This window comes from Daktulosphaira vitifoliae, unplaced genomic scaffold, assembly GCF_025091365.1.
Source record: "Daktulosphaira vitifoliae isolate Bord-2020 unplaced genomic scaffold, ASM2509136v1 Scaffold_2, whole genome shotgun sequence".
Taxonomy (NCBI): Eukaryota; Metazoa; Arthropoda; class Insecta; order Hemiptera; family Phylloxeridae; genus Daktulosphaira; species Daktulosphaira vitifoliae.
This window is the reverse complement of record NW_026099573.1, coordinates 10,086,351-10,142,733: the sequence shown is the minus strand read 5'-3', so window position 1 is coordinate 10,142,733 and position 56,383 is coordinate 10,086,351. Positions and strand designations below refer to the sequence as shown.

At 27.6% G+C, this 56,383-nt stretch overlaps 3 protein-coding genes and 2 long non-coding RNA genes across 12 annotated transcripts; 3 read left to right on the top strand and 2 right to left on the bottom strand.

Moving 5' to 3' along the window:
- Nucleotides 1–11,674: 11,674 nt before the first annotated feature.
- On the bottom strand, nucleotides 11,675–17,648 carry LOC126898679 (uncharacterized). Of its 4 annotated transcripts, none has more exons than XM_050672961.1 (5): nucleotides 17,328–17,647; nucleotides 17,205–17,265; nucleotides 15,667–15,761; nucleotides 13,073–14,138; nucleotides 11,675–12,985 (listed from the first exon to the last, which is right to left on the bottom strand). In XM_050672961.1, exons 3-5 carry the CDS (start codon nucleotides 15,684–15,686, stop codon nucleotides 12,311–12,313), a joined length of 1,761 nt encoding a protein of 586 aa, XP_050528918.1. In that variant the 5' UTR covers nucleotides 15,687–15,761; nucleotides 17,205–17,265; nucleotides 17,328–17,647; the 3' UTR covers nucleotides 11,675–12,310. The 4 variants fall into 4 exon arrangements, with proteins under 4 accessions (XP_050528918.1, XP_050528917.1, XP_050528919.1 ...); XM_050672960.1 differs by having other exon boundaries at nucleotides 17,363–17,647; XM_050672962.1 differs by having other exon boundaries at nucleotides 17,437–17,647.
- A 3,199-nt stretch (nucleotides 17,649–20,847) lies between these two features.
- LOC126897553 (uncharacterized) lies at nucleotides 20,848–34,716 on the bottom strand. The gene is made up of 2 exons (XM_050671244.1): nucleotides 34,187–34,716; nucleotides 20,848–30,057 (listed from the first exon to the last, which is right to left on the bottom strand). Exon 2 carries the CDS (start codon nucleotides 30,029–30,031, stop codon nucleotides 26,495–26,497), a length of 3,537 nt encoding a protein of 1,178 aa, XP_050527201.1. The 5' UTR covers nucleotides 30,032–30,057; nucleotides 34,187–34,716; the 3' UTR covers nucleotides 20,848–26,494.
- Nucleotides 34,386–38,148, top strand: LOC126897554 (uncharacterized). 4 transcript variants are annotated; one of them, XR_007702128.1, is made up of 5 exons: nucleotides 34,843–35,773; nucleotides 35,849–36,037; nucleotides 36,110–36,380; nucleotides 36,454–36,666; nucleotides 36,733–38,148. It is a non-coding gene; the product is annotated as an uncharacterized LOC126897554 (long non-coding RNA). The 4 variants fall into 4 exon arrangements; XR_007702129.1 differs by having other exon boundaries at nucleotides 36,110–36,666; nucleotides 36,733–36,931; nucleotides 36,997–38,148; XR_007702127.1 differs by lacking the exon at nucleotides 34,843–35,773 and adding an exon at nucleotides 34,386–34,489 and having other exon boundaries at nucleotides 36,110–36,666.
- A 2,776-nt stretch (nucleotides 38,149–40,924) lies between these two features.
- On the top strand, nucleotides 40,925–43,216 carry LOC126898536 (uncharacterized). The gene is made up of 5 exons (XR_007702295.1): nucleotides 40,925–41,174; nucleotides 41,292–41,355; nucleotides 41,439–41,521; nucleotides 42,347–42,489; nucleotides 43,182–43,216. It is a non-coding gene; the product is annotated as an uncharacterized LOC126898536 (long non-coding RNA).
- A 6,947-nt stretch (nucleotides 43,217–50,163) lies between these two features.
- On the top strand, nucleotides 50,164–54,810 carry LOC126897520 (anaphase-promoting complex subunit 2). Of its 2 annotated transcripts, none has more exons than XM_050671193.1 (13): nucleotides 50,164–50,323; nucleotides 50,797–51,247; nucleotides 51,325–51,433; nucleotides 51,610–51,748; nucleotides 51,814–51,985; nucleotides 52,184–52,409; nucleotides 52,470–52,654; nucleotides 52,729–52,903; nucleotides 52,961–53,222; nucleotides 53,326–53,455; nucleotides 53,527–53,612; nucleotides 53,771–53,959; nucleotides 54,490–54,810. In XM_050671193.1, the coding sequence occupies exons 1-13, from the start codon at nucleotides 50,246–50,248 to the stop codon at nucleotides 54,688–54,690; spliced, it is 2,403 nt and encodes an 800-aa protein (XP_050527150.1). In that variant the 5' UTR covers nucleotides 50,164–50,245; the 3' UTR covers nucleotides 54,691–54,810. The 2 variants fall into 2 exon arrangements, with proteins under 2 accessions (XP_050527150.1, XP_050527151.1); XM_050671194.1 differs by lacking the exon at nucleotides 50,164–50,323 and having other exon boundaries at nucleotides 50,797–50,883; nucleotides 50,963–51,247.
- Nucleotides 54,811–56,383: the final 1,573 nt, after the last annotated feature.

Sequence of the window (56,383 nt, the reverse complement as noted above, 5' to 3'; positions counted from 1 at the left end):
TTATTAGGGGAATAAACTGACTTTCATGAATATTATATAATTTCATTGACATAGAATAAAGTTCATAAGACATATGATATTATACTTATTAACATTTTTTACTTTTTTAAAGTCGAAAAAGTAATTTTTAAATTTGAGTTAGCTTAAATAGCCAATTTTATCATGCAACAAAAATCAACGAATAGTTGCCGAATGGGTAACACCTTGATCTTTAACGCCTAGGGTACGAGGTTCAAATCCGTTTGTGGCTTCTAAAATTTTGCATTTTTTTTTTGAGTTAGAATAGAATTTTCAAATCATTTGATATTTATCTCATTTAGATTCAATAATTTCAATAAATATAAAGGATCTTATCACTATAGTCTCCCCTCGTGAGAAGAAATTGATATTCATGTTAATATTATTTTACTATGTGGTTCTTTTTCTGGCTACGATTTATTTTGCCAACCCTCACTAGACCTACTTTTTTCAACGATACGTCAAATGATTCATTTAAGTTTATGATATTTAAGTTAATGATTAGTTTAAGTTATTACTCTTAAAAATCAAAAAAATATTCCTTATTCAAATAAAAAGTAGCTTAACTAGATTTGTCCATACAAACAATTAAAATCATTAATTTTTAATATTCTTAAATTATTTATTGTCGAATTAAATTTGATATGATAAAAGTATTCAACTACAAAAGTAAATAATTTTACTTTATAATTTATTAATTTTTTAACTCTATTTCTGTGTGCTACTACCAGTCTATAATATGCCAAATTTTTTAGTAATATTTTGCTATATAAATCATAAATTTAAAAAAAAAATGATTTTTAGTTTCACCTGAAGTTAACGATGGAGTTTTACAATTATAATTATATTTTTGATAATATGCTCAATTGAGTAAATCTTTTTAACTACTTTGGTTTGATTGGTTCATTTAATTAAAGTAAATTATTAAAATTAATTAAGTTCTGAATATTTCAATTGCAGAATTTTTTTAAACACCAAAAGTTATTAGGATATGATTACTATTCTTTCTATTTCAGTTATCTATTACGATAAAAATGTAAAAAAATCGAATTTTTCTGACAAATGTACTGTAATTAGTAATTATAAAATTTCCAGATTGCATATTAATCTTAAAAATTTCATTTTTTTCAATTTAATAATGTCAATTTCAAACTTGCAAGTTGAACTATAAGTTATGGTAACAAATTCATTTTTTAGCTTCGATGCGAAGCTGAGAAGGTATTTTTCATTAAAACTTTCACTTTAAAAGACAATAAAAAATAGGTTCAAAATGATTACCTTTAACATATTAAAAATCAAAATCAGTATTAATTTAATACAATTTTTTTTGTTCTTAATTATTTTTTTTTATATGTAAATACTTATTTTTTAATAATAAGTAATAATATTAAAACTTAGAAGTAATAGAAAAAGTTTAATTGCACATTTGAAAACATCACGAAAAGTTTATTTAGAAAAGTATATTTTTTTTCTGATGAAAGTTCCTTTTGTTTAGTGTATTTATTCATAAGTAACAAAATTTTTTTATTAAAAAGTATTGCATAAATTCCTTTAAATTTGTATACGCATTAAAAGTATATGAATATACAACTCCTTTTTATTTTTATAATATCTCCGTAAAAATTACAATATTATATTATTGAATACCACTTTCATACTCAATTTAATTACTGTAATTATTATGTATTCATATATTATAGTTATAAATCGGGGTAAAATTAAGGGAATAAGTGTTATTGTTGTTTTTGAAATAATCTACCAATTTCATTTTTTTCTATTTAATAATATTTATTTCAAACTTGCAAGTTGAGTTAAAAGTTATGGTAATAAATTCATTTTTTTTTTATTAAAACTTTCACTTTAAAGAACAAAAAGAAGTAGGTTCAAAATGATTACTTTTAACATATTAAAAATCAATAATAATTTGAAAATAATTAATTATAAAAATTATATAATATATAATTAAAATAATTACTAATCTGGATATAATTAAGGAAATAGGAGTTGATGTTGGGTTGGGTTGGTTACATTTTTAACTTTATAATGCTATAACTCATTGAAAAGTGTACGAATCAACACAATTTTTTTATGAGAAATAATATTTTTTAATAATCCCTTTTTCATTCGACATACTTTATCTTAATCAGGGTATTAATAAGAAACTAGCAGATAATGTAGCTTTTGTAATTATCCACCAATTTCTTAGAATTAAACACTATCTACTGATTTGCATCGAAGCGTTTCTTATGATAGTGATTTTAATCACTGTCAGATTAAATCTATACTGGACCCAACTATGCAACATCCCCACTATGCCGCGACCCCACTGTGCTGGGTTTTTTATAAAGTTATAGCACTTTTTTTCAAATTAAAGTATATTACATTAGCTTTAATTTAAGATATATATCAAAGTGTTAGACCTTCCGGAACATTTTCAAAAGTTAAGTTGAAAAAGTTAATTTTTTGTGAAAAAGTTGTCTTTTTAAATCCCCCCTGTGGACAGATAAAGGATCAAATTTACAAAAAAAATATATCAAATGTTAGGTAAAGACATCAAGCATCTATAAAAAAAAAATTATATTGATATGTTCATTTTTGAAAAAGTTACGGCACATTTTAGTAAAAAAAATTGAAAAAATTTCAAAAATTAGCGATTTTTAAATTTGTAATTTTTTTGGATATTTCCCCCATTTGCGGGGAACTAGGGAATTTTTTTCAATTTTTAAGGGTAATGTCTTCGACTAGATAGGATTTGTGATCTTTTGACGTATCGTTGAAAGAAATCCGTTCGGTGAGAGCTGAGAAAAAGTGGTAACAAACAAAAAAAAAAAAAAAAAAACACATCATAGTAAAACCAATATCTTCTCAGCTTCGCATCGAAGCTAAAATATCCAGATTCAGGTGAATTCTTCATTGCTTAAGTGTTGTTCAATATAGAAAGTACTCTAAATTTTGTTTATACCGCATTGACAAAATAGAATTTATATTTTTCGAGAATCTGTTAATGTCACATCTAAAACATAAAATTACCTAATTTAGACTATTAAAAAAATAAAAACTACTATTTATGGTGGTGGGATGAGGATATTCAAAAAATCATAGAAAGAAAAAGCAATTCAAAGTATGGCAGAAGAGCAAAAGGAGAGAAGACTGGATGGAGTATAAATGTTTGTGCAAATAAGCCAAGTGTGCAGTAAGGCAAAATTTAAGAGGTATGATGAGTTGTATGATAGGTTAGGAACAAAGGAAGGCGAGAAAGAAATCTATAGACTTGCAAAGATAAGAGAGAAAAGGTCTAAAGATTATAATTATCATTATATAAGGTGTATAAAAAGTGTTGACAATAAGGTACTTTCGAGTGAAAAAAGATGGAAAGAGTATTTTGAAAAATTATTGAATGAGGAGTACCCAAAAGAGACATTAGAGGATATTTCGTGGAATGAGGGAATAGTAGAATTAATTAGTGAGAAAGAGGTATGGGAGGCTGTAGCATAAATGAAAAAGAATAAAGCAGTATGAAGTGCCAGTAGAAGTATAGAAAATATCAGGCGGTGTTGGCCTAAGGTGGTTGAAGGAACTTTTAAATAAAATTTTATTAGAAGAGAAAATACCAAATGAATGGAGAAATAGTATTGCGGTCCCGATATTTAAAGGTAAAGGAGACATACAGGAGTGTGGAAATCATAGAGGCATATAGCTTATGAGTCATAGTATGAAAATTTGGGAAAAGGTAATAGATAAGAGAATAAGAAATGAGACATTGGTATCTAAAAACCAGTTTCGATTTATGTCTGGTAAGTCAACAATGGAGCCAGTATTTTGTGTGAGGCAACTTATAGAAAAGTTTAGGGAAAAGAAGAAAAAGCTGTGTATGGTATTTATAGATTTGGAGAAAGCGTATGACAGAGTACCGAGAGAGGTTTTAAAGTGGGCATTAATGAGAAAAGAAGTCACGATAAGATACATAAATATAATAGAAGATATGTATGATGGCACTTGTACCAGGTTAAAAAGTGTAGGAGGAGTATCAGAAGGTTTTCGGATGAGTATGAGTGCACCAAGGTTCTGCTTTAAGCCCTTATTTATCCTCTATAGTGATGGATGAAATTACTAGAGAAATACAAGGAGAGGTGCCGTGGTGCATGTTGTATGCTAACGATATAGTGTTAATAGGAGAAAATATGGAGGAAATTAACCAAAGGCTAGAGGTGTGGAGATCAGCTCTTGAAGAAAAGGCTTTAAGAATAAGTAGAAGTAAGATAGAGTATATTGAGTACGAGTTTGACAAAGGAGAACACGAGGTAGGTGAAATGAGGAGGTCAGTGAAAATAGGCGAGGACGTGATTGGAGAGGTAGAGAGTTTTAAGTACTTCAATTTACTTGATTGTAAACAAATAACAGCAAGTACATCCAGAAAAGTTAAAATTTAATTTAGATTGTACATCATAATGACAATCCAAGTGTACTTACCAAACATTACAGCTTCATATATTATACATAACACTAATTAAAGGTTGAAAAAAAATAATAGCAATAAACTTTACATAAAACTTTCATACAAATTAAACACAAAATTTATAATGATAGATAATGTTTAAAAAGACATTTTTATTAAGACAAATCGTTATTTAAAAAAAGTAAATACCCGAACAGTTATAATTAATTAGATAAGTGAACAATCTGTTTTCACTAGCTGTGCAAAATAGTGGTAGTATTGACGAGGATTTAAGACACAGAATTAAGTGCGGATGGTTGAAGTGGAGAAAAGCGCCTGGCGTCTTATGCGATAAAAGAATTCCAATGAGACTGAAGGTAAATTCTACAAGACTGTAGTGAAACCAGCTATGATGTATAGTTCAGAGTGTTGGGCGGTTGATAAGAAAGTAGAGCAGAAAATGAGTGTAGCAGAGATGAAAATGCTTAGATGGATGAGTGGAGTGACTAGAGAAGATAGGATAAGGAACGAGCATATAAGAGGGAGTATAGGTGTAGCGTTAATCGTGGATAAGATGAGAGAAAATAGACTTAGATGGTTTGGTCATGTTATGAGGAGAGAAGAATCGGAAGCTGTAAGAACAATTATAGAAATGAATGTTAAAGGAAGAAGAGATATAGGAAGACTAAAAAAAAGAAATGGAGGGATGCTATTGAAGCGATATGAGGACAACTAATGTGAGTGTAGGTGATGTGAGAGATCGTGTCAAGTGGAAGTTTAGGATAAAGGTGTCCGATCCCAAGTAGTTGGGATTAAGGCGAGGAAGAAGAAGGAGAAGAATATTAAAAAAATCAAATAATAGAAATTTAATAAAAACTATTGTTATGATAATTTACTATGAATAATAAGTACTATTCTTGTATAATGACTTCATTAAATAACATTGAAAATACTTTGACACTTAGAAAAAGTTCCATTTCCTTCAATCCATACACATTGAGTATATAATAGCTATATGCATTCATAAAAATAATCATAATATATTCCACAATTAACTGCCAATAAAGCTGTCATAACTTTATCACTATTATTCTATAAAAAATAATAACTTATAAATAGAAAAGATTAATATTAATTAATAATATTGACATCTATATCGATTCGACTGAATTAATGTTTATAATAGATACCAATGTTGTTGTAAAATTATACTACAGATATAGATAATAAACTTAATTATTGGGTTAAAAGTAATAATATGTTATTTTTAAAGAGTAGCATTTTAATCCTAGATATAAGCTATTACTATGATGACGATATATTCTTTAGAAGTACATTTAGACTCATGTTATTAATTTTTGAACTTGTTTTTGAGGGCTAATAATGTTTTTCTTTAAAATATATTTAGTTAGATGGCATTTAGACTTTTTCTGGAGAATACATCTCATTTGATGCAGATGGTGCACAACTTGATTTATTGATTAATAGTAGTTTTAAAATGAATGAGATTAATTATAATTTAGGATTATTTTAATCATAAATATTTGTTTTCATTTAAAAAATAAACTGACTCGGAATGTTTGATCATGGTTCTTCTAAGTTTAAATGAGTTTAAATTATTAAATGTGTTGGAAAATTGAAGACACCAGGGACTGCATTAATATTTAATCTACAAAAATTAACAATTTTAATTATTAAAATGTCACAAATGAACATAAATTTCAAGAATACTCATTATACACTTAACAACAACCTTGAAAAAATTATGTTTAGACAATACCTAAAATCTATACTTGTGAAATGTCATTTCTTATTTAGGTGAAAAATTGAACATTATCTCGGGCACAACCATTAGTGCAGTCAAAAGCAGAGCACGTAACAGTCATTTATTTAAATAATTAATCAAGTAATGACTAGTACAAATATTTTGTTGTAATGGATCTGACATTAGATAGTCAAATTATCAACATAACAAAACTATTGGCGTGGTGTCTGCAGTAAAAATTCCAATAATGGCCTTTTTAAAGATAGCGTCGACTGGAGAGCTATATAGTTTATTACCTATATTTGTGCATTAAATACAGTTAAGCTTTTAATATCTCAGCGCAGTGTTATCATATGCACTTTACCACAGAAAAAAATAATTCGCAATAATATATATATTTTGAACTATTTCAGTTATTGTATTATAATATTAAACAACGTATATAGAAGATGGTTGTTATTTACCAAACTGTCTAAAATTAAATAATTTTCAAAACTATCTAATAAAAAACTTGCTGCTCAAACTATAGTAATCCATAAAATTAAAACTTAGATTAAAATGAAAAAAATTCACGTCTAATTTTAATAGCACATTTTTAAATTTTTTTAGATTTTTATTTCGATCTTTTTGTGTGTCATAATCAATATCTTGAAATTACAATAAATATTACACAAAACGTTTGATTAAAAGTTTCAATGATCGACGCGGTTAATAAAACACCGTTGATCAAAGCGCAACGTTATCGAAATTATTTGATAAAACTTAAACTATCAAAAAAACTAATATCTATGGCAATTGAACGTATTCGTATAAACGACCGGCGATTTCAGTACAGATTTCTAAACACGTAACGCTTTCAGTCGAATATTTGTTTTAGTTTTTGTTTCAAATACATTTTTATAAATAATATTTTTTCAACGCGATAGCGTTTTTTGTCGTTAGAGTGTTGCTTCGCAAACGAACCATACAATCGCCGTCAAGTCTTATAAAATCATCAACAATTAAAAACATAAAACTATTGAAGACATCCAACATTAGTCCTCTCACGTTTGGTAATTATCTAATTTTTATTTTTCAAATATTTAACGTAATCTATTTTAAATGCCCAAACCCGAAACGAAAAAGACAGCGCGCAAGTCCTGGTCCTCTTCCTCAAATCCGACCGCCAAGAGAATTAAACTCGAAGAGCAGTTGGATGAATCGCTCAATTGGTGTAGGAGCGATGGAGGTGGGCGTTACAACCTGCGCCGCGTCTACAGTCCCCCGGGTATGTGGAAAAGCTCCACCATGGCCACAAAACGGCCAGCGACCAAGCGTCGCCGAATCGACAGTGGTTCACAAGCCAACGGTCGGGGCAAGAAGAAAATACCTATGCCTTTATTGATACCCAAGATAGAACCAATGGATGAGACCGATCTTGATGATATTAAGTCAAACGGATGCACCCCTATTGAAGAATTTAGCAGCGATATAAACAAACAATTACCGGAGTCGTCCGTGGAAAATAAACTCGAACCGTTTGACAAAGTTTTCAAAAAACCGTTTGTCAATCAATTCGAAAAACTACAATGCAATTCTTTCGAAACACCACATGTCAATCAACTAGAAGACTTGAGTATGGACCTACCCGAACGTTTGGTCCTTAAACAGAGTCAACGATCTGAGCACAATCAATCAGTAGAGTTTGGTCTGAATCCACCGACAGAAAAGTCCGACGGTCATGGATTTGGACGTCCACAACCGCTCCGCCCGAAGCCCGTCTACGCAACTTGTATAAATCCAATCCAACCTGCCGTACCACTGAACGACCCCCGGCAGCTCACGTACGCGGGACCTCGTCCGCGTACCCCTGTCAAATCTTACGGATATGCCCACCACCAAACTTTCAAATCAAATAGTTCATTCGGGGATCTCCAAACCCTTGAGTCACCACGCATTTTTGGCAAACCATGCCGTTTAGATACGTCTCCGGTTAATTCGAACGTCAGACCAGTTTTTAATGCCCGTTCTAATCCACTCTCTGGCGTTAATGTTCGTACGAACTTGTTCCCTTGTCCATCAGTCGAACGTCCTGAACTTAATCTGCCAAAGATGCAGTATGGAAACCGTTATCAAAGCGCTACTGAGGCGACTCGCCAGTTCTCTTCTAATTCCAAACTTAATGTAGACCAGAAAAAAGTCGACAACCTTTTTGAAACCCAGGAAACATACTTACCGTCAACCGTCGACCGAATACGGCAGCTTCAACGTTCCGCGACGGCGTCAGACGTAGCCAGAATTAATGCAGTCACCAGAGAACCACAAGTTATAATAGAACTTTCCGACGACAGTGAAGATAGTAAAGCCAACAACAGTGGCCAAAGTAAAACCTGTGACGGCAATAACAGCGTAAGAATACGTCAGAATCGAGAGTTTCAACAAACTGAAATTGGCGAGCATAAAACGTCTGTTAAACAAGTTGAAACAGTACTGGTCGATTCTGTGGAACATAATAAAGACGAATCTACGAAACAAAACAAATCAGCGAGCATTGACCTAACTGCGTCTGAAAACCGGGACGACACTCCGGAAAATTTGGACGAAGAGTGTACAGACGAAGAAGATGCCGACCAATCGACGGATGAACAATCTGATGAAGTAATCGATCTGCTTACTTCTTCGGATGAGGACGAAAAAGAAAATGCTGATGACGATTGTATCGATAGTGATAATCAAGAAGGTTTAACGGTAGACCATGATGAATCGGTTAATGAAGAAGCGGCTGACGACGAAGACGAAGAGAACGATAGCGACGACTCGGATGACGGCGACAACGAAAAAAAAAGTCAGTGGCCATCTGGAGGTGGCAAAAATCAAATACCAATTGAAGAATTCTACGACGCCAAAGCGAACCTGGAAGCCTTTGATACGTTCGAATCGGACAGTGGAGATGAGGTGGAAACAAATGGCTATGTAACACCACCATTAAACTAAACGAGAACCGTCGCCTTTGTTTGAAATGTATGTATTGGAGTTAAGTATAAAACATGCAAATATTCTTTTTGCGATAGAATTCCTTTCAATTTAATTTAATTGATAAAAATATGTTAGTAAGAATAATATTTGAATAATTATTCATTATCCTATAAAAAAATTATTTTCGCTTGATTTAATTTTGCATAAATTTTAAGCAATCTCATTTGATTACAATAATCGTCACTGTATTTTTAAAATGTTTTGAATTTTATATTCAAGTTTGAACAATTATCGTAATGTAGTAAATTTGACTTATTTTTATACAACAAATTTTGTTTTCTTAACTATAATATTCGTATTGTTGTTTAATTATTATTTGTATTATTTTTGTGCAATATTTATTTATTTTTTATATAAATGTATTTTATTATTGTTAATTGTGACAGAAATTTTATATCCTAAAGATATAATTATAAACAAAAAACCTAATTTTTGAACGTTTTATCATTCAAAAATTTCTTTTTGATGTTGAACTGATTTTTACTTGGAGAAATTTAATGAGCGTATAAGATTCCACCCATTTATTTAGCAATAAATAGTACCTATTTTATAGAATTTAATTAAATTTTCTTGAAGATTACACATAAAATAATCTTTACTACACCTGGATTACTCTTGACTAATATTTAGTTGCAAACCTATGACGTGTAATAACAAATTTAAGTAACTAGTTCAAAAAAAATGATTGAACTCAATAAATACAATCTTAACTTGTTAAATTTAGCAGTAAGTTAATAATATTTAATTAGTCAATCGACTTAGAAATCAAAGAAGACTACAATGTTCAATTATTAACAACGATGACACAATAAAAAACTAATTTAATTTATAAAGATCCAAATACATAATCTTTATTATGACAAATCATAAAATAAAACTTGATAAAAAACAAATATTAATAAAATGATTTTTAATTTATTAAGTTCTTTATCAAAAAAAAAAAATCAAATTTCCAAAAAATTAACACTTAAATATTTTTTATATGAATTAAAGAAACGTTTACTTAATTAAAAATAATTTTAAAATAAATATACAAAAGATTTATTAACTGTAATTGTGTTAATAAAAATTTCCTTAAATGTTCATATAGTTAAAAAAAATGAATTTCTCTACTCGCTTTTTTATTTTAAAACTATAGGTGCATATTATGTCAAAATCTTGAGGGTGCTAAAATTATAATATATTAATATATAACATTACATAGTAATGGAATATAATATATTGTGTTACTATGCAAAATATGACAAAATTGGATACTTTTACTAAAAGTTATCTATTTTTATTATTATATTATACATTCTATTAGCTTTAATTTAATGTAGAATTTTTGGAAAATTAGAAAAAATACATTGGTAAATGAAAAATATTTTCAAAAAAATAAAATTCAGACAGTCATTGTTAAAGTTACAATTTAATCAAAGAACAAAAATTATGTTTATTATGTTGTTTATTAGTAAAATGGTAAAAATTTTACTTAATGTTTAACAAATTTCCTTTAATAAAATATACCTCTCTGGATGAATATTTGAGTATTTAATACTTCATAAAAAACATCAATGAAAATAAAAACATTTATTTTTATTTGTGAGAACTACAGTTGTAAAATTATTATAAACTAATCAAAATGTTTCAAAAAATGAATGATACATTTATTTAATACTTGGGGACTTTAAAAGAAGATCCTTCTTCTTTACCGGCTGTGGGTACTTTCCTTTTTTGTATTATGTTTTGTATTTTGTTCCATTCACGGTCGAGCTCTGCTTTTTCATTTTTTTCTTTATTGTGCTTTCGGGTTCTTCTACCATCAGTCATTTTTACACCATACTGGAACGCAGCTTTTGGTAATACTTCCTTATTGCTCATATAAGTACCATACTCTTCAGCAGTATCAAAGTCCCATCTACCAACAGGGCCTTTTTTATTACCAAGATCCATTTTTGTATAATCAGCCTCATCGTCAGAATCTTCTATAGCATCATGCATTTCATCCAAGCCAGGATAGCATTCTGCATAACCTGTTGGTTCTGCAGCTAAACGAGACAATAAACCAGTCTGGTTTTTACGTTGAAATGTTGCTTTGCTGAGAGTTTCCTAAATATTTAAAAATATTTAATTTATTTAATTTCTTTACTCGCTTTTNTTGTATATTTATTTTAAAATTATTTTTAATTAAGTAAACGTTTCTTTAATTCATATAAAAAATATTTAAGTGTTAATTTTTTGGAAATTTGATTTTTTTTTTTTGATAAAGAACTTAATAAATTAAAAATCATTTTATTAATATTTGTTTTTTATCAAGTTTTATTTTATGATTTGTCATAATAAAGATTATGTATTTGGATCTTTATAAATTAAATTATTTTTTTAAATGAATTTTCTTTAATAAAATATACCTCTCTGGATGAATATTTGAGTATTTAATACTTCATAAAAAACATCAATGAAAATAAAAACATTTATTTTATATTTGTGAGAACTAATAAGTCATAAAATTTTTTAACAACAATAAAATAAAATAACAATATAAATTAAAATCCTCTTATTCTTATTCTTATTCTTATTCTTTCAAACACTGATGGTCATATAAACATAAGAAAATAAAAAAATTAGCTATAATAAATTAACAATATTAATATCAACATATAAAACTTTTTTTTACAAAGTAACAATCTTTTAAATAAAAATTTTTCCAAAAGGTAATAATACAACATATATTTGTTATACAAAAGTTAGTAACAAAATTTGTATATTATCATTATATTATATCATCATTTAATGATGAATTTATTATAATACAATTCAAAGTAAAAAAAACTTTGACATTATCAATGTAGATCTAATATGGTAATGCTTTTTTCACTGAAAGATAATAATAAATTATAGAACCAAAGTGACATTTGAAGTAAGAAGACTTGATTGATGACTATATAAATAGTGACCTTATATCAACATAGACAGGCTGTATTTCAGCATTCGTCTCAAAATAGCTAGAGTAAAATAAGATCATCATTGAGAATTATACATACTAGTAATCCTTGATCTGAGATATATAAAAGAGACAAAGTTGGATCAGATAGCTACCCATACCCAATAAGTGTCACCTCCCTTTGGTTGTTGGTCACCAGGAAACGTTTTCCCACATATCGCAATTTGTGGTCCTTGTGTTTAGCTAGGCTCTTGACGACTACTTGGTTTTTTGTATCAAAAACCTCCAGTGACCTAGATGGTGACAATGCATTTAAAACCACAAATCGGTCGTTAATTGCCTCTAAGCAAGAGAATCGCGTGATCCCAGTGGTCAGCTCAATGTCTATCCATGTGGATGGTTGGACCACAGACGATTTGTATAATGACTGGGAGAAAATCATAGTATTGTTATTACTGAGAATACCGTTGAAGTGGTTTTCATGATTGACTTCGTTGTTGTTATTAACACCATTACCACCATTGATATTATTATTGTCATGCCTGTTGCGATAGTGGGTTTTAGAGCCTATGTAGAAAATATATTTACCAGAAGGCGACAGTGCAAACGAATAACAATTAATGAAAAACACTGAGAAATCCGGTCGTCGGATGAATGCTGATGAATATGATATTGGCGTCTCAACAGCAACAAGTGCGTGATTACATCGGAACCGGGTGATGGGGCCTGGAATTTCGATCTCATGCCTCTGATCTGTCGCTATATCATAAATGACGACCAGGTTTCGCTGGTTAAAGAATTGTGGTACTATAAAGAAGTTAGGAGTCTGAAAATTTTTAAAGATTTACATTAATGGAAATTCTTTTGTAAGGATTAATTTTTAATAAAAATGATTATAGGTCTTGCTTCATACCTCTCTAGTGCCCAGGCCCAATAAAATCAAATTCTCATAGAATGATAAGCAATCCACATAACAGTCAACCGCGGTGTATTCTAATTGTTTATAAACTTGGCCTGAATTCAAGTCAATTAGAAATAGCATGTTTTTTTTGGGGTGGACGACAACCAGTTTATCACCATATAATGCTATCCTACTATCGGCGTGAGCTTGTAAAAACTGTTTGTCAGGTATTTCAAAAGGTTCTTGGATGTGGCAGTTTGAAGGTCTATTCTCAGTAGCAGTGGTAGAAGCTCCAATTATGTGAGTATTATTATTGCTGTTGGTATTGATGTCACAAGATATAGCGCTGACATTGCAGTCTTGCTTGCCTACAGTTTTAGCGTAACGGAACTGAAAATGTTGACTGTTGTCAATTTCAAATACAAATACTACCGAGTGGATCTCCAGCACTAGGAAATTATCATTACCCATCACTTTGGGGGAATTTTCTGTAGAGTAATGGGCGAACAGCCTATTGAATGTATCAGGCGTGTCCAATGGCACGTGCTTGAACTCAGATGCAGATCCATCCACCAACATAATCAACACAGGCAGAAAACATTGTCGGCACCCAACCATTACTTCATAATTGCCATCACACCAATGCGTCTTAACTGGTCGAGACGGGTATGGCACAGTGACTATTGAATAGTTATCGGAGATCAGGTTATGGAGCACAATATTGTATCGGTTGTATACTCTCCACCAGCGGCAAGGCTGTCCAAATGTTTTAGTCGACATGAGAACCACATACCTGGGTGACGCAGACACTGTTTTGTTAAGAAACGTGGGGCCATGGCCAGGCAACCAGTCATCTGTATAAGGGCAATTACCACCGCCATATTCAGTGTCATCGCAAAGATCCAGCTCAATGCATACTCGCTTCCAGATGACATTCTGGTTCATGAACACAGTACGCCACAGCCGGTTAACACAACTAAGAGACACTATGTCTGCCACATCCAAATAGCTCACAATGTTGGCGATAATTTCTAAAGGCAATAGCTCAATACTAACCATTCCATGGCCATTGACAGATCTATGAGAAAATAATAGTTATTTAAAAAAAAAATTATACAAAATATAATCCAATACTGAATAAACAACTAGGTTCCAATAATAATTCAAAAGTAATTAATTATTTAAATACCAAAAAAAATTATAATTATTAATATATATAATTTTTGAATAAAATTATCATACTTGTGGGTGAATATACAGAGTAGTCTAGTATGTTTTGACAAATCTAATAACTTTTGATACTTTTTTTTTAATAATATATAAGACTACATTAAAATATTTTTTTTTATTATTTGTTTTTAATAATAAAAGTAAATAAAAATTATAGGTGGGGTTGAAGCCCAAAACACATTTTAATCAAATTCCGCCAAGCTTCAATAAATAACATATAACGTAAAAAAAAAAGTCCAGAAGTTTAATAATTCCAGGTAAAATTTTCAGAATCCTTAACTTTTTCAAACTTTTTTCTACAAAAAGTACCTTCTATTATATTAACTATAAATTTATCTAGTACTAACTTAGTAAAATAAAATGAAATTTTGTAATGTAATTATCATAACAATTAAGGTGATTACAAAAAAGTCTCAAAAATTAATTTTTAAGCAAATGAAAAAAAAACCATTTATCTAACCATATGACAAGTGTCTTTTTGTTTTCAAAGTTGTTCCTAAATTAAACAAAAGTTTAACTTATTTTTTTCTCTAGTATTTTTATTTTTTACACAAAAAATGAAAAATTAATTTTTTGATTTAGTATTATTTTCATATCAACCCCACAATTAATTTTAGATTTTACTCAATAAATAAAAATAATTACGGTAGAAGAAAAGACAACTTTATTTCTTGGGACCTAATTATTATAGATCACAATAAAAGGAATAAAATTAAAACTTAACTTTAGTTACTCTTTACAAAAATTTACATTTTAGAGAGTTAAATCAATTTTTTTAAATTAAATTTCAGTAGCAAAAGTCATTGGTGATTACTTTAAATATTCATAATTTACAAAACAATCGGAAAAAGTTTAGAAATACATTTGGTAAAGACTAAAGAAAAACAAATAATTAATAGTAAATATATATTTTTGGTTTGGTATTACATTAAGTAAAATTAAAACTATATTAAAAATATTATTAATTTTACTTAACTAATTAGCCACAAGTGATCAATTTTAATTATATTTGGTATTACATTTTGCTTATTAAACACGGTACTTCTTTAAAAGTCAAGTTATATCTTCTTGATTAGGTTTCAATATTAACTAAACTGTGTTATACCATACTTAGTAATCATTAGAATATTTAAGATATACTGATAAAAATGATTCTTAAATTAAATTTAAGAATAGACATTAATTTCAATATTTAACTAAAATGAATGGATATTTAATATAAAGTTCAGTAATTGGAGTAGCCATCCCTCCATCCGGCAACCGACTAACCACCAGTCTCGGAGTATCAAATAAACCTCCTTCTTTGAGGAAGGTTGCTACGGTCATTAATGGGCTTATAAAGCAAAAAAATTAATATAAATTTTAATGTTACTTACTGTTTATTATCTCCAGACATATATATAAAAATCTTTTAAATTATCACACATAATCAATCAGGTCCATAAAAATTAATATTTAAACATTTCAGAATCTGGAAAAAGTTAATGAAAATAATTATAAGCAACAACAAAAGACTTACATTACTATAGCAATAGGATATTTAAGAAACTAATTATTGTCGCACTAAATAATATTATATTACTATATTATCATATTTTGGATGAAATTTTTATTTTTAAGTTTATAAATAAATTTAAATCTTATGATTATAAATACAATAATTGAACATTGATATATAATAATATATACAGACACATAATAAAATAAAAAATGACTGGTCAATAACATTTTTTGGACCAGTATTTTGGAAGTTATTAACAATTTAAAGTAATGACTGGAGGTGAAGAATGGGTGCTATTTTTATAACTAGACATTCTTTGGACATCATTTTCCTCTTACATAGAAATACATATGTTAGTAACTTCCGAAATACTGGTCCAAATGTTGACCAGTTATTTTCTTAATTATATCATTAAATATTAAATAAACTAGTTTATTATGTGTGTTGTTGTTTGAAAAATAAAGTAGACACCCTTATAAGGAATAAACATAAAAAAATGTATGACTGAAAAATTGAAAAGAAACCAATAAAAAAATTATTTATATTTACTTTTCAATTAATTAAATAGCTTATGATGAGTGAATTAATCTGTATACAGAGCTGTAATTCTGCATAGTTCAACAAGGCAGTTGCCTAGGATCTAATATTTTAGGGAGTCATTTGAATACATATTTTCTAATATTATACATTTCTTGTTCAATAAATAAACAAATTTTTTTTTTATCTAAAAATACAACCAGGAGAGTGAGTGTCATATTTACGAAGGAACTAAACACCCCTTCAAATTATCATAAAATCAAAGTAGTGAGAGACAGTAGATAAGGATGAAGCTTTCCATTTATTCTATATTTTGAAAAATATATATAGTTTTTTCAATCTATTTTTAATAATCTAAAATAAAAAAAATTACATACATATCACCCACTTTCATACTATGATATGGCTTTTTTTTTTTAAACCTACCATCCATACATTTTGTCCTACCTAATTATAAAAAAGTTTTTATAGTTTTTTTACTATTTAAAAAAGTTTTAATGACCAGTTATTATCTCATTTAGATCATTATCTAATTTTGATGAATGTAATTTAAATTTTGCCCTCTTTAAAATATATTTATACATAAATGTCTATGAAAAAAAAATTCAATTTTTGAGGAGGTTTGCAAAGTTTTGAGCATAAGCTTACACAGATTGTTCCGTCATAGTACTTTAAATAATTTGGATGGATAATTTATAATTTTGTAAAATTATGAATTTCAAATCTATTGAACAATAACAAGACGTAAAGGAAAACATATTATTTAAGTCAATGCATATTAATAAAATAATACAAAGTATTCAATAATGATTACAACTATTGGAAAATTTCAAACATCTACTACATAAAAATATTTTTTTAACGTGAAAGACTTACCAGTCAACATTAGTACTGAATAGCATTGAGTTTAGATTATGTGACGTCTTAACTAGACAAGCTAAAACATATCACTTGATTACTCAATTTTAAAAGGTCAAAGCTGGGTTTTAATTATCATACCATGAATTTAGCAATAACGGATAAATTTTACTTACAATATATGTTGAATTATAAATTATAAGAAGAAACTTAATTCTAGCATAGGGCGCAGGCTTAAAATCTAAATTACCAGGAGAAATCCAGAATGGTTCAAAAACTGTTTAACCCGATCGTTGTTGTCATCACGTAACAACACAGTAATGATAACGTATTTACAATGAAAAATGTTCAATATCGTAAATTCGCGACGAGTAATCCATAGAATTTATTATAGCGGTAATCACTGAGACTTATCAATGTTATTTTGATATTTTTTATTTAAAATTTAATACTTTAACGTTATCAATAACGGGAATAATAAATGAAAAAAATTGGATTTCTAATCTATGCACTAACCGCATAGTGATAGGTAACTGTCACTTTAACTAAAAGTCATCTTATCTTAATTTTCATTTTCAATAGTAGTCGTGAATAAAATAGTTCATTGGATTATTTTGTATATGTATGACTATAATCTGTATAAAATAGATAAATAACGAGTAATATTTATCCTAATAAAGAATTGTGCTATTGCCGACAAAGTAAAAGTACAAATCTCAGGTTTGAGAACTTTTGGGACAATTACCTATACCCCATTTTGTGGATCCAATATGTCAAAGATCAGTTCAGACCTAAAAATAAAACCTGATCTAATCCGACTCCAATATTTATGTAAAATTTTAGGCCTGATTCAATCCATACTTAATTTTTTATTTCACGTTCGGTGCGATTCGATTTAAATTTATATGTAAAATGTAAGGCCAGATCGGTCAATTTTAAATCAAATTCGGACCAGGTATAGTCCAAAACATGAAATATAATATTATTGACTATTGAACTGGTTTAAATTCGGATCGAATCGGGATAGCCCAACCCGAACTCTGCAAAATGTATTAGTATCATTTGAAATCGACTAGATTTTATGTTCTGAAAATAAAGTCTATTAAAATATTTGATAATACTGTTTGAGACTCGAGTTCTAAAAGACTATATATAATTATGATTTTTAAATAATTCATTATTATTTAATAAAATAAGAGTATAAATAAATAATAAAATTAGCAACACCTGTACATTTTTTGACTACAGTAAGGAGTAATTAAAATAAAAGAACATATTTCTAATTAAATGAATTACTCTTTATTGTGTTCATAAAAACGAAACATTTGAAATACACTACTTTTGTACTGATACTGATTGTGTTTACTAACAATATTTTATAATTACAGTGTTGCCATAATTATGGAACTTACATTACTATATTATTTCTACCTTAACAGTTGAGGCCAATACCAGGGGTGAAATCATGGTTGCTACAGATCAGTAGCATGCTTAGAAACTTTAAATGAGGTGGGATATTATTATTTTATTAATGAATCCAACTTGGTCTTTCAATTTTTTTAAATTTAGTTATTATTATTATTAATTGCCTCCCATAGATAATATGGATATGGTCATAGACATAATTACTATTATACATATATTATTATGTCTATGATGTCATAGCTTAAGATACTGGTTTCTACCAGACTTACCATGAATTTAGTTATTTTATCTACATCGTTTATACAGGTTTGGATTAAGGGAGACCAGAAGATGTCCCTAGGCCCATCAAAATTTGCCTGTCATGATTAGTGATACACAGTTTTTCTGTTTTTTTTTACTCATCACTTTTTTATGGTAGCGATATTTTCCATAGGCGTTCGTGTAGGTCTTATACAATTTTATTTATATATAGTATTGTCTATTAATTATAAGTAATCGATGTAAAAAAACAAATTTTAGTTTAGATAACTAAAATTTACTGATAAAAATTTAACTAAAATCTTCCAAAGTCAATTACCATATAATTTAAGTGGTGGCTGATTCTATGGAGGAGACCCCGTCCCTATACGTAGTTTATGGTTTTTACCCTGTAGTTCATAATATGTCACCCAAAAAAGTAATTAGCAAAAGGGGAAAGTCATTACGAGGCACAGTGTTGGCATTATATTTCACCAGGGCTTTATAATCAATCGGGTTTCTATTGTTCTCATTGTTTATAACAATTGATGTTTCCTTACTTACTGAACACTCTGTATAAAGACAGCAATTCACTCACTTATCATATTGCATAATAAGATTTCATAAAACATGTAATGTATACCGATGGCTCAACGCATCATTATTTTTTAAATGCAATTTAGTAACTCAAACATTGAGTTCTTACTTTTCAAATTTATACAGAATAAATTTGACTATAATACAATAACACGATTAACTCAATTTCATTCAAAAAGTACTTCTCATTTTTTAATAAGCAATAATTATATTGTATTTTTTTCAACTAAAATGTTAAATATAGCATATTTAAACCTAACCCATTTTTGTGAATACAGTGTGATATAAAGGTCTTAAATTAGAACTTTATTCAATATATGAATGTTAACATTTTATTACCCATCAAAATTAGGAATAAAAAATTAATTAAAACTTCCGATATTAAGTAGAAAAAGACGATAAGCAAAAAATATTTTTGTGAGCCATTCATTTACCATTTTCAGTATGTATTAACCTGTAATTCACTTGTTGCTAACACCTGTTCTAGATCTCATTAAGCTATATAAAAAAGCATTATTTTTGTCAATGTTTTTCAAAAGTTTTTGAGTAATAGTATTTAAATATTTACATCGATAATAAATAATATTTTAAAATATTTGGTATTTAATACAAATATTGTTTTTTTTTTCATATTTTTTCTTCGCTACACCATTGTGTAATGTAAACGTCATAGCAATAACAACCGCAATGGCAACAGGTTTAATTTTCCTACTAAAAGGCCGCTTCATTAGGCTTGAGGTCCCCAAAAATTGCTATTCTCAAGATTTATGTATCTATATTTTAATGTATCTATTATTTTCTATTTGTGTGTTGGACCTTCATTATCAAAATTGTGGCAGTGGTGTCGCATATACACCATAAAATGCATATAGATTTTTTTATCATATTAGTCGAACCTGAAATGAGGCGTATTTTCACAGGTAATATCTACTAAATTGAGTTATTAAATATTTTAGGATAGTAATTTTAATTTAAACAAACTATTATTATTTTTTTTTTTACTGGAATAGGATTTGAGATAATACTAAAATACTCTATAATTGTATAGAGTACTTTAGTATTATTCAAATAGTATTCTAACTACTTTTTTGTTGAAATATTTGAGTATAATTTTAAATATATTTAAAAATTATTTTATACAACATTGATTTTCATATATTATTTTTATATATTATAAAATAATAGTACACCAGTGTTTAAAAGAAAAAAAAGGCGAAGGAGTAGTAAATTCATACCACATTAAGATAAGCGGCTTTTCGAAACATAATCAGTTATTTTTTTCTTTATTATGAAAAATAATACCAGAAAGTTTTGGTTTTAATTTTTTAGACTTTTATTTGTGAATTGAATATAACTATTATTGAAAAAAATGACATTATTTATTTTCAGTCGAAAACTGTGTCCCTTATACATATGCATAGAATTATTACTATATATTGTATAGGTTAATCTATTATTCTCCTAAAACTTATTAGCTAGGTAGTATAAAATTCGATATCATAATTAGCAATCAAACTATTATCTAAGATAATTATATCCACTTATAATCCATTTGCTACTTATATATGAACGATTTCACTACTTAATAACGTGAAATCTTTGAGTAATTTGGATTTTAGCTGATCGCAAAAATATCAAAACTATTTACATTTATGTATGCATTCATATTGTTATTATTCTTTATTATAAATTTTATAAATATGTATGAAATATAAATATAATTGTATAATAAAGGCACACTTGTACATGTACACAAAAAAAAAAAACCACTCGTCTTAACTGAATAAGTCTTATAAACTATAATTAAACATTAAATTTTATACTATATAAATATAAATAAATAATCTATGTCGTTTAAAGTATATATTAATCTTACAATTAAAATTATAAATCATGTATGTATAAAGTATAGTAACTATATCTTTGTACTTAAAATTATTATAAAATAGGAACCATTAAAAAAAGTTTATCATCAAAACAATATTGGGTTATGCGTTATTTACAATTATTTCACGAGAATATCATTAAGATTTAATTTTCTACACTAGAGAGCCTTAAAGTAATATGTGTCAAATATTACCTTTGTTTTATTTTCATTTATAAAATTTATTGTTATTTAATGTTTTTTATTATATAATTTTTAATATTCCATCTTTGGGTTTTATTAATTAGCAATAAAAAATGATTTTTTAAAACATAAGGCTACTATTTGTGCAAAAATAGCAATAAGTTAAGGTTAGAAAAAACTCTTAACACATATCACCTTTTGGCTATATAATACATAAACAAATATTAAATCAAAAATAATAAAATAATTACATGATACATTAAACGGAGCGATTATATAACTGCCCTGTTTTCGTTGTCGTGTAAAGTATATACAATCAACTTTTTGACTAGAAAGGCAATAAGAGCAAACATGATTTTAAAATATAAAAATTATTAAAATATACTAACGTTATTATTAGTCAACATACAAATTTTTTGGATTTTTTCATTTAACAAGTAGGCTCAAACAGTCTATATTTATATCTTTTCTTCAATAAGTAATTGGTTAGTTTTACAACATATATTCTAATATGTATTACAATATAATACATATTAGAACAATATATTATATTGTACTTCTAAACACTACATATGTCATTTATGGCTTAAAATTAATAATGCGAGAAAATCGAAAAATGTATATTTGAAAAATGGTAATCATTAATAGAATTTTTTGTCGTGAGACAGGTAAACTTGAACGGGAAAATAAAAATGACTGCTATTTATTTTAAATTATTGCGCTATGGCCACGAAGAGAATTTTTTCACATAACTCTAAGTGACGTGTAATCGTTAAACTCCGTCAAATGACTTAGTTAAAGATTCCAGAGAATTTTTGGAATTATGGATATTTTAATTACGCGATAAACAATAGTTTTTTAAATTTTATCATCTACTAACTATTCGCCCACTAATATTACTTAACTATTACGTTCTGTCGGTTTTTTTAAGTGCATTCGATCACGGTTACGTTTTTTTTTATTAATACATTTGCAAGCCAATAGTCTAAATATACAATTACCTTTTTTAAATAGAAACGCTTAATATTTTATTATGTTAAACGAGTATTTTATTCTCTGGAAAGTTTTGAATTCTGTTAGATCGATGAATATTTTATGCAGTGAATTGATTTCCAGTAATTTGCCAACGTGTAATGTATGCAATAATACTTTACAAGCTAAATTTAACTACGCAAATATTACACAACGTTAAAATGCCACTTCAATAATTAAGAGAATTTATCGAGAAACTGTAGTGATTTTAAGAGAATTTTCTGTGAAAAATAATGTTGGCAAAGCCTTTTTGAGATAACGACGACTTAATGTGAAATGAAGCCGAAACTGTGCCTAGATTTAGATACGTTTACATTAACAAAATATTTTACCTTAATGTTATGTTTCTACCTTGGTATCTACAACATGTTTAATCGTTATGACAGAACGGCAATAGTCTGAGCAAATAATTGTTATTGTCCAACAAATGTTTTATTTATCGTGTATATTTATGATAGTAAAAGAGTAGTGTCGGGATAATCTAAAAAAAAACATTTGAAAACTCAACAAATAATTCGTATAAGTGACAAGTTTGAATAAGTTAGCCATTAAAAAAAATTGAGGTAAATATTTTTTGGTTTGTCTTAGAAATTTCACAAGAAGTTTTTAATGTGTAATTAATATTAAAAGACGTACCTTTACTGAAACGTGAAAATTATGTGGTGACTTCAAAACTTCGCAAATACAATGTACAGAAAAAATATAAAGAAAGATCAGAATATATGATTTATGCTTGCTTGTTTTTATCTTATAAAATTAAACATTACCAGAGCTGCTAACTAATAATAACGTTTTGTTTTAAAACAATAAAAATAGTAATATTAACACTAGAACATAAAACAAACATCGTCAGTACATATTGCCCATACACGATGCAATTCTTATATGAAATAATTTAATTAAATAATATTGTTTATTTTAGTTATAATAATAAATTTTGATTTTTTTTCGATGAGCACAAGCCACAATCAAAGTATTTTATAGTATACTACTGTTAAGTATATAATTATTATATACTACAGCAAAAACTAACATAATTATCATATTTTAATAATACTTTTTCTTACTTGCTAAAATTTTTATTACTATAATCTAAAAATAATATGGTAATATAATCATTTTGATTCTCGTTAACCGTTTGACGGGTTCAAAAATAATTTTGATAAAGTTTTCATTTATACACAATAATTTCATATCACTCTTACACTTAAATAACATAAATAAATTAATATTAATCGTAATAGTGTTCCTAAAAAGGACAATATAGTATACACTATCAGAACACATTAGTTGTTTATAATTCATAGGTTTTTATAGTCATACATAACTTAACTATAGTTAAAACTTTATAATAAAATTGTTAAAAAAATTAATACTCTATCATCTAAAAAAATATTTTTGATTTAAGTTCCTTCACAGGTTTAAAAAATCTATTGTAATAAAATATTTTATTAAACGATTTTTTTCTTCTTTACTAATGGAAACTATTTTTTACAATAATATGTGCGCGTGTACGTTAAGTGGTTTAGTGTTTCTAAAATGGCATTTACTACTACTACGTTACAAGCCAGCACTTAAAAAATATTCTTTTATATAATATACATATATATATATAATTATGTCTATTTATTATTTCATTTTTATGTTATATAATTAATGTATTATAATGAAACATTATAACATCATGCATGCTACGTCTAGTTTAAAAAGTTTTCTATTAAATTGAAATTTAAAAACTTTCGTTTAGTAAAATACAATTGCTCGAGATTAATTCCTTATGATTCAAATTTGCTTTATAGTTACAATAGCACTGAACTATTTACAGAAGTACTATAAGATACAAAATAATAATAACGTTATTATAAAAACTGACGCTTGAGATCAACAGAAAAATTATCAAATATTATTTAAAAAAAATTTTAAATTAGAAAATTCTATATACATCTAGTAAAATACATAAATTTTTATTTTAAATAAACTTCAAATACAACATTTAATTTGCATTATTCAATTAAAATATTCATCTTTAGACTTATTAGATTTATTTTCGATCACTCAAGATGGTCAAATAATTTATTCAATTTATCTAAGAAAGATAATTAAAGTTGTTTTATATTATTATTGAAATTTAATTTGATTCATCGTCCTTTTAATTAACTTTAGTAGCTACTTTCATCGTGTATTCATATCTCAAATTGTTTATCTCCCAAATTTGATAAAAATATTTTTGGAGGAAAAATAAAATTTTATTGTGTTGTTATGCATTTGACGTGAAATTAATTTTCATTTGGAATGTTTTCAGTTTAATATGTTGTGAGCGTTTATTTTAGGTGGTCAGTTTTGATGGATGCGTATTATTAATCATGCATATTAAGTTTGTTGCATGCAGACGTGCTTTAAAATTCTGAGCGACACAAGTTTTAAGGACTTTTCCGTTACGCTCTTTGCTGAGCTAAGGTTAATAAAATTATAACACTACTGAGGAACATGAGCAAAACCATAACATTTTCTCAGCAGCTGTCATTATGCAGAAATTCTTTGTATAGTAAGCTATTTTAAACCATAATTGCATTATAGTTATGAACGGAATCAATTCAAATGGCTAAATTTTTTGGAAGCGATAAGTTGCAATTAAGCGTTAATTGTGCGAACCGTTTGTCTTACGATTGGATTGTAAGACTAATGTAGATTTGCGGTACCATTACTAATCATTAACCTTACCGGGCGGCCATTCAAATATTTTACTAAACTTTGCAGACAGTTTTAAAGCCCAACATAATTATTAATTATAGTAACATATAATAAAACCGTTTAAATCGTTTATTTATCAAATTGGCTACACGCTATCATAATGATATAGATATCGGTAGCATCCCTCAATGAAAACGAAGAAAAATGAAAAAAAATTCTAGAACTTTTGATTTTGCCATCATTTTAAGTTTTGAAGTTGAATAATTTATATTAAAATATAGAACTTAAGGAATAAATAATTATTTTTATTACGAGTGCTTATAATTTGACTAAAATTTGACATTAAACGAAAGAAAAAATCATAAAAGTAGTAATCATTTTTGGAAAGTAATAGTTTATTTTAGTTAATAAATATTTAAGCTTTTTTAACCTTTGTCATATTTTTTATTTTATTAAAAATTAATTTGTCAATCCAGAATTCAATATATAATATAAATAAATATATAAACTTTTATTCGATATCCGATTGACTTGTAAAGTGATCGCATAATATGTGCCACTAACACAAAGCATGCAGTGACTGTCAATATTATTCGTACTAATTGATTTGATGGGACACGGTTTCAAGAGTAAACGTGTAAAGTCGGTTTTAAGAAAGAACTCGGTTCATAAAACTTGTGAATTAGGAACTTTAGTAATGACTATATCACTTGTTATTTCGGCACCTAATAATTAGTATTTTTATTTTTAAACCTAAAATTTACTTATCGCTCAGTCTTTTATAATTTTTTTTATTCAAAATCATAATGAATTTATTTTAAATTTAATTCAATTACTGAATTTACATATTGTTATTAGTGTGATAATTTAATGTACGATTTAAACACTGATTTCATCAAAGTGGGTTGATATAATGATTAATGGTGTTTATGTATCATGTTTGGTTATTATATATTGTATTATTGATATTAAAAAATTACTTTGAAGCAAATAATACACGTAATTTATTGATGTAATTTAAGCTTGCCAAAAATTATTTGATGTTATGGGTGTACGTGTAAAGGGTATATGTAATTGATCCTCTACAATAAATAAATAGTTTTATGGTAAATATGTATATGCTTTTATGTAAGCTAACATTTTTTTTAGAGGATATTAAAAATATATAAACCATCTAGACAAAGTTCTTAGTTCGTTCTTACTTGTATAGGTATAGCAAAAACTGTAGACGATAGTATAATCTTTAACTGAATTAATATTATGTAGGAGTCAGTTTAAAGAAAACGTTGACTGTCGACGTTAACTTTTCCTTAACTGGCAAGTAAACTAAAGAAGAATAAAACGAATCACTCCGGCTACCTTCACCATTGTTATATATAACATTTTGATCACCATTACCAGTATTGTTTGCAGATGCCGGCGAAACTGAGCAATTTTCTAGAAAAAACGATTGCATGATAAAAGGCTCGTTGTGGCTCATTTTTTTAGAATCAGCTCCCGAATTTAATTTCATTGCGGTAGTAACAGCTGAATTTTTACGAACTAAATCTATGTCGACGTTCGATGATAAAGCCGTTTTTTCAACAGTTGTAGTATCAATATCTACTGCTGCTAATTCTTCTGTTAAATCTTTACTTTTTTGGTCGTGAATTCCACTTACTTCTTCAGTTCGTTTTAAATCGCCGTTAGCGGATTGTGGATCATTATCATGTTCATGTTGATACGTTTTCTCTCCTGAATTAGTTGTTTTTGGATGATGACGTTCGACGGCATCGTGAAATTTTTCATGAACGAACAAAAACGATAGAATAGACGTGGTAAAATTACAGTATGAACATCGATACTGCTCACTAGAGTCTTTGACAGACGCTTTTTTGTCTTGCGTTTCTTGTTTAGTTTCCTTGTTTTGTTCATAATTATATTTCAAAGCGTTTTCGTGAAAATATGTCAAACGTCTCATTGAATGAGTTTTAGAAGTTAAATGATTTTTTTTTGTTTCTTCTAACGCTGAATGCGCTTGTTTATTTGGATCTTCATCTGTTCGCGTTATGTCTTCTAATACTGACTCAACAGAATCCGTTTCTTCTGTTACAGTCTTCGCGTTTCGGATGATTGTACTCGAGTTTTCATTTTCTTTGCCGTTCACAACAGAAGTGGAAATTATTTGTGATTGATTTTGCGCATACAATGCGCGTCCTTCATCTCCATGATCGTTAAACAAATGCGCGCTCAACCATTTGGAACTCCTGAACCTTCTACCACATAAGTCACACACTTCAGTGTAGTGTTTATAGTATCTATGATCAATATCAGTTTGCATAGGTTCATCAGACGATGATGACGATGTCGATGGCGGTGGATGGCCATTGTCCGGCCATTGCATTTTGCTACTAATTATTCCACCTACACTACTGATATTTTTATTGTCACTATTAAAATTTATAACTCCGACGCCATCTCTACTGCTGCATCTAACATTATCAGTAGTAGACAGTGAAGGATCGAATATACCATGTGAGTTTTGTTTATGTACTTTTAAGAAATACTTGCTACATAATTCCTTATTGCATATGTCACACATCACTCCGCCAATGTGATTACCATTCTGAATAGATATACCATGCATGCGCTGCATGTGCGTTTTCATGAAATACTTGTTGCACAGCTCTTTGTTGCAAATCCTACAAAAACTACTTAGTGTCGAATTAGTTGCTGAAGACCGTTTGTTAAAATCTTTAACATTTGTGTATTCATCGTAAATAGATGGCAGCCGTTTTATACCGTAACCTTTACCTTCATGTTCGGTGAAGTATTTTACAATGATGTCGTCACCACCCGTTGTCGACATAGAATCATCAAAAAGATCCCGAAAAAGTTCTTCGTGTTCGGCCAATAGATGAACTTTTAACGAAGATCGATCTACTGGTTGATCACATACATCGCACACAACAGTTGAAGGAGACCTTAGCGCCTGCCATTCACTATCACGTGAAAATCTCGTTTCTTCCGTTTGTATTGAAACACAGTCACCTGTTTCTACCTCATCGACGTCTGGAGTTGCTATTGGTTCTCTTTTAAATTCTGCTACATCGTTAACATTAGAATAACTATTTATCACTTCCATTTTAATCGACAATGGATTATCTTCTGACCTCACTTGTGATATATTATTAATGTAATCTTTGTCAAATTTTTCAACGACCAGTTCCGATGTTGAGTTAATGTACTTATTGTTAAGAGTAACCTTCGACATTAATGTTCTTGACAATATGTCGTCTGCTGCACCGTGTTGAGTTTTATTTTCGACATATTGCGCATTCTTTTGCAAGGGTAATTGAATATTTTCACCTTGAATACTTTGTAAATGAGATTCACATGTGTGAGGGATTTCACCTCTTTCTAACCCTTCCCGTGAACGTGATCTTTCTCGTTGTACCTGTACTCTTTTTGATGTACACTTGATATTGGACAGCGTTTCCTCAAAGATATTGTAATCAACGCTACTGCCACCTTCTTCCGAAGAAAATATACCATGAATTTTAGCCTTGTGTCGTTTCACGAAATACTTGTTGCAGAATTCTTTTTGACAAATATCACAAAATGCTCTACCGGAAGTGTTACTTGCATTAGAACTGTTATATAATAAGTTTTTTGTTAACAATTGTATCACGGCTGTACTCGATTGTTGTGAGACTCCTTGACCCTGTACAATTTTTGACTGCATAACAGGCGATGAAGGTTTAATAACATCTTGCACAGGTTGATTTAGCAACAAATTTTGTTGTCGATTATTTGAAAACAAGAAGTTTTGTCTATATTGGTTGTATGACTTAATCTGATCCAAACTTTCAGGACTATAGTATTGACTTGGTTCCGAATAAACGCCATGTTTGTTGGCTTTGTGAGTTTTCAAAAAGTATTTATTGCAAAACTCTTTGTTACATTGATCGCAGTACGCCTCAGGGTTAAATATTTGTACGGCACTGGGCGAATTAAGAATGCTATCGTTTTTTAATATATTTGCCGAAGTCACGTTAAATGAAGTAGACTCCTCATGTTGAGAAGTTTTCAAATTAGCCAAATGATTTCCATGGCTACCGTAGCGCTGGATCCAAGTAAGAGGTACATCATCAATGGACGAATGATCTTCAGTCATCTCGGGAACGATCTTGGATTGTCGTAAGTTCTCTACATTGTTCAGTTCTTTGGTTGAATTTTGCTGCAGTGTTATACGATTTGACGGAATAGTAACGTGAGAAAGACCGTTGGTATCTTGTGGAGAAGATTGAACATGGTCAACCATATGTTGGATTTCAGAGTTTAACGGGGAAGACTGGACGTATTCGATACATGGCTTTTGTACCTCAATTGGTTGTTGACCTGTTTTGGAACCGTGTACAAACCTAACAGATTGCTGTTGTAATTGAATCTCCGGTTTGGACAAGTTTAACGGCGAAAAAGATGCGTTAGTACTGAGTGAAGAGGAATCATTAGAACTGTGGTCTATGTAGTCTTGTTCAGGTTCTTCACTTTTACAATTGTCAGTGAATGATTGTTTCTTGTTATTTACATTGCATGAAGAGATCCGAGTAGGGTTGGATTGTTTTCGTCGCTTTTTAGAAAGGATCTCACCCGGGGTATTAGGTTGATACTCTGAGGAGATACGTTTGGTCCCAATTTTCACGTCAATAGTATAGTTAGCAGATCTTCCTGATGTTGCTATAGATTTTAATAATATATCGGTCCATGTGGCCGGAAAGCTCATTTTTTCGTCACTGTTACCGATTGTCTGCATATCTATCCGTTATAATTCGAAATCACCTGTCAACAAACAGTGTAATTTAATAATTTAAAAATTGTTAATCAACATAATTCATAATAGTTAATAATCTACTGATGAATTATCTAGAAAAATTAATTATTATTGGGGATATAAATGTGAAACGTGCAGCTGGAGAAATAGAATAAATAATTAACAAACTTTATAGAAATTTTAGTTATATCAACCTCTCTTATTCATCATCAAGAAATATTTTATACTAAAACTATTATAAATAATATTAAAAATAACTTTTTTAGAACAACTATTATTAGTAAAGTAATAGATAATGAAACTTTTTTTCTAATTATTTATTTTAGTGGGATACATATTGCGGCCAATGGATGAGTGCTCTACACTTGCGAACTTCTTCAAATTTGTTAAATAGATTTGATAGATATAATTTACCTTATTTTGAAATAACTTTATTTATTCGATTTATAAGTTTCAACTAATTACTTATGGTAAAAGTTGAATTTTGGTACACATCTGGTTTTGGTTTACGACTAAAGCATGATTTAAAATTTTGTAAATCATTTTAATTTTCATAAAATATAAAAAAAATTAAAAAATATTATTTTAGAAATTTGTCATTCAAAAAAATTTGACTTCGTGATCATTTTTAAATGAGTTTGTACTCAATGAAGTATTTAACACATATAACGTTCAAATCAAAATATAATAAATTGGGACTCCCGATATTTAGAGGAGTAAAAAGAATTTATTTTAAATTAAGAAATTTTTAACAAAAAACGAATAAAAAAATGGTAATACTAGCAAAGGCAAAGGTAATACTAGCGAGATGAGAGAAATAATTTAAGTTTTCAGTTATGCTTAAATTAATACTGCATACCGACGTCGTTCTTATGAAGTTTAAACGAATAAAAATCGACAAATAAGAATATATTTAAAAATGTAAAGAAAATTTACACATTATTGTTAATCGAGCTTAATTAATTTCTCATTAGTAATATTCGTTTATTAATATAATATTCTTTCATTTGAAAAGAAACTAATTAAAATTAGCATGCATTATTTAGAATTTTATATGGATTTATTAATTTATTTGTATGAACTGATAGGTTTTACAGTATGTTCATAACACTTAAATATGACATTACCTTTCAAAAGCCATTAGTATGCAATAAGCAATTTCTTATCCAAATAAGAAAAAAGATTTTACTGTATTTTATTAAATATAGACGACAAATTTATTAGTGTATTATTAATGCAATTAAAATAAAATAAAAAAAGATTGTAATAGCAAGAGAGATGCACAGTGGCAGCTCGTTTTAGTTATAGTAATCTAAAATGTATTTATAAGAAGATAGTTACAGGAAAATACCACAAATTCAGTTATAAGATACTCTATCTAATCCCACAAGAGAAATTCAAGCTCAATTTTCTAAAATGCAATTTCTATCAAAATAATACTTGAGCATAGACGTTTACAGTGAAGTGTAAAGCAGTAATATACAATTAAAAAGCCTTTGGAAAACAGATTTCTAAGAAAATATAATTTTAAACTCAGCGGATAGTTTTCCAAGAATATTTCCTAATAATTAATTTTTTTTAACTCAAAAATAGTATAAACAACAATAAAAAGAACATTCTTAAACAATATGACGGTGATAGTAAGCATTGTATCTTCAAAAGAAAAAAGGCTCACAATTCCTAGTATTCTACTGTTTTTAGCGATACTTTAATAGAACTTTGATTTTCAATTAATACAGTATGATGCACCAAATGTTCGTGTCATTGTATATTAAAAATATAATAAAACAAACAAAATAAGATAAACAATTTTTTTTATATAAAAACTCAAGTAAATATAATATTAAGTATATTATCACAATCGGATCAATTGAACACAATGGACCAAAATATAACTATACTAAGTCAATATTCAAAATAAATTTTATCGTATTTAAATAATTTTAACCTTGATTATTATATAGCCATTATAGATTATAAAATTAATACTCATTATGCTATCAGCACGCTTGTTACCTATTTGTTCATGACATTAGTAATTATTTTGGTTTATTTTCTTCTTACTATACTCTTAAGTTTGCTTTTTCAATATATTGATAGGACGCGAAAAACGATTACATTTGGAACTCCAAAAGAAGAGATACTTTATACATTCTTAAATGCTTAATGCCACTTAAAACTGTTAATTTTAACACATATATAAATTGATTTAATTTAAATAATAGCATATATAAATTTTTTTTATTTAGTTTTTTTTAACGTACATTTCATTAAGAAAAATACATAAATAATTTGCATTGCTAAACTGCTACAATAATTACTACCAAGGTAAAAAAATTAATAAAACATGATATTGACCGCCGACTAATACACGACTCTGATTTGTTTACTCAAAATTAATTATTTAACAGAACGTTTTAATAAAATATCAAATTTTAACGTAAAATAGGGTTAGTATTTATAAATTATTTGGCATCGTAGTATAAAATAACCAATTCGGCCGCTTGTGTTGCTGTGTTTTAAATGAAGCTCGATTAATTAGACACTTTTATTATAATCGAGCACGATTCAACTCGTGTAAGGTTATAGAATGGCCAATTAATAAAATTAAAAATATAATATCAACATTATTATTATTTGATTGACCTTACGTAAAATAACGCCACTGGACTGCCATCCGTAAATTTTCTAAAATATATATTTTATAATTATGTTTTGAACAACCGATTAAACAATTTTAATAATATTTCGCTTTTAATACTTAAAAAGGCAGTTAACATTTTAAGTAAATGAAATAGGATATAGATTCACAGCCCTAAAGTGACATAAAAGTAATCTTAAGGGTAAATCTAAAAAGTAACATTTAACAATATTAGAGACAAAAAAAATTTGTTTAATATGTTAATATTTTTTCAACAAATTTTGATAAGATTAATTGCAGCGGAGTCGACAAAAAGATTTATAATTATTTGTTTGTATTTATTTTGATCCTGTGCTCAATCGATGTGTTGGCGCATTACCACTGACTACTAACAAATAAATCGATAATATTTGTATTTTTAATTATGAAAAATGGTATTTTTTTTTACAAAAAGTTATCAAAAAAATATAATCATCGAATCCCTAATTTTTAAATTTTACTTTAACAGAGTGTTTTGTGTCATATACCCCGATTTAGGACAAAATGCTTCAATTTTTGAAGGTATAGTTTTTCATTTATTTCGTTACCAACATTTGTCATTTATTATCAAAAAACCTTTACTTTGAGGTAAACTCGGGAGTCCTTAGGGAAGTAAACATTTCCGTAATAGATTGGAAATCCAGAAATTCCCTTTTATAGTCTATTTGGTAATAATTTTTAATTAGTCATTAATTAATGGTTTAATTATTAAATTACCAAAACATGCGATATGAAAATAAATTTATTTTTTGTCCTGTTCGTCCATAGACTTTTTAATAATTTATGTACGTCTACCCATACAAACACAAACATACGCTTTAATTTAAAACCTATACTAAAAATGTCGTGAAAAAGACAGTATAATAAAATTTTAAACCATAGGCTTATAATAGAAGATTTAAGCCCTCAATCCTTAGAAAAATTATATCGATTCGCACGTTGAAATCATTTTTTAAAATTGAAGCTAACTAAAAGGCTTAATATTATTTATCCGTATCAATTAAAGAAGTCATAAAAATGTTTTTCTTTACCTAGACAAGAAAAATTAAATGGTAAAACATGAAATATTTATGAATATTAATACTAAATAATCATTTCCTCGTGAGTTTTTTTAACGAAAAGTTTATATTATTGTACTAAAAGAATATAAATAGTCTTTTAAATCAATTGTAATTACTTCATGTTTTTGCTAAAATAGATGATCTTTTTTATAAAAGAATCCTGGTAAACGTAGCAAATTTCATAGATAAATTTCGCAAAAATCATAGATAATTCGATAACTGTTAGCGATCGGCTTTAATAAGTTAATAACACCTTTGGTTTTGATGTGTTTTTATTATGGAATTCAGTCCATGTAGTACTCATAGAGAAATATCAAAATTAATATGACAAATAAAAAATAAGTAATTATAAATGATGAAATACGTTCAATGTAACGGTATCTGGCTTTTATTTACTTGTGTAAAACGTATATCTCTTGTGATAGCGATGCTGGGGCGCCGGTGGAAACGGAAATGAGGACGGTGAGGCGAGACGTCTAGCACAACGCCGGCGATATACCTGTCGGCAACCGAAGTGATTCATGCTCGACGACCGCAAAGATAGCGTTGATATCTATATGAATACTGTCAGTCTTAATATTTAATATCTCTTTTAAAATAACGCGAGCACATCACAAATACGTATACGCAGCGGAATTGAAACAACGACAATAAGCCAAATAGTAATGGACAATAACAACCGGTGTAATAAAACTTAAGGTAAATAAAAAAAAAAAAAAAATCAAAATTAAAATTCAACGACGAACGCACTGCTCGCACCGCTGTCGCATGTTCAACAGACACTCGCGTGCGTCAATAACGTCCCGCCGACGATCGCACACGCATATCGACTGGGTCGGTCGACGTGAATCATGAGCATGAGGTTATTGCCGCCGTCTCTTCTACTGCTTCAACCGTCGCGCCACCGTTGGTATATGTTGTTGTACGTTACAAACGCAACGTTGGCCGCCTCCGTCGTATTTTTACCAATTATTGTATTGTAGACGGTCACTGCCGCCGTCGCCAACGGTTTTTATATCTATGTGGGAAAAAAAAAGAATAAAAATAGGGGAAAAAAATAGTATAAAAGTATCGATTGATGCGGGAGTGACGTCACGTGCGAAACACGCTGGTTCGCCGTACGCGGCGGTGTATACACGACGCATATATAACGTGTATGAGCGGCGTGGGGTGAGGGTCCCTGCGGCCGTCGGTGGCGGAGGCGAGTACACGATATGAAATTCAATTTTAGTTAGTTTTTATACAAGTACGTTTTTGTGGTGGAGTGAGGGCGTGGAGCGGGGGAATAAGTTTTCGAGCTGCGCACTGTGCCTATGTGTGCGTATATGTGGACGTTTGTCACCCTCTGACTTTTGAGTATGCTCGTGTGCGTCGCGTATGCCTAAGTGTGTGTATGTGTGTGCGAACACCGCCCAGTTTTACGTTATTAAGATTATTGGTCGCCGACGGAGGGGTCGTCGTCGTCACCGCCGCCGTTACCAACGTCGCAGCACTATTAGGTCTACGTCCACCTCCTTGGACGGCGAGGGACAAGGGGACAGATCGTACCCCCCTTCGACTTTTCCTCTTAGCATCGTCGTCCCGGTTGCATTTTTAGTCGTTCTCCGTTCCTCTTGTTTTTAGATAGCGCATACTGACCGCCAACGCGAGGGTAAAATATGAATCTCTCCCCATTACCACACTACCACCCCCACCGATAACAGAATTTACTATTTTTCGTCGATATCACGCAAAAATTAATGTTTCTTCTTTTTTTTTTCAAAAACATAAAATAAAAATACTAACAATGCATCCCGTATTTCACCCCAAAAATGTTACTTGAGCGTATATATTTTTACACATATTGTACAATTTTCATAAATGTATGGTAATACAAAAAAAGGCAATACAAGTAAACGAATCCCTATTGCATCACCCTGCATCCCCTGTGACAACCCTCCACTGCTCTTCACGTTGCAGCCGTACGAATGTCCCGTTGTTGGGGTTGTAAATTCAAATTTATATACATTATTCAGATTCGAATTTTTATTGTTAAAATGTATATTGTCTTTTTTTTAGATTCATTTGTGGTTAAAAAGTATAGACGATCGATAATGTATGCGCGTTAAAATAATAGGATTTTCTATGTGAACATTTTAGTTGTACGCAATTTCAAAATCAATGATTACAGCTCAAATAAATAATTTGCTATTGAAATATTATTAGTATGTATCAAGCATTATAATGTATGATGTTTAATAAGTAAAAGTAAGTATAATAGATAAAAAGTTACCATAAAATACATTCTGTGGTAAAATTAATGTTCCTTAATTATTTTAGGCGTACTCTTTGAATTGAAAAACCTGTTATAATTAAAATATCAACAATACATATTAATTCATATTACCTGTCATTATGAAGTTATAATATATAATTTTATTATTGTTTATAATGTTATTGTAAGTTATGAAATATAATATATTATACTTCATAGAGAACAGTAAGTTATATCCTAAATTAACTATGAAACACAGGTTTGAACTCGGTATTCAGTTTAAGAAGAGCCAAATACTTGTTTAATAAAAGTATTTTTTATACAGCTAACGAGTCTGTATGAAAACAGTTTTTTTTAAATAATTATTAGAAAGACGTACATTAACTAATATAAAACATTTTATTTTCAGTATTGTAAAAAAAATGTGCAGAGAAAGCAGTTACAGGAGCTCCTAGTTAAATAAGAACGTAGATTAACCGTTTTTTAAATATAATTAGGAGTATAAGTGAGGGTACTATTCGCACACAGGTATCTCGGTAGTTTCAGGACTGTTGTATTACATTTTTATTGCAGTGGTTTTGAATTTAAACCCATTATTTGATGCAAATTGATTAATCATTAAGTAATACAAGTTTTATTATTTATTGGTTTAATATGAAATTAAGTAAAACTTTTAATGTTTACACAGTTTTGTTTTAAACTGAATATCTTGCATGAATGACCACCACAAGTAATAGTATATACTGAGTTCCATCATATTTTCATTGGTTAAAATGGAAAAATCAATATCATTACTAAAGTAGTGAAAACATTGAATCTTATATCTACTGATATTGTATATAATATCAACGGTAATGTAATATTGTACTAATAAAGTTTACGGTGAGGTAAGAAGAAACCCAAATGCCGAAAGTGATTCCATTTATATGTATCTATATAACAATGTTTGCAGGTTGTAGCAACGATATCTTGCATATAGTTCCAAGTAGTTTTGAAGAAGTGTTTTCGGTCAATATGATGTTTAACTTGAATTCCATTATCACAAAGTTATTATAAATAGAATGTATTATCCGGTGTTCTTCATTTATAGGAAGATTCTAACTTTTACGATTCAGATGAAAGGGCTCGACTAAAAACTCAATGTATATGTGTCTTTCCACTTGTATAGTTTGTTAAACAAACTATGTGGTTAAGACTATTCCGGGATTCTCAGTAAACTATAATTATCTAGACACACTTATACTAAAACTCATTTACAACATAAAGTATAAATAATTCATGTATCTAATAAACTGTCTAACTATTAATAATAGTATTTATAGTTCACAAATAATTTAGTCAGATTTGACGTATGCATTTAATTAAAATAACACTAAACGCACTGTGCGTTTAGCACAGTTCGTAAGTTATGCTAAAATACACTTAATCAGTTTAAAAATATATGTATTATATTGTATAATGCATTGATACATAATACGATTAATTACATTAATTTAAAGCCATTAAAATATATTAATATATAATAGAACATTGTAAAATTTATCAATACTAGAATTTAACAAGCTTCACTTTTCAACATTTTTATTTATAATAAAAAAGCTCGACAGCATTACTCTGGGAAAAACGCGAATATGTGAATTTTTTTTTAATTCCTTTAAAATGGACGATTTTTTTGACAAAAACGCTTATTGCCGCCAGCCATTTTCTATAAAAAGATTGAAATTTTTACCAAGGTTGTCCATAGACATTTGAGAGATACCCATTTTTTTAAGTCCATGCTCATAGTTTTTATTTGGACATCGTTTTATGTGCGCGCTTTGCAATTTTATTTATATTTTGTGTTTCTCTAACAGAAAACACAAATAAAACGGTATTTACAAATTTTATTTTAATGATTGTAAAGTTTTCTTTTGCATACCCGTTATGCTAAATAATAATTAATTGATTATTATTAAGTATACATGTTTATATACATAAATATATTTTATTTTATTTTTTAACTACTGCGGCATTTAAGGCCATTGGTCTAAGTATAACTTCGAATACATGCATATCTGTATTTTAATTTTTATAGTCAAATATAAAGATATTATTTTATAGAGTATATATTTTTTATCATTTGTATAATTATAAGGTACTAATAATATAGTATTTTTATGTCAACATTTATTTAGTTAATTTGAGTTTGACATAATTACGAAATTTTGGATGCTACAAGAATAAAAAAACTTGAAATCTTTATAGTTTTTCTATCTAGTAACTTAAATCAAATTTTTTAAATTAAGTACTTGGTCATCAAATGAAGTAAGTTGCATAAATGATTTCATTCGTCGATAAATATTGTAAAATTTCTACTGCAACTATTCAGTATAAACAACCCAGCACAGTGAGGTTACAGAACAAAAGGGAAGCGTCAAAATTGGGAAGCAAAAGTATAGATGATATTTTACAGTCATTAATATCACTATCATAAAAAAACGGCGTTTCGATGCGTATCTGTTAAATTTCATAAATTGTATGTTTTCAATTTTATAATTTATATGATTTAAATTTTCACTGGAATTTTAAATACTTGTTAAATTATTTGCTTAATTGAAAATGACATTGTTTTTTACTTTGACGACCTATTTTACATAGTAAAACAATCATCAGGATAATTTTTTTTTAATATAATAGTTCACTTAAAAATCTTTAATTTGATTAAGGTTAGAAGATGTCACACTAAAATATTTTCAAAATTTAAGATAAAAAAATTTTTTTACATGCGTAAATGATCTCTTTCAAACACATTCTGTACTTAAGTTATTAATTGGATATTTCAAACAGCATACCAAAGACAGTTTAATGTCTCTAGTATATTCTATTAAAATCTTTATGGATCAGTGTCAAAAAAAATTATGAAAATGCTATTTTTTACGATAGCGTAATTTTGAGATAATTTTTTTAATTTCTAAAAATAATGGGTTTTTTTAAATTTTTGGTGCAAATGGGTTCAAATAGATTGAAATCCAATAATGACATTATAATCATTAAAATCGGTACAGTAAAAGCTGAGAATTTTCATGAACAAACATTAAAATAACGCACATTAACACAGAACTAATACCTTGCCAGTTTCGCATGAATACTAAAAAATAATTTCGATTAAGAAATTAAAAAAAAAATTGAAAATTACGTTACAAAATAGGAAAATGCACAAAAAGAATTTTTCGAGCTAACTTCAGTAATAATTCCTACTGACTAGAGCGAATAGTCTCTATGTAAAGCTAACGAATCAATTATTTTTAAATATAGTTTGAGACGGTTTACTACATACCATAATTAAACGAAACCATAATTAAATAAGCTTCCTACCAAAAACAGTTTCTTTTGTTTCTCTATCAGTTAATAGATCTTTAGTTATATTTAATAACCGATTTAAATATGTGATTCTATTGGAGACAAAGTAGAATAGCGAAAAAAACGGGGTCAGACAAATGATGGTTATTCGTGGAATACTTACCATCCGCCGTCACATACCCAACCTATAAACTGAGGTTATTTCTCAGTACAGTCAATAAATATTCTGTTTTTTATTTTATGTTGGCGTTTATCGATTATACTTATTTTTTTGTCACGAGGACCTAAAATGATATTAAAAATTAATGTTAGGTATTTTATAATATTAAATTTATGTGTATCAACAATTTCCACGCAGATCGAATAAAATCTGTTTTAATACTAATAAATGTAATTCTATAAAAGTAAGTACGTGCGCAAATTTAAAGAAAAATCATATATTTCGCTTTCATTTATTGATTACAATATTCTCAATAAAACGATTACAAAATGGACCAGTGACTCATGCAACTGACGTGGTCTGTGACATAGAAATATATAAATATATTACTAGCTTTTTTTAAACTGAAGGCCAGAGGCAGATCTACTTTTGTGCAGGTTTATTTTTTTGCCAAAAAAAAAAAAAGACTTTATCCTCTTGTTTTTGACCCTCACAACTGTCCCCCAGTCAGTTATCACTGCTCTATGATGTTTCAGCGCGTGCCATTCAGACACCCCGGCGGACAAATAAGGGTGTAGAAGTTTTTTTGCGTTTTTACTAAGCAGGCAATATGGTATTGAGAAAAATAAAACTATATGAACGCTAAGTTATCAATGTAGATATTAAACTTAGTTGAGTTGTATTAGCAGAATTACTTGCAAGAATATACGTTGATTATTTTTTCAAAATTCATAACTTGACAATCTATTTATACAATTTGTCTGAATTCTTAAAACATAGAATGTTATCAGTAATGATATTTAATCAGTTTATCATTACTATTATAATTTCATCTCATTAAAAATCATGTTTCGTTAAAAAATTATAATGATTAACTATAATTTTTTAATTTTTTATCTCTTGAAATTTATTTCAAAATTTTATTATTTTATAAGAACCTTTTACTTTTCGAGGAGTAAATAATCATTACGAAAATTAGATTGTGTTACTAAAGCGACTAAAGTTATAATAGTAAATTCTATTGATATTCATAAGTGTCTATTCTATGTTAAAATGAAGTACTATGATTTGATTCCAAAAGGTTCAAAGAGTATTGAAAATATTAAAAACTCTATAAATACATACTCAAAAATATCATGTGTAAGTAAAATTGATATTTACATAATTTAATAAGTATTTATAGTCGTTCGCCTTACATTGCATAACTTAGTGTTAGATTGATTAGAAAATTGTCATTTTACATACTTTATAATTGATATTTTATTATGATTACATTTAAAAGTTTACATCATTATCATGTCAATAGCAAATTTGTAGAAGCTTAATTAATATTTTAAACTATAAAAAATATAAATAACCTAAATTGGAGGGTTTGCGTGTATGAAATTACTATTTTTTTACAATGCTTTTATAATAGTTTCCCCCGTTTTAATACGCTAGTTGCTTCTTTATGGCCCACCACATTGTTATTACTCTAAAAAATAGATTAAATTTATATGTTGTACTGAAGTCTCTTTCTTTCCGGATGAATGCTCCCCCACAGAGCTGTCTTTTCAACAAAAATTGACTACACGTTCAGGGAACCAAAATGAAAAAATTATTATTTTTAATGACCAAAATAAATTAATAACGTAAGTATATAAATTCCCATTAATATTTTTTGCAGGGTACATAATAGTTGTTTTTTTATTTTTTATAAATTATACTTGCATCTATTTTTATTTAATTTTTTTATTTTCTCAAACTAGATCCATTGCGTTTTATTTTTTATTGCTGTGATTTTCACTCGTCCATGGCCCAGTGATTTCAATGGTATGTTTTACGAAACTTAAAATGTAAAATTATATGTTATATATTTTAGGAATACTAAAATTTTCAAAAATATTTTATTTCAGATCCAGGATTCCTTTGTTTGTTGTACTTGATATTTTATTTATTATTAATCAATCTAGTTACATTCATTTTAGTGTACGAAGAAGTTAGTCTACAATAATTATTTTAAAACAATTTTTTAAATATTTAAATTTTATTTCCATTTTTTTTTTTTATTCTTTAAATGTTTTTTTCAATTTATCAATGATGACATGTTTTTTTATATTTATTCCTTATATAATTAGTTATTATTATATAAGTCATATTGATTATATTCAATCAGTCATTTTTTTAATTATATTATTTAAATATGTTGCAATATGTTGCCAAAATAAAATTAACACCTTTATAAAGGATGAACATAAATACTATATGATTGAGAAAAACATAACGACCTAAAAGAAACTAATCAAAAATTCTAAATATTATTTTTATTTAAAAAATCATTATCATTATAAATAATATTAGCTACAAGTGATCAATTCTTATTATGTTATTTTTATTTTTAGATTAATACAGAGGTTGAATGAATTACTTTGTATAAACAAAATAATTATTTTCTTTACAGTATATTATTGATAATTAAAACTTAAAAAATTTTACACTACTAATTAACGTAATCAGGGAAATTTAATCGCCCAAATGTTAAGAAAATTATATTTATTGATACATAAAAATAGTTTTTATGGTAATAGGAAATGTACATTCAGTCCTCTTAGAAATTTTATTTTGGTTACATCTGTTCTTCTGTCATAACCATTTTGGGAATTGAAGTTTTCTCTATAGGAGGTCTTATATATGTGTCATTTTTGAAATGGTACAAATCCAAAACGCTCTTGAACACATCAAAGATAAAGGAATTAATAATTATTAATCAATAAAATTAATGCATAATTATAAATTTATATGTATATGATTTTTTTTTTTGTAGCATGTAGATCCTTCTAGTGAAAATGATGAGTTCGGTGTAACATTTGATATATGCGTAATAGTACGGCATTTATTACTTTTAATTGGTGTATATCTTTATAAATTTGTCATTTATGATATTGGAATAAAAAAATTATACATGGCGTAAGTTTTTAATTAAAATAAAATTAATTTTAACCAGATCCGATTTCATTTTTTTTTTAAATAACTCTAAATCGATTTTTATCGATAAACGTTATTAGAATAGGATGAAAATTGATTTTTGTGGTATTCTTTTTTTAAACTTTTAAATAAAATTGAATTAATTCTGTTGTTTACATAATTTAACTTCATTTAGCACAGTTCTAACTTCAAACTACAATTTCAAATAAGTAAAATAATAGGTACAGAATAGGGAAAGGGTTAACTTAGATTTAATCAACTGGGCAATTTTTAACACAATAATCAAAGTTTATTTAATGGCTTATTACTTTTTCAACACAGCTGGGCCTAAATACATTCGATTTCAGATAACACAATTTTTTCTTGATTCAATGACATTAATTTAGGTCAGGGCATAATTAAGGAGGAATGAAGGAATAGAACAAAAATGAAAAGGGTAATAACATTTTTTTTTTTACTTTAATTACGTCACAATTTAGCAATGAACGCACATATCTTACTGAATAGGCACACTAGGGTTCTATTCCATTACATCAAGTTGTCTGTTTTTTATCCTTTTTACTACTATTTGTAGTTTACAAAATAACACGTCAAAAATAACATAAATTATTTTTTTGCGCAATTAATTTTAGATTTTGTAATTATAATTTAAGCAATAATACTATTTTTTACAGGTATATATACGATTTAAATAATTTACTGATATNTATAAAGACTAGAGTACACAATCATTAATATTTTAATTACTTATAATGGTTGAGTTACATAACGAACATCAACTAACAGCCACCCCTCTTGGAAGTTGGACAGCTGTCTTAATGGAACTTAAGGATTATTACCACGGCATATATTTGAAACTTTAAAATTTAAATATTTAAATTACAATGATAAATAAATATTTACCAATTTATTTTCAGTGGCCAGTGGTGTGTATACATATGTGTATATATATATATATATATATAACTTTAAAATTTTAAACAAGTAACTGATTTAAATAGTACAATTTTTTAAAATTTAAATTACTCCATTTTGAGTATTACTAAAAAATTAGTAAAAACCACACATAATATAATTTTTAGCCGTTGATATTTTATGGTTCTTTGAATCGTGCAAATACAAACAAATAATAAATCATTATGTGAAAAATACTGAAAAAAATGTGACAGATGATGATGTAACAGATTATGAGACCACTCTCAAAGAATAATAACTTTATGTATTTATTATAACTTAATATTTAGTCATTAAATGTGATACCTTAGTATGCTTTATTTAATAATACAAAATTCTTAATAAGTAAATTATTAATTATTTATTATTTGAAAATAATCATTACTTTTTGTTGTGACAAATAAATAAGCGAATAATGAACGAGTGCAACAACGAATAAATTCAATTCAATGCAATTCGATAATGGCAGAGTAATGATATTTTTATAAAAAAATATAGGTAGTAACTAGTTAAGTGGCCCCGGGCGCCACATTTGAAGAGGTACAAATGTAATAAATTAGAAAAATATTTTAATAATATCAAAAAACCTTTGCTAATAACAAAATTCAAATAAAGTAATGTATTATTCTTAGAGATGGACCGAATACCTGGGGCTTCCAAGTAATTGTCGGACAACCGACTCATCTCTTGTCTATACTGTTTTCTATACATGAAAAAAAATTAATAATAAATCAAAATTTGTTTTTTTTACTAAAATATTACGTTGTCGAACGACATTTGCACACCTGATACCGTGTATGTCACAGTACTCAAATAATGTCAAATTAAAAGGCGCATTTTGAAAATACATGATTGTTACAGTCTTGACAATTGATATCTTAAATTTATTGCTGGAACAACAGCGGGTGCAGATAATGTCATGTTCTTGTTAAAAGGCTGCTTCATTAGGTTAAGGGCCCCCAAAATATCACTATTTTTAAGAATTTTATGTTTTATAAAATAAATTACTTATCAAATAATTTATTGTATTAATGTTTTAACAACGTTGCCTGCAGAAAAATTTCCCAGGTGTGCAACATTTCTAAAAACAGTTTAAACCTTGTAGGCAATTCCCAATTCCAGTTGCCGCCGAATTTCTTTTACGTTGATAAAAACTCAAATTCAAATTAAAATAAATGAAATAAAGGATTATATGTTTTACGTTAGTTTTGTTAATAATGATTCGAAAAATCCTAGGAGATTCAATGGCGCATTCTGCCTCCTCAGGGCTTCCATCTTTTGTAATGATATTTTCATTAATTATATTTAAGAATGACAAATTAAGTAATAATCTTAATAATGATAGAACTTAAAATATATAGTTTGAATGTTATTTTCATTAAATTGATATATTTTTAAAGTTTTGATCGCCTTAAATGTGTAAAGTTATATTTTTTAAAATACAAAATTTGAATGGCATCAAATATGATGAAAACATTATTTTTAGAGTGATCTTAAATTTAATTCATGTCCTAGATCCCTTAAAACAAAATTGAGCATGTGCCTACGACTTAGAAGTCATGAGTTTCAAAATGTACCAAATAAAAAAACTCTTATAGTTATTATTATTGTTACAAACAATGAGAACAATAGAAACCCGTTTCCTGACTTACTGAACACCCTGTATAATAAATGCCAACGAATAAACTATATTTAATGAGAAAAAAACACAGATTATTTAATCATGAATAAATTGAACTTCTTTAACAAAAAAAAAAATCAAACAATAAAAGTCAGCAAAGTGGTCTTTTAATCACTATAAAAATGTAATCTAACCTCTTTAAAAATATTTGGTACATAATTAGTAGTGCCGTCGCTAAGTTTTTTGAGGTTCTGGTAAACCTACTAGCTGTAAGATGAAGTGAAACCTCTCCTTTTCCATATTTTACTGGAGTGCAAGAGAGTATAGAAGGATCAGTGATATACAGGATTTTATATACTACTAACAACTCTACGTGTATCCAAGAGAGGATAATGGATCTTTTCGAAATATTTTAAACATACATTTTAGATATTCAGTTAGATTTATAGTATTGATTAGCCAAAGAAAACATTTTTTTTACTCCTTTTCTTAATTAAATTCCGGATACGTACTTGCTGACTACGATCAAAATTTACCTCTCGTTTGAAACTAAAAAGATATTAATTTTATCAAGATATTTTTTTCTTGTCTGCTTCATTAACACTCAACTTCTACTAGGCTAATATTAAAAATCATCTCAAAATTACCTCACATTACTTCTAGCTGAAAAAATTCATCTACATTTTTTTATTAGCGAAAATATCCCACAAATTGTCAATTGTTGAAAATAACCGATTGTTTCTGAGGACTGCTATAATAAAGAGTAAGAGATTCATGCCTATATTATTAGATGGGTTACTATCACAAAAGAACTATTGTCTGTGTCACCGCAGACTACAATATGTACTGTTATATGACTTTATATTACTATCATTAAATTTCAAATATTGATAAGTATAAATGTTAATATTAATGCAATGCGATGAGAAGAAAGATTTTCAAAATCTGCAATTCACAAGTTATAATTAATAGTTAGTATTAATTTATTATGTCGAGGTATAATAACTATATTTTTTTTAATAATAACTGGGTCTTTGAATTATTCTGTGGGATGGCGATTACAATAGTTTCACAGTAACTCCTACTTATTATTGTAAAAGGCGATTAAAAGTAGGGGTAGAAAAAGGGCAGCAGTAACCGTTAGTACCTACCATTGGTCAATTAGATCTCGCTTGATTTTAGTTTTAAACTTAATTTTTTTTCCAATTTATTTATTAATCTTTTTTATTATTAGAATGCCTGATGAATCTGAAATTACATTTGTTGCATGTATATGTAGACAAATTTCCAGAAATCCCAGGTAATTTCTTATGCCAACGGTCCTATATAACTTTTTTTTTGTGAATAGTGTTCATGGTTTAAACTGATTTTTGTTCCATATACGGAACAAAGTCAAAACGTTACAACGTTAGATAGCTTACATTCTTAGATATTTTGCAGGTTATGTCGAAACCTTGACATGCGACCCCAAAAACAAAAATAACAAGCATGGCCTGATACCCAGACTCTTCATCTGCGTTACTAGGTTTACTCCAATTTGCTGGAGTGATGAATTTGTTGTTTTCTTCTTTTTGTTCTTCCTTCAATCGACACATCTTTTTGCACAATTTAAAAATGACATACGAAATCCCACATACGAGTAATCTATAAATCGACACATTTCATCGTTTAACTTGCAAATATTAACCTCAATCGTTTTACGCAAAGATTCATTTATGGAACAAACGTAACATGAAATTCATGTTATTGCAAAATACCATGTCGCTTTCTTATAGCAATGAATTTCACATTTGCCAAGTAACCAACTAAATTAAAACTGGGGCCGCCTTATGACGACGCCCGCGGATTCGTTTCCTCGCCCGTACCGGTCGCCGATACTGAGGATTCGACTTTCTGCATCTTAAAACGCTTGAGTGCGCCTGCCATGACAGCGTGAGTCGTAATCCAGGGACTTAGTCAGATAAAGTTCACTCTGTTGCCCGCTGTCACCGTAGAAGGTGCTCCGGGTGCAGACACGTATAAGTCAGATGTTAGAATTCACGAGTTTCTTTAAAATACCATACCCCAATGTGCTAGAGTGTTTGAGACTATATGTAATAATGATAATATTATAAAAAATAAAGTGTGTAGTGACAACGATTGGTTTAGTGTTCTACTTAATTACTTCAACGCTAGTACATAAGAATATGAAATTTATTCACATTGAAATAAACATGTTAACAACTATGACTGTGTGAGGAAAAATTAAATGAATTTACGAACGCAAAATATTTATATGACGGAAAGAGACGTATCAAGTCAATAACAATTAATAAATGTACATACTTGTGTAAACTGACACCGTTAGCTTCTGCAGCGCATCATTACACAACACGTGTGTACTGTTATTTAAAAAATAAAAAATTGGTTGCTACTATACTCTACTTATTGATTACTTACAATTATTAGTTTCTTAAATTTGTGGAAGAATTACTTCATTCATTCTTTTACTATTAATTATTCACACTGCAAATTTAGCCATATGGTCAGAAAATGCACATTTTTTATACTAATTTTTTTAACTAGTCAATTACATTAATTTAAATTTATAACACTAGCGGTTGCACGACCCTTAAATTTGTTATTTAGAATATTTCTTTTTCTCATGTTAAATAGTTATTTGATGTCTAACTTATTGAAAGACTCGGTGGTTATTATTGTTATTTTAAGTTTTATTTGGTAGTTTGATTTTTATATTTTTTTTGTCTGAAGTTGCAAGAAAACGTATGTCAAAGTAATCTGAATGGTTGGGTTATGATCTGCAATCTAGTGTAGCATTTGATCGGTCGCTTTTGGTACCATCCCTTTCTGCTGTGCGTAGAGACTACGGAGGAAACGAGATTTCATTATCCTTATCTGTTCTACAGATACTGATAGCTGAAATTATGGTGGCTTACAAAAAGAATAACGAGGCAAGTGTATAAGCTAAACAAACCAATTAGGCCAACGCTGTATTATTTAAACGAACGGACGAGCAATTTTATATTTTGCTTAAGACTATTGCGGAAAACAGGGCTGTGTGTGTAGAGACTTTGAAAAAACTGTCGAGTGATGTCGCCACAATTAAAAAGGATGTCGACGAGTATGCAACTGCCTCTATTAATTGTTTAAAATCTCTTAATGTGCGTGTTGTTGAGATAGATACCCGTTTACATTTTGTTTTTAAAACTACGTTAGATTTTTAGAGACGTTTTTATAACTTGAACGGTTCATCGTATATATATTTAAATTGCTGAAATATATGAATTGTACCAGTAAACATAATATTTATGGAACTTTTGACTTTTAGATGGTAAATATTTAAATTATGACTTTTTTGCTAATAATCTTAGTCATGCAAAATAATTACATGTATGTCTTTCTTAAAAACTTTTATGTTAAAATCATACATTTTGATATAAAGCACAAAAACTACCCTTATGATCAAATTTTCAACCCTGTTACGGTACGTGTTAAGGCCTACCAAATTTTTCATGGCTTATTTTTACATGTAGTAGAACAATTTTTTGGTACACGTAAATCGAATTTTGAAAATTTGTATTTTAAGGAGTACCTTAATGAATATATTATTGATATTATTTTTTATAAAATTCAAAATGTGTAATATACCTTTAAAATATTCAACATTTGTTATGCGATATTTTGGTATTATTTAAAAACATATTGCTGAAAACTAAACAAAATGTCAATTTATAATATAATATTTTTAGTGGAAACGACGTTAAGTAGTTAGATTACTATATTTTGATGCTCATAGGCCTCATAAATCATTGACACAATTAATGCGGTTAATGGGCATTTATAATTTTTTGTATCTGTTACCACTATTTCTCAAATTCTACTGACCTAATATTGTCAAATAGTACGTAAAAAAAATATGATCATATCTGATAGAAAGTCATTACTTTAAAAATTTAATTTTTTTTTAATTTACTTGAAATTTATTAAAACTACTATAATTTTTTTAAATAAATTTTTATCTTAAATAAAAACCAACTTTGAACATTTAATATTATTTAAAAATTTTTTTGCGAACTTCTTATAAATTATAAGCCTTAGAAACTAGAGGGGTTCAAACATGGAAACATAAGTCTATAAAATGTATTTTTTCTTATTAACTTTTTACCATATTCCGGAGAGTGTGATGACTAAAATATATATTATTAAATTATTCTTAATATTATTTGATTAAAAAAAAGTTTTGTCTTTAATAATAACACGTGATAAAATTACATTAATTTGGTGCGAAATTCGATTTGTCAGATGTCTTAGAATATTTTCAAAAATGAAAAAAAACAAATTTTTTTGTAAAAATTGCAAATTTTTGAACTTGGACGGCCGATTTCTCATAGTTTAATAATCGCCGGGACTAATTTATTTTTAATGTTGCAGTTCAGAACTCGGAATAATTTCAAAAATAGAGTTAAAATAATTGTTGTACATACATCTACTTCACATCTTTCCTGTACTTATGTGTTTCATTATCAATAAATAAAATAAATTGTATTAGATATTTTAAGAGAAAAAATGGATTTAGAATAACAATTAATATAATTGACGTAGTCAACATTTTAGAGTTGAACTTTTTTTTTTGTCTGTCCGCATAAATACTTCTCACCCCATGAGGAGGGGAATACAGTTTATAAAGTTTTACATAGTGTTATTATAATAACTAAGTGCCCCAAGATTTCCTATTAAGACTTGTGAGCATTAGAGTAATACAGCCTTTTTTTTTTGTTATATATAAATTACCTACTATACGGTTTCAGTTTTCTGCAAATTTGTCAATGATCCGAAAGATGTCCAGTAACTTTTATTATACTAAAATACAGCTTATACAATTTTACAAATTGTTCTTATAACAACTTAAGTGCCTAAAGATTTCTAATTAGAACTTATGAGCGCGTGAATGATACAGCAATTTTTCATTTTATATAATTCTCTCACGAAGCGGCTTCAGTTTTCTTAAGTTTTGTATTATCACTGTTTATATTTTCACTGTATTCTTAGCACACCTAGTAGTGGAAGGTATTATCATATGTTCGTTGACTGAGTTGTTTCGGCATTTTTAAATTGATAAAAAATTTCTAGCTAGAAAATGATCACTTCACGTACGTCTTGAAAATGGATTTAGATTCAAATCAATTGGATCTATATTGGAAGAATATTGTTGCAGCTTTCCCAATTTTATCTAATGACAAGGTTCGAAATTTTTCTTTTTAAGCCTATTTACTTTACATAAAAATTTTCAAATATGATTTGATCTATACTTGTTTAAAAATACTTTTGGTTTTTAACTTTGTAAGTTATAGATATGTAATGATCTTAAATCGTTGATGTTATACTAGGAGTAACTGAGTGATATTTTATTTTTTAATTTCTAATTGTTTAAAAACTTTTCAATAAAAAAATAAAATTGTTAATTTTTGTGTATATTAGTTTAATAATATAAGGAACAAACATTTAAATTTATTTAATGAGTGTTTTCGTTATTAAATTATTGTTACAAAAATTACAAATAAATAATAAAATCATCACTTGGTCACTATTTGTTAAATGATGATTATTAACACAATCAAAATTGACTGTTCTTAATAAAATAAAGATAAAATAAAGAGGTGTAGTGTTTAAGAGTTAAATAAGTATTAAAAAATTTAAGTGATTATTTTGTTAAGGATGCTGTACCGTGTGATGACTTAGAATTTCAACCAATTTTGGAAATCATCAAAGCTTACAAATTTTCAAATTTTGTATATGAGATGGTGAGCATCCGTATTCGTGAAGATCTTAAACAGAAAATAATAAATGAGTTTTGGTTATATTTCCTATCTGATAATTTAGTAGAATGCACTTTTCTGAAAGACCAAGAACAAATGCCTGAAGATTATAGTGGTTTTGAAAAATTTAAAACTGTTATATGTGAACTTTATGATACAGTACAATCTTATACTGAAATTGTTAACCGTCTACAACTATTATTTGATACATCTAGAACAAATTTGAAAAAGAACTTTTATGTTCAAACCTGTGCAATTCTTCATTCTACTCTCCCAGATGATTATAATGCTATAATTTATCAATTTTATCGAGTGGCATTGCGTGTTTTTACAAAAGATGAAATTGGAGGTAAGTGTAGTTCATTAATCATGAAGTTAAATTTAACATGTATTAATATTTAAAAACTAATTAAAAATTTTTTTCAGAAAAAAAGAACACATCAAGAGAAGGAGCTTTTCGTTGCAATGGTTGTGCTTTTGAGACTTTAGAATGTCGATGTGATTATATTCTTGAATCGTTCAATTTAACCAATTGGTGAGTTGTAGCTAAAGTTAAAATAATATTGTAAAGCTTCCATAATTTTAATTTTTAGTAATTGACTAAATATTTTTTAAGTTTTAATTTTTAATAAGTTATTAGATAGATATCTACTATTAAGAAAATAATTTAGTAATTTATTAAAAAATGTAGTGTTTTTATATTTTTAATAGGCAGTTGATTGAAATAGGAATATTAGAACCACTTGCTGGTGATGTCATAATTGATCTAATTCGTCAAAAAATTGAGACTGAAGTGCAAGATATAACAAAAGAAAATTTTGGAGAACATCAAATATCAATATTAGAAAAAGTAAAACGTCATATTTTTATTATTTTTTATAGTTATGGAAAATTAATTCTTATAAAATTTTATAGTGGATAGATACTGTTGTGTATGACTGGATGAAACATATATATAAACCCAAATGTAGCACAGTAGAAATTTTAAAAGAGACAAGTTTAGAAATGTTCATGAGAAAATTAAAACATTTACTTTATGAGTCATATACTAAAACCAGAATCGAACAACTTTTTAATATTATCATTGGTAATATTTTTTGTTATGTTTAAATTTTTAACTATGCTATAATTATTAATTAAATATTGTATGATACAGTTTTTGTTATCTTTTATGTTAATAGTCTAAAGTTTATGAGTTGTAAAGCTAATATATTTCATCATTTGAGTTAACTGATCGAAAACCTTAAGTAGATTTTCTTGGTGTTAATTATAATTAAAATTTCAGAATATCCAGATTCAGAACCAGCTGTTATCGACTTATCAGCCACACTTCAAAAAACTGATTTAAAGTCAGTGTTATGTGAAAAATTACAGAGTGCATTACATAATCGGCTACTACATCCAGCTGTAAACACCATTGATATTTTAACTGCTTATACATCGGCAATTAAAGTCTTAAGAAAAATTGATCCTAGTGGTGCACTCTTACAGGAAGTTACTCAACCCATTAGGTAATAGCTAAAATTTATGTTTATATCAAATAATTTTCAAGTATTGATATTTATTTATAGAGTATATTTGCGAAGCCGTGAAGATACAGTGCGTTGTGTGATGACTACATTAACTGAAGAGGGTCATTACTTGACTGATGAATTGGTAAGAAGTGAAAATACACTTGATGATGATGATGGTTATGAAGAAGAAAATATGACTGATTGGGCTAACTGGATGCCAGATCCAGTAGATGCAAATCCTTGTATGTTTTATGAATTCTACAACTTATGTTAAATTTTTTTCAACAATTTAAAATATTTTATCTTATTTAAATAGCTCAATGGTCCAAAAGATTCAGAAATTCTGATATTGTTTCAATGCTTGTTGATATTTATGGCACACGAGAATTATTTGTTAATGAATATCGAACACTTCTTGCTGACCGTTTACTTACTCAATTTATGGAAAATATTGATAAAGAAATTAGATATTTAGAACTATTAAAGCTAAGGTGATTAAAACAATATTTATAAATTATTTTATTTAAAATAAAATTTTTTTTTTCTAGATTTGGAGAATCATTGTTACATTCATGTTCAGTCATGCTCAAAGATGTTTATGATTCTAAACGAATAAATCATCATTTATACTCTGATCCATCATCTAACTTATCAACTAGCAACATAAAAATTGATCAAGAATTTCCTGTTACAGCAATAATTGTATCAGCTCAGTTTTGGCCAACTTTTAAAGATGATTTAAATCTAGAACTACCATCAGTTATTCAAAAACATATGGATAATTATACAAAAGCATTTGAAGCATTTAAAGTTGAGTGTAATTCAGACTGAATTAATAGTACACAGTAGTTTAAATAAAAAAATAATATCCCAAATTACACTAATACATTTTTTTTCTATTAATACCTCTTAGGGTAATCGCACTCTGAATTGGAAACCTCATCTTGGCATAATAAATATTGATATTGAAATTAATGATAGGAAATTCAATCTTTCTGTTTCACCTATTCATGCAACCATATTATGGCATTTCCAAGACAAAGGCATTGGTTTTTTTTTTGTTTAATAAAATTAAAAAATATTTTACTTATAAGTTATATCATTTTGTTATTAGAGGAATGGACCATAGATGAATTAAGTATGAAAATGCGTGTTCCTGCAACAACATTAAGACGTCGTATTGGATTTTGGCAAAACCAGGTTTAAATTACAAATTGATATAATTAATATAAAGTTTTAAATTTATTTTTTGTTTTACAATAAAGAATAATAATTATTCTTCAATACAATTATTGTATTGTTATTTTTAATTGCATATAATAAAAAATGAAATAATAATAATCATTATTTATTTATAGGGTTTGTTAAGAGAAAAGTCTTTTGATACATTTATTCTTGTGGAAGATGGAATTCCTACCACAAGTTTATCAACTAAAGGTAACAGGGGAAGTATAGGAGCTCGTGGTTCTGAATTTGCATGTTGTGACGATGATGAGATGGAAAGTGCTATGGCTTCTGCACAAGATCAAAGAGAAGAAGAGTTACAAGTAATAAGTGTACATTAAATAAAATTAAAAAATATATTTAAAATATTAATTTAAAACTAAAAAGAGTAGTACAGTGCAGTCACAGCAGTGTAAACGTGGCATAGTTGGGACAAATATAGATGATATCTGACAGTGATTAAAATCAGTATCATAAGAAACGCTTCAATGCAAATCTGTAGATTGTGTTTACTTTTAATGTGTTCAAATAGATATGATTTGTGAAATCAATCCGTTGAAAGTTGAAAAAAGTGAAGACAGACATAAAAAATAATATATATTGTAAAATTAATTTTTTTTTATAGTTTATATCAAAGTGAAAAAAAATATTTAACTTAGCCACAAAATTTTTTATAGAATTGCAATCATATTTCGAGAATAATGTTACCATCATCATTCAATACATACTGACAGAGTTAAATAATTTTTAGTTTTTAATTAATATTTTAAATATTATCAGCTATGTATAATCAAATTTTATATCTTCACTATATTGGATTTACAAAATAACTAAATATTTGATCTAATTTTAGGTATTTTGGTCATATATTGTTGGTATGCTTACAAATTTGGATTCATTACCACTTGATAGAATACACCAAATGTTAAAAATGTTTGCTACTCAAGGAACAGGTGTAGACTGTAGTTTAACTCAACTTCGAATTTTCCTTGATGATAAAGTTAAAGACCACAAACTAATATTTACGGGTGGTCGGTATAAGCTGGCCAAATAGAATGAAAATGTTACTTTCTTTTTACTTTATTATATTTATGTGATATTTTTTACATTTTTGTAAATAAACATTACATTAATGAAACTCAATAAAGCAATGAAAATATTTAGTTTCTGTTAAGATGGGTATGTAAATTTAATTTAACTGTGACTGCCTTCTTATAAAAGGCTAATAATTTACTTTATCTCCATTGTTAACAGATAAATTATTTTATAAAATTAAGTTTAATTTCTACTTTATTACTATATATTACTATATTACAGAAATAAAAACAAATAATACAATGTAATCTTAAATTATGTAAGAATCATTTTAGAAAAGAAATAACAAAAAAATAATTTTGTGGATAACAACTAAAAAGTAAATACTATATTTTTACAATACAGAAACTAGAGAGAAAAATTTAAATATAGATGATCACATTAAAAACAGATTGGTAAGATTACTTAACTCCAGCACTTAAATAATCTTTTTTAATAATCAAAAAGAAAAAAATATTAAAAAAATGTTAACACAAATAACAATACAAATATACCTTATGAAAGTAGATTTAATTAACAAACAACTTATAGTTAATAAATAGTTACAATTAAGTGATGTATTTTATATGTAAAATTGATAACTTATTATCAAACAAAAATATATTGGACCTTTCAAATATTCTGCAACAGACAATATTTCTATAAAATCTTTATGTATATAAAAAAAACATAATTTATACAAAAATTCTAATAACAGTTTCATGTGTCTTGCATCAAAAGTGGTGATGATAGTTATTAAAATAAAAATATTAAGGAACAATTTTAATCGATTAGAGAAACTACTTTGAAGTGTTAAATATTTGTTATAGTTTAATATTAAAAAATAGATCTCACATATTATTGAAGATACAATAAAAAACAGAAAAATTAACTACAAATTTTTGAAGAGGTGGCCTGTATTTATGTAATATCATGAAAATTAAATTGAGACTATAGCTTAAGTATTGATACAACTGCTAACAACTATTAATTAAAACATTAATCTTACTTAAAATTAAAAGTAACTTTTTATTTTTAATTTACAGAATTAAACAATAATATAATTAAGATATTTATACAAAAAATGATCAGCAGTCTTTCAAAATGTCTTGAACGGTTTTGCTTTATCAAAATTATGCAAGAAATATATAAATTAGTTTAAGGATACAGTAAAATTATATAGTAGTCTCAGTAATTAGTCTTAAAAAAAAAAAAAAAATTTTGAAATTTTAATAAACAAACATTTCATGCCGTTAAGTTACATATCAAAAAAGAGGTATTTTTCAATGATTTTTAGTTAATAATTATTAATTAACATTTTAAATGAAAGGAAATTCTTTTTAGATATAAAAATTTTCTTTTTAAATGTATTATTTTATAGACTTATACTAAACAAAAACTTGTAAAACTAATTAAAAATTTTTATGAAATTGGTGTGTCATCCTATCTTATAATTTTTTTTTAATTATATTAGAGTCTTATTAGTTAATTAATAATGTTAATATAAAGCAAGAACAAGAAAATAGAAACAATACTTCAATGAAATGCTAATGAGATTACAATGTGAGTTAAATATTCATATCACAAATAAATTAGCAATTAAAATGCAAATTACTTTCATGTAATAGAAAAAATATATTATAAGTGCTCTTATCATGTGCCTATAATTGAAA

Bases quoted from the DNA above. Each gene is read 5' to 3' on its own strand.
- LOC126898679 (XM_050672963.1), bottom strand. From the start codon at position 15,686: ATGTCTGGAGATAATAAACA. The intron at 14,139-15,666 runs GTAAGTAACATT...ATTTTCTCATAG, and splicing joins ATGTCTGGAGATAATAAACA to ATCTGTCAATGGCCATGGAA. The intron at 12,986-13,072 runs GTATGAAGCAAG...AAAAATTTTCAG, and splicing joins TGGGCCTGGGCACTAGAGAG to ACTCCTAACTTCTTTATAGT.
- LOC126897553 (XM_050671244.1), bottom strand. From the start codon at position 30,031: ATGCAGACAATCGGTAACAGTGACGAAAAAATGAGCTTTCCGGCCACA.
- LOC126897520 (XM_050671193.1), top strand. From the start codon at position 50,246: ATGGATTTAGATTCAAATCAATTGGATCTATATTGGAAGAATATTGTT. The intron at 52,904-52,960 runs GTGATTAAAACA...TTTTTTTTCTAG, and splicing joins TTAGAACTATTAAAGCTAAG to ATTTGGAGAATCATTGTTAC. The intron at 53,613-53,770 runs GTTTAAATTACA...ATTTATTTATAG, and splicing joins TTGGATTTTGGCAAAACCAG to GGTTTGTTAAGAGAAAAGTC.